Source organism: Populus nigra, chromosome 18, assembly GCF_951802175.1.
Source record: "Populus nigra chromosome 18, ddPopNigr1.1, whole genome shotgun sequence".
Classification (NCBI taxonomy): Eukaryota; Viridiplantae; Streptophyta; class Magnoliopsida; order Malpighiales; family Salicaceae; genus Populus; species Populus nigra.
In genome coordinates, this window is record NC_084869.1 from 8717391 (window position 1) to 8788527 (window position 71137).

General features: G+C 31.9%; 7 protein-coding genes and 1 long non-coding RNA gene across 9 annotated transcripts in view; 3 read left to right on the forward strand and 5 right to left on the reverse strand.

Annotated features, from left to right (window-relative positions):
• The first annotated feature begins 5332 nt into the window (after positions 1 to 5332).
• On the forward strand, positions 5333 to 9663 carry LOC133678737 (E2F transcription factor-like E2FE). The gene is made up of 11 exons (XM_062101218.1): positions 5333 to 5638; positions 5731 to 5798; positions 5914 to 5966; positions 6050 to 6127; positions 6261 to 6320; positions 6456 to 6564; positions 6824 to 6891; positions 7163 to 7235; positions 7325 to 7386; positions 7500 to 7905; positions 9375 to 9663. The coding sequence occupies exons 1-11, from the start codon at positions 5547 to 5549 to the stop codon at positions 9461 to 9463; spliced, it is 1158 nt and encodes a 385-aa protein (XP_061957202.1). The 5' UTR covers positions 5333 to 5546; the 3' UTR covers positions 9464 to 9663.
• Positions 9664 to 10431: 768 nt separating this feature from the next.
• Positions 10432 to 16342, reverse strand: LOC133678736 (uncharacterized). Its single transcript, XM_062101217.1, has 15 exons — positions 15743 to 16342; positions 15381 to 15478; positions 15182 to 15282; positions 15014 to 15092; positions 14779 to 14839; positions 14473 to 14519; positions 14259 to 14351; positions 13723 to 13813; positions 13401 to 13449; positions 12439 to 12555; positions 12203 to 12350; positions 11426 to 11518; positions 11230 to 11298; positions 10770 to 10812; positions 10432 to 10662 (listed from the first exon to the last, which is right to left on the reverse strand). Exons 1-15 carry the CDS (start codon positions 15798 to 15800, stop codon positions 10562 to 10564), a joined length of 1248 nt encoding a protein of 415 aa, XP_061957201.1. The 5' UTR covers positions 15801 to 16342; the 3' UTR covers positions 10432 to 10561.
• Positions 16343 to 26470: 10128 nt separating this feature from the next.
• Positions 26471 to 27669, forward strand: LOC133678051 (uncharacterized). Its single transcript, XR_009835888.1, has 2 exons — positions 26471 to 27388; positions 27467 to 27669. It is a non-coding gene; the product is annotated as an uncharacterized LOC133678051 (long non-coding RNA).
• LOC133678050 (aminoaldehyde dehydrogenase 2, peroxisomal-like) lies at positions 27529 to 33415 on the reverse strand. The gene is made up of 15 exons (XM_062100208.1): positions 33261 to 33415; positions 32910 to 33052; positions 32185 to 32265; positions 31960 to 32108; positions 30826 to 30918; positions 30611 to 30734; positions 30430 to 30495; positions 30269 to 30335; positions 30066 to 30142; positions 29078 to 29191; positions 28724 to 28801; positions 28486 to 28637; positions 28261 to 28321; positions 28045 to 28151; positions 27529 to 27797 (listed from the first exon to the last, which is right to left on the reverse strand). Exons 1-15 carry the CDS (start codon positions 33367 to 33369, stop codon positions 27707 to 27709), a joined length of 1512 nt encoding a protein of 503 aa, XP_061956192.1. The 5' UTR covers positions 33370 to 33415; the 3' UTR covers positions 27529 to 27706.
• A 7802-nt stretch (positions 33416 to 41217) lies between these two features.
• LOC133678468 (uncharacterized) lies at positions 41218 to 41824 on the reverse strand. Its single transcript, XM_062100764.1, has one exon. It carries the CDS (start codon positions 41693 to 41695, stop codon positions 41447 to 41449), a length of 249 nt encoding a protein of 82 aa, XP_061956748.1. The 5' UTR covers positions 41696 to 41824; the 3' UTR covers positions 41218 to 41446.
• Positions 41825 to 48422: 6598 nt separating this feature from the next.
• LOC133677997 (alpha-N-acetylglucosaminidase-like) lies at positions 48423 to 58458 on the reverse strand. 2 transcript variants are annotated; one of them, XM_062100142.1, is made up of 19 exons: positions 58042 to 58458; positions 57791 to 57867; positions 57395 to 57606; positions 57139 to 57260; positions 56448 to 56533; positions 56014 to 56108; positions 55608 to 55689; positions 55021 to 55127; positions 54881 to 54911; positions 54518 to 54635; positions 54262 to 54309; positions 53244 to 53353; positions 52500 to 52602; positions 50863 to 50961; positions 50233 to 50343; positions 49573 to 49805; positions 49209 to 49446; positions 49035 to 49113; positions 48423 to 48820 (listed from the first exon to the last, which is right to left on the reverse strand). In XM_062100142.1, exons 1-19 carry the CDS (start codon positions 58270 to 58272, stop codon positions 48564 to 48566), a joined length of 2439 nt encoding a protein of 812 aa, XP_061956126.1. In that variant the 5' UTR covers positions 58273 to 58458; the 3' UTR covers positions 48423 to 48563. The 2 variants fall into 2 exon arrangements, with proteins under 2 accessions (XP_061956126.1, XP_061956125.1); XM_062100141.1 differs by having other exon boundaries at positions 56448 to 56536.
• Positions 58459 to 65089: 6631 nt separating this feature from the next.
• Positions 65090 to 66708, forward strand: LOC133677884 (protein JINGUBANG-like). The gene has a single exon (XM_062100018.1). It carries the CDS (start codon positions 65184 to 65186, stop codon positions 66501 to 66503), a length of 1320 nt encoding a protein of 439 aa, XP_061956002.1. The 5' UTR covers positions 65090 to 65183; the 3' UTR covers positions 66504 to 66708.
• A 2539-nt stretch (positions 66709 to 69247) lies between these two features.
• The window catches only part of LOC133678431 (uncharacterized), a 2867-nt gene continuing 977 nt past the window's right edge, over positions 69248 to 71137 (reverse strand). Inside the window, exons 4-7 of the mRNA XM_062100723.1 lie at positions 71000 to 71078; positions 70812 to 70879; positions 70172 to 70238; positions 69248 to 69654 (exon numbers count right to left, since the gene is read on the reverse strand). Of these exons, the coding sequence (XP_061956707.1) occupies positions 69542 to 69654; positions 70172 to 70238; positions 70812 to 70879; positions 71000 to 71078 (327 nt within the window). The 3' untranslated portion in view covers positions 69248 to 69541. The remainder of the gene's footprint in view (positions 69655 to 70171; positions 70239 to 70811; positions 70880 to 70999; positions 71079 to 71137) is intronic.

A 71137-nucleotide genomic window follows, 5' to 3' on the forward strand; every position in this document is an offset into this window, starting at 1 on the left:
AAATGGCCCAATTAATCTTGTTGCAGTTAGGGTGAATTGAATGTGTCGAAACTTAAAGATTTTGTCCTCTTTATAAAAGTGTGTTAATAACTTGTTAATTAATATTAATTGTAGGCATTATGAGATATTTTGAAAGAAATACAATATTAGCATAGTTGCTTAGGTGTGTTATTTAACTTGCATGATTTAACAAATGTCTTGTATTAAAAGACCAGTCATCAAACCACAAAAACATAACAAAGAACAAATATGTCAAGAATTGCTAATTGAATTGCAAGCAAATAATAACTCATCTTATGTAATACATATGAGTTATGAAGTATTTAGTCAATTAGTTATAATACTTCATATGAGAGGACTATTTATGGATAATCAATACAATGTTACGAGGAACAAATTGTAAAGTTTCTACACATTTTAAGTGGCCGAACATATACTCGATCATAGAGCCTTTTTTTTTCTATCAGTTTACTAAGACAAGTCATCATTTTCACTAGGTACTTAGAGTTCTAATCACAAATACTTAACAATGGAGAAAGATTTTATCCATACTTTAAGGTAATTTATTATATAGATATATTTATTTTAACAATATCTATGGAACTCATAATCATTTTATTAATGTAAATGAAATTTTTAAGAATTGTATTCGCACTATATATGGAAAACATATCTGATTCCAAAGAAGATGTATCAAGTTATAGAGGAGGAAAAAGTTATCCTATAATGAATGTATAGGTTGTTGGCACTTTTGACATGAAATTCACTTATATCTTACATGGGTAGGAGGGCTCGGTTTCAGACTCAAGAATTATAGATAACACTTTAAATAGAGAGGATAGGCTAATGTTACTTAAGGTATTTGGTTTTTATACATATTTTAAATAGTGAATAAAAAATGATACTTTAAGTGTTTAAAGTATTTTTTCTTAATTATATTTTTAGGTAAATTCTACTTAGCTAATGCTGAATATATGTTGAGATCGGGGTTTATAACTCTATATCAAATTACTTAGTGTCATTTGGAATACTATTCTCGACATCTTTCTAAGTACACGAAAGAGCTATTCAATTTAAGGCATTCTTCATTGTGTAATGCAATTGAAAAAGTTTTTAGGAAGTCAAGATATTCAATTCTAACTGAGATGTCAAGATATGATGCGGACACAGTGTGTGAAACGTTTTTAGCTTATTGCATTTTACACAACTTATTAATGGATTTTTAATTTGGATGAAGAAATTATTGCACGAGTTGATAAAGACCTCATGAATAATGAGCCTACATATGGATTTATTTATGGAGGAATTGATAGAGGTGAAGATGGATGAAGGGGAGAAATTACAAGAGAGACTATGGTTGCATAAATATGACATCATTACACATCTCGACATTAACTTGTCTTTTTTACCATTGCTTTTGATAAGAACTTGATTTTATGTATTATTTTTATTTTACTTTGAATTAGTTGTGTTTAAATATCTTGAACTTAAGACTGGATGCTTAAATTTTATGTGTTTTTGTTATAATATTTATTGAGCTATTATTGCATTATTTTAGCCTTAAATTTGTTTTTGTTTGCTTGTCTTTTTTTTTCTTAAGTAATGTAAGTTAAAAAATGTGTTATACGATGCTATATAATAATATGTGGTGTTATGGATGCGGAGAGATTTATTTATGTAGAATGTGGAAATGATGGAGAAGCATAGTTGAGTGGACCATATAAATGGATGAGATGATGCTTGAAATTCTTAGGAAACAAAAGAATAAGGATCAAAATGAAGATAAAGCCTCTTTTTTTTTAAGCTTATAGAAAGATGATAGTTGAAATCAATGAAAAATTTTCTTTGAACATGTTTAAGACAAAAGTGTCAAATCATTTTAAAACTTTTAAGGAGCAAATGGTTTTAGAAAAAACACTTGACTTGAAAAGTGGAATTGAATGGAATGACACTACCAAAACATTCGAAGCTTCAAAAAAGGTGTGGAAACCTTTATTGATGGTATGAATATTATAATTCACTTGTCATATTTTTATTATTATATTCTTATTAGTTACAATTGTCTTAATTTATTTACTATTACAAGGTCAATTCTAAGTTAAGACTTATTTGAGGAAAGCCTCTTCATCACTTGAACATTTTTAGAGAGACATATGAGAAAAATATAGCAATTGGATCTTAAGCCAAGATTGCTAGAGAAAATGTTCAAAGATGGGAGAGAGAGAAAAGGGAGATGATGATGACGTTTGTTGCACGTGTGCGGCATCGCGGCAAAATCGTTCACTCTCAGTATATGTGTATCTATCCGGCAAATATGGGGTAAACAAGGAAATCTCGTTTTTTATCAGTGGAAAAAAAGGAACGGAAGTCGCCACCTAATATTTTGGTCACTAAGAATCCTAACTGGTCTTAGAGATCGGGTATGGGGATTGGTTGCATAAAGGGAAAGTATTAACACCCCAAATACGCCCTACCTAAGGTAAGTTACATTGTTTTATTGTCTGATATATGTTAAAGTTTCATTATATTTCTAATTGTTGATCTGTCTATGGTTTAAGAAAAGTCCTTCTCAGTAATGAGATCCTTATCTTATCGGATAAAAACCTAACCATTCTATGTCAACAAAAGAAATACCTTTGGAATATCAGGAATACATTTTACGTATAAATTCGTAATCCCAGATATTAAAAGAAAATAAAATGATTTTTTTAGAAATTTTGAAATATTGGCCTAGTTCTCATGACTTTAATAAACTGGTTATTAAAGCCAAAATGCATGCTAAAATATATTTTTGAATTTTTGTTGTATGAAAATATGATATAATTTTTTTTTCTTTGAGAGACTTGATCGTATGCATGAAAACAAAATATTTTTTTATATATAATTTTTTGCAATGTTTCGACAAAAATTGGGTATTTTAATATTGGATTTGTATCTTTACGGTATAAAAATACAAACCAATATTAAACAAAATTGATAAAAAAATACGCGGGAAAATCACAAAAAATTTCAAAAATAATTTTTGAAATTTTTTTTTAGATTAGGCTAGACCCGACCCAGTCATTTTAGGCCGGGCCGGACAGTGAACAATGGAGCTGCTCTCCACTATTTACGCAGAACAGTGGAGAACGAAGACGATGAAGAAGAAGAAGAAGAGCAGGAGGAGGAGGGGGAAGCTGACCTGCGGTGGCTGCTGGAGGCGGCAGGCGGCGACTCCTCTTCTTCTCTTTTCTAATTTGTGTTGCCTCTTCTTTCTGTTTCTGTCCCCTCTGCTTCTTTGTTTCTTCTTTTGTTTTTGACAGTGGAGGTGTTGTTGTCGACGATTGGGAGGAACGGTGGTAGCTGGTGGTGGCTATGTGGAAAGCAAATGGTGGTTCTTCCTCCTTTCTCTTCTATTTCCACTTTTCCTCCTCTCTGTCTTCCCCTGTTATTTCCTTCTTTCTTTGCTTCTGTTTCTCTCTCATTTCCCCTGTGTTTTCCCCTTTATTTTTTCTTTTTTTTGTTCTCTCAAATTCCCCATTTTGTTCCTCCAAAATTTTCCGCCCCACTAGTTCGTTCTCCTTCCCTTCTATTTATAAGTAGGAGGAGAGGGAGCCCCCCTGCTTTTGTCCCATTGTGGTGCGGGGGGAGTGGGGTTACCTTACCTCTACAGGGTAAGGTGGCCGCCTGTTTGCAGGGCATGGTATCCCTTTCTTTTATTTATCAAGTTGGTAGGGTATGTGGGAGTATGGACTGTGTTAGGGGGAGAAGAGAGAGCAAGAGAAAATGAATTCAAAAACTTTTTCTGCCCCTGTTGCATGTTAAGGGGAAGAAGAAGCAACCCAATGTCGTTCAAAACGACACCGTGTTGTTTTTTTTTTCAACAGTGCATGAAAAAGAAATGAATTTGAGAATAACCCAAAAATATGTTATGACAATGTTAATGAGATAAAGCAAATAATAATATTCATTCCGAGAACTTTCGTCCCAAGTGCTCCATTAACACCAATAATACAAGGTCTATTATCATTTACTCCGTGATTGTTTAGAACTTCATCTTCGGAAGGTACAAAATAAAAAACACCAATGATAGGTGATTATTATTCATAATTTAAAGAAATGACCCGTACAATGAAGAATATTTCACAAGTTGTTATGAACACAAACCATCAAGTTTGGAAGCCGAACAAGATAATTAAAGCAATGAGGGAATTAGGATTGGAGGGACCAAATCTTTTTGAAGTAGTTGAATGACTTGTAGATCATTCTAATCTTATTGGAATATTTTTTGGATACCCGGGAGAGCTACGCTTTAAATGGTTGATGAAAAAGATGAGTTGATAATATATTATTGAAGAGTTCAAGTTAAGCATGAAAGTTAAAACTAGTATTTATACAATTGTTAGAAATTTATTTTCTATGGTGATATTTTTTAAATTATTAAAACTAAGAATTATTAATATCTCTATTGAGTTGTTAACATTGTTACAATTATGTTAGTCATTGACTTGAATTTTCTTTTTTATGATGAATGGATGATTCCAAGTCTGAAGTCTACTTATTAATATTCTTGAATCCTTTCTCTCAAGATCATTGATAGAAAAATGACTTTTTAATCTTTTTTTTTATATTGCAAGAAAATTCAAGGTAGTCTAATGTTAAGATACTTAAGTTAGATTGAAAAATCATAAATATGGTAAAAATATTAAAGGATAGTAGTTAAAAATTGATAAATATAAAGGTTGTTGTAACAAAAACAAGTGTTTTTTTAACAAAAAAAAATGATTTAAGGGCAAAACAATCAAGATTATTAATTCAATTTATTTTCACAAGTATTCCAAAGACTATAATTGAATTCAATTACATGATTTATTATTTTATTTTAAATATAAAAATTTTAATAGGTTATTAATTGAATTCGAATCATATATGAAATTAAATTCATTTCAACATGTAATTTGATTTCAAACATACTACTACCACGGGCTACCAGCTTAATATTTTTTCATCCAATATCATTTTTACTTATTCATGCAATAACCTTTTTTGGTTATAAAATACTAAGGTAATTTTTGGTATTATAGTTGCGGTTATTTTTTAAAATGTTTTTTATTTAAAAATATATCAAAATAATATATATATATATATATATATTATATTTATTCTTGACATTAATATATTAAAATAATTTTAAAATATCAAAAAATTATTTTAAAAAAAAACATGATAAAACTATATATATAAAAAAAACACATCCTAGCTAACATCAACTTTTGACACAACCCAATTTTTACACAAACTCAAAAGCGCGTCCAGGTTAGAATATAAAAAGGGGGGGGGGGGGGAATTCGAATTCCCGCTAGAGATAATTAACCCTCCAAACTGCTCCCTCTGTTCAAAATTCCAAACCCCGCCTACCAGAGTCTTAAGAAAACAGAAAACCCCCTCTCCCTCTACCTCTCTCTTCCTTTCTAACGGTAATTACCTCTCTTCCCTTCCTCATATTCTCCATCTTTCCATTCACTGCATCAGATCTGCACTCATAAAAGAAAAGAAAAGAAAAGAAAATGGCGTTGTCTTACAGTGATATTATAGATCCCTCTTCAAGGCATCACACTTATAGCAGGAAACAGAAATCTCTCGGTCTCTTATGCACCAAGTAAACAAACCCATCTTTCTTTCTTTCTTTTCTTTTTTTCATAAACTCATAGTTTTCCCCCGCAATTGAATTGATTTTTACTAATTGTGCAGTTTCTTGACCCTGTATAATCGAGATGACATTGACGTGATTGGACTTGATGACGCTGCTTCAAAATTAGGTATTTATTTATTTCTGATTTTTATATTTTACTGGTCATCATGATTTACGAATATCGATCCGTATTTTGAATGGGTGGGATTTTTAATTTCTTCTAATGGGTTTGTGATTTGCAGGGGTTGAGAGAAGGCGGATCTATGATATAGTCAATGTTTTGGAGAGTGTTGGGGTGAGACTCTTGATTATGATGTTTCAATTTTTTTTCTGTTTTTTTAGTGAGTTTTCTTATATGGGTTTTTGATGTTCTTAAAGGTTCTTGCAAGAAAAGCAAAGAACAAGTATTTATGGAAGGGATTTGCTGCAGTCCCTAAAGCTTTACAAGAATTAAAGGTAGTAGAAATAACCCAAAAAATAAAAGAAAATGATTATATGTTCCGTATACTTGAGCTCGACATGGGTTTTCTTATGAAGTGTTGTTGTTTTTTGAAATTGGGCTGATTTTGTGTTGTTGTTGATGTTTTAGGAAGAGGGTTTGAGAGATAATGTCAATACAATTGATAAGCAAAGCAATAATTCTGTGAAAGTAAGCGGACTGTTAAGGGTTTATTTATTCTTTCTTCATGAACTTCCTGTGTTTTAATAAGGGCTTCTTTCATTCTTTTTTTCTAGTCGTGAACTTTTTTGTTAATCTTCATTTTTCGTGTGTTGAATTTTTTAGGTTGCAGATGATGATGAGGATGAAGATGATGACTCTGATTCCAATCCTAACACTGGAAGCCAGAATGAGAATTCTGGTATTATCAAATCTACAGCGGCGTCAAGATTTGGTAATGTCCTCTCCTTTTCTATGAGCATCTGTATTTATGTTTTCTTCTCTCTCGTATGTTATTACATCACTTGTACAAGTAAGTTTTTTTTCCACAGAATCTGCATATGATTTAAAAAAGCAATAGCTTAACAAACTTTCAAAGGTCTTTGTAGTTATTTATTCTAGTCCTATGTTTTGTTCAAAATTTTGGTTGCACATATAATTACCCATCTACTTTTCTTAACATCTTATAACCAACTCACTTATTTTTGTTACAGATCATAGGAGGGAAAAGTCGCTGGGTCTTCTTACTCAGAATTTTGTCAAGCTCTTTGTGTGCTTCAACGTGAGTGAAATCTTAAATGAGTTTAGTTCTTACAGCCTAGAGTGTTATAAATGTTGTTTTTCAAAGTGTTTTTCGGTTGAAAATATATTAAAATTCATTTTTAATATGAGCATGTCAAAGTAATTTAAAAACATAAAAAAAAAAAATTTAAAGCTAAAAAAATTTTAATTTTTTTTTTAAAGCATGATTAAACTACAATGTCAGATGATGTCTTAATAACTTTTCTAGCCATTATCTATTACATAGGTGCTTATGAGTGTTTTGTTATCAGGCAAATTTGATCTCGCTAGATGAATCTGCCAAGTTATTACTCGGGGATGGCCATAAGTCCTCAATTATGAGAAGTAATTTTTCTCAACTCCTCAACTTTTGATACGAGCAATTAGTGGTCTAGCTCATTGGTTTACATTCTGTGAATAATATGATCGTGCAGCAAAAGTAAGGAGGCTATATGACATCGCAAATGTGCTTTCTTCTCTAAAACTTATTGAAAAGGTAACCAATCATGACAAATGCTTATTGAAAACTTAAAGGAATCATGTTAGCCTTTGTTACTCGAGCATTAATACAATTCTTCAAAGTACTGATATTTATTAAATGATGTGCAGACACATACTGCTGATACAAGGAAACCTGCATTCAGGTGGTTAGGTTTGAGAGGAAAATCGGAGAATGGATCAGGTGATCCTTTGGCTCCTTTTGAGTCTAGGAAGAGGACATTTGGAGCTGATGTCACAAACATATGTTCTAAAAGAAATAAAACGGATTCTTCAGTTGATGGGGATAAAAGCAAGAATCTGAAGATGCAGAAGCAAATAAAAGATGAGAATATTGTAACTGTCGTTCAGAGAGGCAATATCGACCAGGATTCACAGCAGAACTCAGGAAGTTTCCAGTTTGGCCCTTTTGCTCCTGTTAGCATAGCCAGAGTTGGCAACTCTGAAGAGAAAGTGACTCAGATCTATGATTGGGAGGGTCTTTCCTCTACTTTCCGTCCTCAATACCAAAACCAAGGTACAACCTAATGCTTTCATAAAAAATTCAGTGAAACGTTTTGACCATATCAGACTTCAAGATCCAATTATTTGACGATTAGGTTCAGAAATACATGTTCAGTATGAAACCGAAAACACCTGGCCTACATAGTCTGTCGGCCTTTCATTTCATGTTTCCTTGTGATACCATGCAATGAGTTGGAGAACTGATCACTCCATTGTTGAGTTGTCTGAAAGCATGAAAATTGTCAATAGGCTATTTTTTGAAGGTCTGCTAGTAAAGCTATGCGTTTAAGAAAAGCAAATATGGTTTGCTTAGGTCATATCACTTTGTTCGTCCAGTGAAGTTAGTTATTCGTGAAAATCAAAGTTTGTAAATAAATATATTAGATTAGTGAGGAAATAAATTTAATTTATTATTATAAAAACATTTTAAATAAAAAATGTCCAATAAAATTATAGAATTTATATACTTTTAAAACTATAAATATATAAAAGTATAAATAATAACAAACATGATTTCAACATAAAAAAATAAATAATAGAATACAAGTATGCATGCTAAGTATATATTCAAACTTGTAATTAATATAAAATAAAAAATTCTAGCATACATAATAATAAAATTAATTATGCTTAATTGAAACAAGAATGATATTTATTTATTGAAGTATTTTAACGTAATGAATTTTTTATTGCTGTCAATGATGAATCTTTTGTCGTTAATGCTTTATTGCTTTTTATTTGTACAACTAAAATGTTTACAATATGTCTCCTAAAATTCCAACAACATTGATTTAAATATATTTTTAAACAAGATTTTTGAATTAAAAATTACATAAATTAAATATTTCTCAATAAGATGAAACTAAACTCTAGATTTGAAATAAAAACTAAAGCATGGAAAGAAAAAGAAAAACACAAAAAATAAGGTAAGAAAAAGTGTGTAAAACTTGAAAAGTTCAAGTTAGAAATTTTTTTTTCTTTTTTTTACAGTGAATTTTAAAAATTAAAAGGTTAAAGAATTAATAAAAATTAATTTTTATTATTATTAATATTTGATTAACTATCCTAAATCAAGAATTAAATTAAAAAAAAAAAAAATTTTTAGAGTATGAAAAATAAAAAAAAATTATATTAATTTTTTATTTATTTAAATCATGTTAATTAAAACAATTTTTTAACCATTCGATTTAGACTGCTATATATCTGTATCCATTCCCTTGAGGCCTCCACTTTCCCATTTACTAGGCCTATCCACATTTTTCACGCAGTTTTGCTCTGGCCTTTTTAGCACTTGACTAACTTGTGAGTTAGGTTTCGTGTGCTTGATAATTTGGGGCAGTGCTTCCTCTGAGATGCCATTGTGTTGATTGCTCGTCAGTTAGTAGTTTATTTTAATATGCCTTGCCATCCATTTGTCTTGTTGAACCTTTGGAACAAAAAGTGTGGAAATATGAAAAGCTCATATTCTGATAATTTTTGCAGCTTTGAGAGATCTCTTTTTTCACTACACGGAAGCATGGAAATCATGGTACACGGAAGTTGCTGGGAAGAAACCATTACACATCTCCTAGTTTTTTATTACTGTGTCTCTGCTACCAGTACAGTATAAGACACTCCATTCTCTCTCTCTCTCTCTTTTGTTCTTTTTTTATTTTTGTACTTTTTAGGATAGAAAAATGGCTTCAGGTTGGATGCATATTCCCCGTGCACCATCTTAGCATGGCCAAACAATGTTCTTTTTCTGATGTTTCGAAGCAAATGAATTTGAATATACCGTCTTTTCTCCTTAGGTTAATTAGCTACAAAGTTGCTTCGGTTATGCAAGATATCATTTTGTTTTCATGGGACAACAGCTGCAGCGCAATAGACAATACACTCAGACCTTTTCCTATCTATAACATTTTCTTGGTCTTCTTGCTGTTTTGATGCTCTTATGATGTCGGGAATTATAAAAGATGAAATTAGAGATAAGGTTCTAACACAGGGTAAATTGCTTTTGGTTAAACTGCATTATTATGAGTCGCTGCTCATATATATATATATTGTAAATTAATGTTTGATTCCCAGCTATTGAATATGAAGAAAAGAGGGAAAATAAATTCAAAGCTAAGTGAGATCTGCAGAGCTGGCAACGAAGGAACAAGGCGAATGCTTCTAAACCCTACGGTACTGAGATTTACGAACACCCAGATGTCCTCTGGGTCTTCTTTGAAAGTGAGAAGATCTTCGGACAACAATGGAGAATGTAATATCGGTATTGCTCTATGATTCAAGTGAAGGAAATCCGCAACAGATAGATGAGAAGCATTTTCTCGTGTGTTCCCCATCTGGCTTGCAGTAGCATCGACTGCCATATCCGGATTCATGTTTTTACTGCTCGTGTACAATGTGTATCCAAATCCATATATTTTCGATCGCACAGTTAATCGCCAAAGGAGTACAAATCATCTTTTTATCGGCACATGAAGACAGCTCTTGCCTTGATGAAATAAAAATGTACTGTAATTTATCCATGTTCACGAATCTTTGGCAGGAGAGGTGTCAAACTCGAAATCAAAATTTTTATTATTATAAATTGCAAATGTCAATTTACAAATCGATAAATGTTTTTAAACAAGGTTTCCCAGTATAAGAAAGAGATGGCAGAAATCGGAGCTTTCCAAGGTCTACTATAAAATAATTTCGTCCTGAACACTAACATCGAGTGTCTTGTATGGGAGGACAATGCTGTTAATCACCACTACTTCATCCTCAACAGTAACACCTTCGCCTGGATCAAGGAAAAGAACACTGAGATCGTACAGAGAAATAATTTGTCCTCTAAAAAAAGGAAATGGACTGGTAAAGGGAAATAGGGTTAATGCATAAAAAATGTACCTAGGATTGTAACCCCAAGCTTGGCATTGTAATCACCTTCAGCCTGCAATCATTTCATTGAACATAATAAATCCTACCATGCATTAGAGGGAAGTCCGCAGATGAAGGAAATTGGGGGGGAAAGCCTAAATGAAGTGAATGATAACATTCCGCAAGTAGCATTAAACAGGGCTGTACTTGTCAATCGAGCTATACAAATATAATGTCTGCCTTTGTTATAATTAACAAAATGTCTTGGTTAGATCAATGGAAGAAGGGGGAAAAAATAATACGACAATGATAACATTAAACATGTAGATACTAGAATCGTATTACTGATATTGAGAAACATTCCGCAATACAAATATAATGTCTGCCTTTGTTATATTGTCGGGATACTGATTGAAGTGAATAACATTTGGCAAGTAGCAAACAAGAGCGGCAATCATCCAACTAAAATATAACAGGATAGACAACTTGCCTGGACACGGGACCATCTCCCAATGGAAGAGTTCCACCCAACAATTGAATAAATGACAACTGCATTTTCCTGAGAGATAAAACAAAGCATACAATCAAGTTTGAGATATCTTAAGGGGCCCCTCCACAACCTCACCCTAAAAAGATATAAAAATAGCAAAGTTATTCATGATAAATCTCTTAATTCAGTTCCCTACCATGACTTCAACGTTATCTAGGATTATACACCTTATGAGTCTTGCACCTGGTCCTATACGAGCATTGGCAGATATAGAGACATTGGGACCAATCTGTTTCATCACATTCCACAAAAAAAGTCAATTTCATAAATGAATTATATGCAGGGAAAGAAGCGGTACAAAAAACAGGAAGGAGAAGTGCTATAGAAACAAAGAAATCGTAACTGATGTCGCGGTGAAATTTTCATGCTTGATCATTATTTTATTATTTGTGAGACCCACAGTTTTACGACTTATTTTTTGACACAAATTTTTATGGAATCTTAATATGACTTTTTGTTTGTAAATCATTTTCCACCCTGAAAGGAAAAGAGGAAGCAACCAACATTCCTTTTGCATCATAATAGATGGATAAAGAAACTATTAACATTTTTAAAGGTGAACTAGAGGCCAATGCACCTAATTCCCATCACCTAACCACCATAAAGGGATTTGACAAAAAGAATACTGATAAGAATTCAAGCGGATAAAAAAAAGTACTAACTAAACTATGAACAAAAAAAAGAAAAAGAAGCCCTGACTATCATTGTACTAAAAGGATTGCATTGGCTAAAAGTTCTATTGTGTAAGAATAATACTAGTAAGCATTCAACCGGATAAAAAAACAGTACTTGCTAAACTATGAACAAGAAAGAAAAAGGAGCCCCAACTAAAACATACTAAAAGGATTGCATTGGCCACCAGTTCTATTTTGTACCCATAGATCTGTTATCATAAACAAGATGAAAAGATTACCTTAGCAGTTGGATGTACTTTTGCTGATGGATGTATATAAACATCACCTTCAATAGTAGCACTCTTTGAGCCATCACCACCAGCCAAAAGATGGGGTGAGGTGAATTGGAATTGGGCAAGATATAAACCAGAACACTTTAGAGACATTCTGCAGTATAAATTTAGTGAAAATGACATAAGGTAACTGGTTAAAGATGGCAAAGAAGATCTAACATAAGATGTAAAGATTGACTTACCCAGGTGTTTTAATTTGTTCCCAGAAGTCCATGGTTTCATATGTATATAGCTGCTTTTTTCCAGCAAGGGGTGACAGGATATCCTGATCCAATCTTACATAATCTGTTGGAAGACTCCTGTTAAGGGAACTTGGATCAAAGCAGGAGCTTGTGGAAAATATTGGGTTCTATCAAATCAATAAGTGAGCAATAACAACGATATTAATGCACATTGAGAAATGAAAGAAAATACTAAAACAGGACTTGGCTAAAACTATCAAGGATGTCTCTCCCAGAATAGTAATATTAGAGAGAGGACATATACTGCAACTTAAACGATAAAGTTCATATTACTGCAGGGAATTTGTATTCCAATTTAGGTGAACAAATTGAATTTTCTTGTTACACTGAAGACCTGTTGACTACTTGACTCTTAATACAAGTTCAAGATGTGGTTGGCAAATCCCATGCCAGTAAATAATCAATTGTGACGAGAACATTTCGAACACTAACTCTCCAAGCCACTCATTTACATAGATAAGCAAACAAACATATGATTATTGTCATGAAGAAGTCTAAATTTTAGTCAATTCAATGACTAAAGAGGCCCAAGAAAGAAATAAATAAAATAGATCCACTCTTAGTCACAAGAACTGTAATTGATGGTCTTCAAACCAATGAGTTACTGCAGATGCATATGGATTGTTCAAACAGTCCATTCTTCAAACAATCCATGAGATGCTTATGCATCTTATGGATTGTTTGAAGAATCCCAGTTAAGAGGCCAAATGTATTTTCAAAACTAATTGCCAACTTTAATGAGTTAAAAAAAAGTGGTATATTAAAAGATTGGCAAAACATTTGTTCAACTCCATTTCAATAAATTTATCATAATAGTTTAAAGTGAAATTATACTAGCAATGCTCAGCCTAGAGTCATTAAGATTAAGGGATGAAAAAGTAGGTAAAGTATGAACCACATACCTTGTAGAAAATTGGAGGGCTTCGAAGCTAGAAACACGTCTCAGATTAGCTGAAAATGGTAAAACAGAGTTCAGAATTTTCCAAAATCAAGACTCAAACTATTGATAATTGCAGAGAATGCTATCACAATCTAAAAAAACAGCCAGGATATGCCAAGCTTTAGGGTCAGAATATTTTTAGTTGATGCAGATTTTCACAATGCACCCCTGTTAAAAGCTGATACAGGCTAAACTAGTTTATTAAAGAAAAGAACCACAGAATTCTGGAACTTCTAAATTAATCTTACACAGGCACCCTACAGGCAAAACACCATATCACATACCTCTGTCTTTCCGTTGAGAAGAAACACCCTGGATGGCTGTGAATATTTCTGGTGTAAAAACATAAACACCACAATTTATCCGGTCACTTACCTGCATCAAAACATAACATCAAATGAATAAAAAGGGGGGGAAAGCCTAAACGAAGTGAATGGCAGTAAACAATAACAGAAATCACCATTGGATTCACTACAATTTTAAGCCTATTGTACTTCAATAAAAGAAAATAAAATAAAATTGATGTTTGGTTATGTACTAAAATTAAGTATAAAAAAAGATGAGATTTTGCTATCAAGCCTAAGCAAAAACTTCTTACCTTTAAATGCAGAAGTAAGCTTTTCAAAATTCAATGACCATGCCTTCAGATTATTTGTATTGGTTTTACTTTAAAAAAAACAAAAGAGGGATAACAACCAAGAAAGATAGTAAAAAAAAAAAGCTTAAAAAGTTGAATCAGATCCATCTTTAATCAATCATTAGAGCAATAATGAAAGACTGAAATTCCCTAAATAAAATGTGTTTCTGGACTGGTACTTACAAAAGTTTCAGGCTTCTCTGTGTAATGCAACAACTCATTGGTGTCAGGATCAGCTACCAATTCCCCAAACTGGCTGGCTGACTCAGCTGAGACCTGCATGCAGAAAACAATAATGGAGTTAAAACATCTTGGAGACAAACAGAGTACATCCTATTGCTGGAATACCAAAATCTAAACAATTTTCCTAGGTTATTATCTTTTGCATTCAACTAACCTTGATTACTAGGATAGTTCCCATCCCACCATATGCTCTGTGGGCCTCTGCAAGCATTGTAGGGGAAATAAAGTAATTAATGCTTCTGCTACATAAATATAAACTGCAAACTGTCTAGACAAAAGAAACCTTAGCTAAAATATAATAACGTACATAAGACCATTTTATTTATCTCGATATAATCATGGAAATATCTAAAATTAATGGTTCCATGAGGATGCATATGATACCCTGAAGAGGAATTTACGAACAAGTTCAAAAAAATTCATGAAGTTCAAAATAATCCAATTTGGCAAAGTAGGTTACCAAGCATTTCTGGGAGTGGAAAACTGCAGCAAACATCACAATTCAGCAGAAAGATATGGGACTGCGGCAAGATAACCAAGCATCAGTACTGAATTTTGGAGTACAAATCATCCATCTATATCTGCAGAAAATGCTAGCAACTACCGCTTGTTCACATAAGAACATGCAAAGAAAAAACTGTAAAATAGGTGACAGGCGTGCATGCTAATAGAAAAGTTTAAGCTGAGATGAAAACCGGGTTGTCTTCCATGATTAGATCTCTGAAGTTAAAAAGCCCGCCAGCAGAACCATGTGGCTTATCTTCCCGCAAATATCTACAAGCACAGATTGATAATTAAAAAAAAAAACACTGAACTACGGAATCAGAAGCAAATAATCAAGAAAGGCCATCAAGTCACTTTACCTAACAGACACTTTCAGCTCATTCGAGATTGAGGAAACATACAAAGCAAACTCTCTTTCCTCGTAGAAACCAACAAGATAGATCTGCGTCAAATTTGGAATCTGAAACAGAAAATGCAATCTCAATGACTCTACAATATGCTATGCCAACTAAGAAACAAACAAATTAGGATAATTTCTTTAAGGAATTAAATAAATACCTTTTTACAAGCAGAGATTGGATGGTGAACCATTGGTTGTCCTGCTAGAGGAAAAAGAGGCTTTGGAATATCCAATGACAATGGCCTGAATCTAGTGCCTGCAACATTTTAGATTTCAACTCAATTGAATGATGAAAAAAAATCAAAGAAACAAAGAACAGGGTTTCTTTATCTGCACCAAAAGAATCAAAATTACAACAAATATTGAGAAAATCAGAAGAACCCAGGAAAAAGTCCGATAATGGAGCCGTAAAATGAGCATTAAACTGTATCGCATACAATTAAGGAATCACAATTGAGAATTCCAATATAGAAATCAAACTGTGATTAAGCAATTGAATGAACAAAACAAAAAACGATACCTTTAGTAGGTCCACCGACCATGATGACAGCAACAACCCTCTCCTCAGAGCTTCCCATACTTTTCCAATCAAAACAGCAACCCCGGATCTCAAATTCCTCAGTAACTCTTGTCTGTTTAAAATTTTTATGTATGTGGACACAGGCAATACTCAACCGTACAGCAACAACAACATGAAGAGCATGTCACCATTCAATCCATCTCAGTAATAATAAATAGACCAACAATATCTTGCTCCCTTTTGGCGACAAGGAGGTATAGATTTTTTAAGATCTAGTGCAGTGAAGTGCGGGTGATAAGTGGTAGAAGAAACATATATATATATATATATATATATATATATATATGTTCTTTGAGCTGTGAAAGGAAACAAACAGTGTAAGCTTCCTGGATCTGGACCACTACTGCTACTGCTGCTGTTTTTACTAACGTCCGTGCCTTCTGATGTGGTTGTGTTGTATTTGCGTGTCTGCTTGGGGTCTTGGAGATTTGATTATGGCCCACTCTTCCATACCATCATAAGTTGACAGCTAGACGAGGATGCTTCTTCTTCTTCTTCTTCTTCTCTTTTTTCGAGAAGAGAATATTCTTGATTCCCAGGAGGGTGGTATATTGTTATTCAAATGGTTTATTTTTGGCTGAAATTTTTTTTTTAAACAAATAAATTTCATGAATTTTGAGAAAATAAATTATTTTTTAATGTTTGATAGTGTAATGAAAAATAAGTTGTAAAACACTTTCTAATGTTTGATTATGTCATAAAAAATAAGTTAGAAAATAACTTATTAATGTTTTATTTTTCTCAAGTTTATTAAAATAATAAGAAATAAAGCTTACAAATTAAAAGGTTGAATGAGAATAAAATTGAAAAAAAAATATAATTTCATAAATTATCTCAAATAAAATAAATAATAATCAAAATAATGGAGATCAAACCTAAAAAATAAAAAAAATGAAAGATGAAGAAATTAAAATAATAATAATTAACATTTCATAAATAATTTCAAATAAAATAAGTAACAATTAAAAGAATGATGATCAAATTTGATAGATAAAAAATTTCAATAAAAAAATGATAAGAGAAAAGCAAATAATAATTATAAAAATAAGGACCAAAGTTAATATAAAAATTAAATTTTAAGAGATAAAATTGAAAAATAAATATTCAAAACAAAATATATATAGCAATAAAAAGTTTGAGGACCAAATTTGATATAATCAACAAATAATATGACATTTCTAAATTTTTCACAACTTCCGGAAAGTGTTTTCCGTCTAAATTTTTCAGGAAAAACACTTTTCTGGAAACCAATCCAAATTTTTCTTTGACTGGAAAGTGCTTTCCGTTGACCAACATTCTAAATGGCAAACAAACACAGGAAAGTTTGGAAAGTGGTTCCTTAAAAACCACTTTTCAGGAAACAAACATGACCTACAATAATTGTCATATGGATTTTATTTAGACTCCGTTTGTTTGCTGGAAAATAATTTTTTTTTTGGAAAGTGATTTTCGATAAAGTGAATTCTGGAAAAGTGAATTATTTTTTGATATTTGGTAGTGTAATGAAAAATAAGTTGAAAAACACTTTCCAGTGTTTGGTTATGTCATAGAAAATGAGCTGGAAAATAACTTATTAATGTTTTATTTTTTTTTTCAAGTTTATTAAAATAATAAGAAACAAATCTTACAAATTAAAAACTTGAATGAGAATGAAATTGAAAAAAAAAATAATTTCATAAATTATCTTAAATAAAATAAATAATAATCAAAATAATAGAGATCAATTTAAAAAATAGAAAAAAAATAAAAGATGAAGAAATTAAAATAATAATAATTACCATTTCATAAATTATTTCAAATAGAATAAGTAACAATCAAAAGAATGAGAATCACATTTGATAAATAAAAAATTTCAATTAAAAAATAATAAGGGAAAAGAAAATAACAATTATAAAAATGAGGACCAAAGTTAATATAAAAATTAAATTCTAAGGGATGAAATTGAAAAAAAATATATTCAAAACAAAAAAAAAATATATATATATAGCAATCAAAATTTTGAGGACCAAATTTGATATAATCAGCAAATAATAATGTGGCTAATGGGGGGTTGTATTATCATTTTCATGTGACCCATTAGTCATTTGCAAATTGATATCGGTAAATCAATCTTTTTATCTTTTCTTGGTACAATAATTTTACTTATTTGCCCTTCACTTAAAAAAAAAAAAAACTAGCATTCAAGGGTTTTGTTAGACTTTTTATTTGTATTGCCTTTGAAAACAAGAAAAGAAAAGGATTTTTAGGGTTGTTTTCTTGTCTTTTTAGTTTGGCTTTTTTATAGTTCTCGAGTTCTCTCATGAGCAATTTGGTATAAACAGCGCTGTTTGGTGCCTAAATGCCAACTTCTGGGGTGACATTCGAATCATCTCAGCTACTCCTTCATTCATGGGTAGTGTATGTCATGGACAGGCCTCTAGTTTGGAGCAACAACTTTTTTTTTCTTTTTCCTCTCTTCTCCCTAAATTTCGTATTGACACTCCATATTCTTAAAATAGCCCTCTAATAGGTTTTTCCTTCAAATTTGGTCAATGTTCTTTGACGACTCTTTTTTTTTATTTTGAATAATTTATAAAATTTGAATTTTTTATTCAATTTTATCCCCTTAATTTTTTTTCATTTGTCATATTGAGTCCCCATTATTTTTACTGCTATTTGTTTTTATTTGAGATGGTTCTTAAAATTGATTTTTTTTACAATTTTGTCATTCTTGAGTTATTTTTCTATCAAATTTGATCCTTATTTTTTTGCTTGAAAAGTTTTTTAAAAATGATTTTTTTGCTCGATTTCATCCCCAATATTAAATTGATTGGGTATTGAGTTTCTTGATTGAACCCAAGTTTAGAATTTAATGGATTGTAGGTTTAAGAGATTAACTCGAGTTTAAAAGGTTCACCAGGGTTTGCTTATTGTTTTTAGTTTCATCATTTGATATTTATTTAATTAGAGATTGGACTCCGTTTTTTTAAAGCTTGCAATGGAATTCTTCAGTGATTTTGAAAATGACACGCCTTATCTCGAGTTTTTTATTGGTCTTTATTAAATTTATCTTTTTTAAAAAAGAAATCTTATTTTTGAACTAAATTAAATTAATTAATTAAATATGAATATGATATACTCGATTTATGATAATTTTTATTTGCCTTTTGGATCACTGCTTTGACAACATGTGTAGTCTCTTTCAATTACCCGAGTCATTGATTATTTTTGCTTATTTAAAAATACTGGCATCAGTTGAACATCTTTTTTTTTTACGTTCATAAAATTTCTCTGACCCATAATGTAGCGCAAACAATCTAGTTAATTATTATTCTAATTAACATTAAGTATCAAGTATTATTAAGTATAAAGCTAAAAGGTGTGGTATTTTAGTTGTTCTACAATCATTGTTCACCATCTCATATATTAATGTGGATTAATTTTTTAAAAAAAATTTCAATTTGATCATCAAACTCTTTTTTACACAATTGAGCCTTTATTAACACTTAATTGCATATTTTTTTAAGAGAGGATTGGATTCAAAGACAAAGGACTGAAGAAAAAAACACGGATAAAATAGGTGGTGCTTTTTAATTTTTTTTAAAAAGTACATTTGAGTTCTTTATCTTTTTTAACTATTAGGTGACCACCTTTATTTCTAGAAAAATTAATTTCAATACTAAACTTTATTTTTATCATTTTTCAATTCCTTTTGGGTAAGAGGAGAGAAATGATATTGCTGGATTCCAGCTTAGAGAAAAAAAGTTTTTGTTGCTATGATTCTAGCCATCAAAATAGAGATTTTGTTTCAAATAGTTTTATATCATGAGAGGAGTTCAAATTAGGTGTTTTTTTACCTTAAAAATATCTAAAAAACAAATTTGAGCTCAGGTTGATTTTGAGTTTTGAAATGATTTTTTATGCTTTTAGAGGTTATGGATTTGTTTAACCAGGTTATTAAGGTGTTTTGGGTTGAAAATGAGATTTTAGAAAGAAAAAACCAACCGCCCTAATTTTCTAGTCACCACAGTAGCTAAAATCTAGGGATTCTAGACAACATGTCGTCTGTTTTTTTTAAATTGAATTGGGACAGAGGACATGTCATCCCCCCACTTATAAAAAAAAAGGCTCGTGCAACTAGGTCTGACCTTGCAGACCCGTGTGTGAGCCTTTTGTTCATGGGCCAGGAGCTTGGCTTGACCTTATTCTTTACTTCTTATCGTTTTGATTTAAAACTTTTTTTATATAATTTTTAATGATTTTTAAGTTTGTATTTTACTTCTTTGTGATTTTTTTTCCGCTTATTTATCTTTTTTTAAATAGTGATTATTTGTTTTAATTATATTGGATATGTTTATTTTTTGAAGAGATTAGTATGATTTATTTGTAATTTTTTTTATAGTTTATATATATTAGATTTATCTTTAGAAATAAAAAAATATTTATTTTTTATAATATTTTTAATATGTGTAGCCTTGCATAATATATTTTTTCTTTTTATTTTATTCAATAAATCTTATGTGTGTCGATTTCTATTTCAAATTGATTTTAATAAACAAATTTATTAAACACAATCAGGTAAATCACTTATATTGCAATATTAAATATCTTGATATTTATCTCTTAGTTTTTCAATTTTTTTATTTAAGAAAAACATTACGAAGCCATACTTGATTTACGAGTTTGGTAAGGTGGTTTTTTTTTCTCTCCTTTTTTTTTATTGAACTTGACTTTTTTTTGTCTATTTTTTCTCATAGTAAAAAAAATAGTCTCAGAGAAAAGTCATGTTAACACAATTGAGCCCTTATTAACACCTAATTGCACATATATTTTTAAGAGAGAATTGGATTGAAAGACAAAGGACTAAAGAGAAAAACACAGATAAAATAGGTGGTGCCTTTTAATTTTTTAAAAAAGTACATTTGAGTCCCTTATCTTTTTTAACTATTAGGTGATCGACTTTATTTCTAGAAAAATTAATTTCAGTACTAAACTTTATTTTTATCATTTTTCAATTCTTTTGGGTGGAACGAAAGAGAGGATATCACTAGATTCCAGCCTAGAGAGAAAATGTTTTTGTTGCTATGATTCTAGCCATCAAAACGGTAGACTTTTGTTCCGAATAGTTTCATATCATGAGAGGAGTTCAAATTGGATGTTTTTTTTACCTTGAAAATGTCTAAAAAACAACTTTGAGCTCGGGTTGATTTTGAGTTTTGAAATGATTTTTTATGCTTTTAGAGGTTATGGATTTGTTTAACTAGGTTATTAAAGTGTTTTGGGTTGAAAATGAGATTTTAGAAGAAAAAAACCAACTATCCTAATTTTTTAGTCACCACAGTGGCTGGAATCTAGAGATTCTAGACAACGTGTCATCTATTTTTTTCAAATCGAATCGGGGTGGATGACATATCGTCCCCCTCACTTACAAAAACAAATTAAGGCTCGTGCAACTAGGCCTAACTTTGCAGACCCGCGTGTGAGCCTTTTGTTAATAGGCCAGGAGCTTGGCTTGGTCTTGTTCTTTTCTTTTTATAGTTTTGATTTTTTTAATTTAAAACATTTTTTATATATATTTTTAATGATCTTCAAGTTTGTATTTTATTTCTTTGTGATTTTTTTCGCTCATTTATCCTTTTTTAAATAGTGATTATTTGTTTTAATTATATTAGATATAATTTTTTTTGAAGAGATTAGTATAATTTATTTGTAATTTTTTTATAGTTTATATATATTAGATTTATCTTTAGAAATAAAAAAAATATTTATTTTTTATAATATTTTTAATATGTGTAACCTTGCATATTATATTTTTTTCTTTTTATTTTATTCAATAAATCTTATATGTGTCGATTTCTATTTCAAATTGATTTTAATAAATAAATTTATTAAACATAATTAAATGAATCACCTATATTGCGATATTAAATATCTTGATATATATATCTCAGTTTTTTCAATTTTGTTTTTATTTAAGAAAAAAATTACAAAGATATACTCAATTTACAAGTTTGGTAAGGTGTTTTTTTTCCCTCTCCCTCCCTTTTTTTTTTTATTGAACTTGAATTTTTTTTGTCTATTTTTTCTCATATAGTAAAAAAAATAGCTTCAGAGAAAAGTCATGTTATTAAACTTTATAAAATTCATGAACATTTTCACATGTTTGGTTGGTTGACTTGGTTTGCAAGTCTAATAAGTTTATTTTTTTAATTATTTTTTTCAACATCTTAGTATTGGGTTGGTGTTTAATTTTGTGATGATCTATTTTTATTATCATATAATTAAATGAAAAATGTTTCAGAAAAAAACAAATTATAGTCCAACTGAAGTCCATAACCTGGTTCACAGGTTTGACATGTTAGCTCAAGTTACTCGGTTCATAGGTTTGACGAGTTCATCCATTGGTCGGATATTTTTTTTTTGTTTTTGGTCATTTAATTATTTTTATTTTTTTTTAATTTTATCCTTCAATATTTGATTGGTTGAGAAATAAACTGCATGATTTATTTTTGTTTGCTTTCTATAGGGTTATCACTATATCAAATAAGTGTTTATTTTTAGGCTGATGCTCAATTTTGTTACCATGTTATTTTTATCATATAATTAAAAAATAATTTATAAATTTTTTTATTAAACTCAATGAAGTTTATGACACATGTCGTTAGGGAAAATGAAATCGATCCAATATGTCATTGTCTCAATTTTGTTTTTTCAAAAAAAGTTGTTGTCTTAATTTTTTTTTAAAAGTTAAGTCATGTTTTTACCAGTTATCAAGAATGCATTTGAACCTACAAAATTAATTGATTTAATTTAGGTTAGCTCCTACACGGTTTAATTGGAAACTCGAGTTAAGTAAAGAGCTAAGTTGTGAGGTTTCAAGATTGACTGTTTAGCCAGATTTAATAACACAGTCAAAAAAAATTTTAGCTGTTAAAATTTTTATTTACATCTAAAAAAATTGATCCAACCCACAACAGAGCGCAAGCAAATGGACTAGTTAAATACTAAAAATACTTGGAATGAATAGTGAAAAACCAAGTTATTTTATTTTATTTTGGTCCTCAAACTTTTTGAAGATTTTTTTATTTCATTTTATTTCAATTTCATCTTTCAATATTGAGTTTACTGAGTATTGAAATTTATAATTTTTTTTATTTGCTTTTTGTGGAGTTTTTTGGTCTCATGATCAGAGTTGCGAGTTTTTCGAGTTAACCATGTTAATTTGGATTATTTTTTTGTCATTTCTTAATTATTTTTTTTCTCAAATTTATTCTTCAACACTGAGTTGATTAAGAATTAGACTTCATAATTATTTTTGTATTTGCTTTCTATAGAGTTATCACGGTTCCATGACTCTTGTCGTGAGTTTTACGAGTTAACCAGGTTAACTCGAGTTTTTTTTCATCTTTTTTTTAATTGAACATTTTTTTTCAATATAATCCTTTAACATGAGGTTGGTTGAGAATTATACTTTATATTTTTTTTCCTATCTATAAAGTTATCTCGGTCTTTTGATCTAGGTTTGTCAAATTAACTCGGGTTGACTTTGGTTATTTTTTATCAATATTTTACTTTGTTTTTCACTTTAATCCTTCTCTATTAGGGTTGATTTGAGATTAGGCTTCATAATATTATTTATTTTCTTTCTAACAAGTTATCACGGTCTTATAACCTGGATAACGGGTTAGGCCGATCGACTCATGTTTTTTTATCCTTTTTTTGTTGATTTTTTTTTTACAATTTCATCCTTCAATATTAAGTTGATTGGAAATAAGACTTCATAATTTGTTTTAGTTTTTTTTTTATGAGGTTATCCTAATCTTATGACCTAGGTCAAGGATTTGGTTGGTTTAGGTGTTTTTTTGTGTCCTTTATTTTATTTTATTTTATTTTCACCTTCAACTTTGGATTGATTGAGAATTGAGCTGTATAATTTATCTTGATTTGCTTTCTATGGGATTATCCTGATCTCATAACCTAGGTTTAATAGGTTAACCTAAGTTGATTCGACTTAGATTTTTGTTGAATTTTATGTTTAATTTTATTTTTCAACATATAGTTGATTGAAAATTGAGTTTATTAATTTTTATTTTTATTTTCTATAGAGTTATCAAGTTTCATGATCTAAATAGTGTATTTGATAGGTTAAACTGAGTTTATCCATGTTGATATAATATATTATTATTTTAATATTTTAATCTTAACTATAGTATGCATTGAAGGTCAAAACAAAAGTTTACACGGATTAAATAAATATATTCATATATAAATAATTTTATTGAGCATGGTTTTAATCAATTTAACTTGAGATCATCACCTTATCAGAATTTAACTAATCTAGTTAGGTCAATAAATTTATTGAATTTACATAAAATAAATCCAGTAAAGCATTAAACTATTCTAATAGTTATATATTGAATCCTCCCATAGAACAAATGGAATACATGCGGCTAAACCAATGTGCTCCTCCATGCAACATTTTCTATTCCAATTTTTTAATCCAAAAGCTGCTTTGATCGAGCAAGAAGCCATCATAAAATGTTCAATTGTAATTTTTAAAGTATAAATCTAAGTCCGTTGTAGCCTAAACTGCACTTTAACATTCCAAAAGGCTTTAAAAATAAATACTAAATCATGATATAATGATAATAATAATATATATATAAATTTAAAAAATATTTTAAATTTTTTTATTAACATAGATGTTCGAATCAGCTTGTACATCTCTTAACTAGTTACATAAGCTCTAAAATTAATAACTATATAAGTTTTTAATAGTTATTATATTAAAAATTATAGGTCTTTAAATCCCATGTAGTAAATAACCTTTTTAAATTTTAAATTTTAAATAAAGCTAGCATGATTTGTCCCATTGGAGAACTAATGAATATGATTTGTTTTTTCTAATTTTTTTTTTTTGAGTGAACATGGAATTGGATAAGAATGAACTCTGTTTACAAAGGACTTTTCAACTCTAATTGCGAAAAATTAACCAGAATACAGTTCGTCCAAGATTAAAATCAAGATAGACTTCTGGAATGATTTGACCTAGTAAAGAATGCAACCCACAACGCAAGATTTTATTTATTTGAGATGGAGACTAATATTTATTTATTTTTATACTTTTATTGCAGCTGTGATAAAGATAACATGTAATTAATTTTTAAATTTAAAATTTAAATTAGCTTTCAAAAAATTTAATAAGATATATATATTTTTAAAAAATCGCAGCTATTTTTATAAACATGTTTTTAACTGGTCTAATATTTATTTTTTTGTATTACAGTGCTAATTTAAAGAAAAAAACATGGTTTACTTGGCTCTTGGGACGTTAAAATGTTCTGGCTGAATTCACTTGATTCGGACATTTATATGCTCACTGGCAATGGAGTATTTAGAGCGTGTTTGGCAGTGTGGTTGCGGGTGCTTTTCAAATAACTTTTCGTGCCAAAATGCATGCCAACGATGTTTTTTTATTTTTTAAAAATCATTTTTGACATCAGCACATCAAAACGATCCAAAACATACAAACCATATTAAATTTTATCAAAAAATAAAAATAAAAAATTTTTAAATTTTTTGGGAACGCGGCCGCAGCCGCGTTCCCAAACGGTGCCTTAGAGTGTGTTTGGTATTGCGGTAGCGGTTGTGGTTGTGGTTTGAAAAAAGTTGTTTTATAAAAAGTATTTTTAGTTGAGGTTGGTTTGAAAAAAATTGGTGTTTGGTTAAAACTATGGTTGAAATTGAGATTGAAGAAAAAGTAGTTTAATGTGTTTGGTTAAAAATGCTTTTGAAATTGAGGTTATAAAATAATTTAAAAATATATATATTAATATTGATGATTTTAAATTTAAATATTGTAAAATTAATTACTCCTATTACATCATGAAATAAAAAATACTTTATAAAAAATAATTTTTATTATTTCATTAAACTATTTATAATTCCATTACGTACAAAATTCATCCGATAAAAATTACAGTTTTCATAATTTTTTTAGCGTAGATAAATATTATCAGGTATAAAATTGATATTACAGTACGAGTGAATTTAATTAATTCATTTTATACTAGTGTTTTTTTTAAATACAAATGTTAAAAAAATTTATTTGGCTGAAAAAAAAAAAAAAAAGAATTTCACGTGAACAGTGCAATTCGCACTGTTCACATGATACACTGTTCAATGAACAGTGTATCATGCTACACTGTTTGAACAGTGTAGCATGGTTGTTCTCCAAGAGCCGCGCAAAAAAGCAGCATTTTTCTGCTTTCAAATTACCAGCGTTTCGCACGCAATTTGTTGTGGGACCCATACACAGTGAACAGCTTTTTTTCCTTAACCAAACACTGAGTCAGTGCGTTTTTGAAGAAACGCAACCTCTACCTCGTTGCCAAACGGGCTCTTAATATTGTCTAAAGCTTATCTTTTTTGAGAATCGTGTCATCCTTATCTCCGAAACCAAACGATCTTGTCAATGTCTTTGTGAAGAAGTGATGAGAGTCAAAATTACTACCACAAAATGTATCTGCAAATCATCACTGTCACCATCACAGTATCTCGGTTTTATTCACGGAGATAAGGTGCCCACGGGGCTCAGAATTCTGATCTGGTAATCATGTCAGCCACGCATACATTCATGTATAAATATGGTATGTCCCCAGTTGACAGGTTTAATTTATTTACGTGGGCCTGGCCATCCATGAAGCACGTATCTTGCGTAAACTTGCTTCCTAAAGGAGGCAAAACGTGAGGCCTGTGCAATTTCAGGCATGCCTTCCAATCCAAGGCTAGTAAATCAGTCACGTTGGGGAAATGTACTTGCAAGTTTCAGATGAAAAGAGGTAGAAATATTCCAGCATCCACTGCAACACCATGAGGCCTGTGCTAAGTTCAGTCGCGACTGCATTCGTTTAGGCTGTGCGTGGTGCCTGCCAACATGTTTGTGCTCTGCGTTGATGAGTAAAGTACTGCATTTAACTAGCAGCGTTAACAGGATCTCATATGAACCATATGAGGTGCAGACAAGGGCACATCCATATCATTGTTGGAAAAGAAATTGCAGTGTGAGAATTTTAGTTGACTGTCAAATGAAACAGGTTTTCTGGAAGAGGTGCGAGGGTTAACTTGGGATTTTGGCTGTCATATATTGACATCCCACTTCGTGCTAACTCATCCTCAAGAGTCAGATTGCATGGGTAAAGAGATAGATTTGCATGGGTAAAGAGATAGATAGCTTATACCTATGGATGATGAGAATAGTCCCTCGCATGGGAAATAAGAGGCATAGCAGCCTGTTTGAGGCAGGATCTCGATCGGGCAAGAAAACCTCGATTACTGCTAGCAGGATACAGAAGTCTGCAGCAGTGGATCTGACTCCTGAGAGTTTCTGATTGCAGAGTTCTGCCGCAGATTTCTCCCAGTGTCAACTTTGATTCTCTTACTCTTATGATTTGGAAAGCAGGATCAAAATGCAAACCATGTTTCCAGTTGACAAAACCAAGTTGCCGCAGGTTTCTCCAGGCGTCTACTTTGGTTGACCTCAAACCATTAAACAAGCAAGTCACCGTTGCATTAGAAGACACATAACCACCTATTATCAGCTATTAGGTTGGTTCCTGAATGCTTCCCTTAAAAATTAAAAATGAATCATTAGTAAATGCCCATTTAAACCAATATATGCTCCAGATTTTTTACAGGGTCACCAGTAGTTCATGGCAAGGACCAGCAAAGGCAACGCATGGAAGATATAGCAGGAACGGGTAACATTATTTAAACCATACAAGACAACAATCTAGTTTGGTGAAACATTTCTTATTCTGCTCAAAGTTTCAATTCAGTACACAACTCGAGTTCATTACATGACACACATTTCCATCATTTTACTATAACTGCTGTTCCGCATTTTCATTTTCAGAAAACTTGCTATTATAGCTTTGAGGGAGCCTGGTACCAACCCCATGGTTCTTCAGAGATATATCGAGTTACCTGCTTCACACTTAAGTAGTTTTCAAGTCCCCTGAGAGAAAAAGGATAGCAAAAGGAGTCAGAATCAGCACTAAGTTGATGCCAATCTAGAGTAATTTCAATAATTTATCGAGGGGAGAAAAAAGGCTGCAGACAGTTTACATCATAACCAAAAAATTCTCCATTATGCAAAAATAGAGGGAAAATGCTGGTTATGTATTCATAAAATTCTAAACGTTTGGATTTAGCTGATAAAAAATAGTCTCTTGCAGATCTTTTTAAGGAAATTAGGTTCTTACCATTCTCCTAATTCACGCCCAAAACCACTGCGCTTAATGCCTCCCCATGGAGCTTGACAGAAGCATGGCTGTGAGCAATTGATCCAGACAATACCTGCCCGGAAAGCCTGCAAAATGGAGGTAGAGGAAGAAAATTTATCTCAAAAAGTAAATAATCCCTCTGAACAGATTTTGGTGTGTTATTTGCACATGATTAATTGTTAGTTCAAGTCTCACCTTGGCTACACGATCACACCTCTCTGGATCATTTGATATAACAGCAGCTCCTAAGCCATAACTGTGGGACATCCATAGAAAGTCAGAATAAAACATACAAGAACCGAGCAGATCAGAGGAAAAAACAACAACAAAGGAAGCAACAACAAAGATGACGAAGATAATATCCAATCCAAGTATTCAGACACGTTCATTGTCTTTATTGAGATACAAGAACAAACTTACTGGGTGTCATTTGCCAAATCGATGGCTTCATCTTCAGTACTAAATGTTTTAACACATAGAACAGGCCCAAAAACTTCTTCTCTCCAGATTTGCATGGAGGTCGTTACATCAATGATGATGGTTGGTTCAACAAAGAATCCCTTGTTTAAATGCTGACAACATATTTTTAAAAATCACTCAAATACCCTGAGAGATATAGAGACAGAGCAATCCCACCAAAAGCAGGAAATATACATACCTTGGGACGATCCCCACCACTCAAAATGGTTGCACCTTCACTCTTGGCGGTTGCAATGAATTTTAATATTTTATCATACTGCAGCAATGAAGTAAATAATTAAATTAGCAGGTTTAGTTCACCAAGAAGAGTTAATTGTTCAGAAAAGAAAAGAAAATAAAATACATATACATAATGTGACTATTTGAGATCACAAGTTAAGCAGCAGATCAGATATTAATTGAAACAATGATATTTTAACAAATACTTGCCTACTTACAAAACACAGTCGAAAAGTTAACTTTGTAATGAAATATCATCCCATCTGAACCAACAAAGAGAAATGGAAAATGTAGGATTTTAAAAATTACTTGCCTGCTCTCCACTGACAAGTGGGCCAAGCCTGCAACCCTCTTCGAAAGGATCAGAAATTTTAATTTTTTTGGTCCATTTGACAAGCTTGTCCAAAAATTCTGATGCAATGCTTTCCTGAAATATTAAAGCCAATAAAATCTTAAATTTTTACAAGGCTAACACATTTTAAGAAAAACATATCATTTGATAAACTATACACTGATGGATGCAAATAGCCAAACATTTCTTATCCATTTTCTCACTCATAGTAAATCCAAGCTTTTAAGTGGATAAGCTGTTGCAGGCAAGTCACTCATTTACAGTTACAAGATTAGGAAAGTTGTATTAAAGTGGCATTTATTGTCCTCGGGGAATACCATTTTCTTGAAGAAACAGCTGAATTTTCAATTAATCTTCGAAGATGAAGAAGATTAGCCGCCGCTGTTAATGTTTTATAGTGACCCCAGACACCAGCAATCTCTGACTTGGAGGGAACTTTTAAAGACTTGCCTTTTGAGAAGGTTCGATAGCTCATTTGTCAAAGACACATGTACCTTACAATGTTGTTTTAATGTTTGGATAGCAGCAATGTAGGGTTTCTTTTCATGCTTTGACTTGGTCACAAACTCCAAAATTTGGTTACTCTTAGCTACATTTGGTTTTTGGTAATCTTCACAGCTCCAGGGGATCATTTATAAAACTCTTTAAGGCTGTTGGCTTGGAGTTTGGAGCAGGGTCAGTGCTGCTTCTCTATTTCAAGAAGCTAAATTCATTTTATAGGGTCTTACTAGTTCTGGGTGTAGCTAAAAGGAATCTTTAGTTCAATTCTGCTTTTCAAGGGATGGAAAATCAACCCAGAGCATAAGCTGTAAACTGCAAGGGGAAGGTGTTGGAACGTGCACAAGATGAAAGTGGTAAAGGTATTGCTAACATATAAAATCCCAACTTTGGCCTCACAAAATGGAAGTGATTTGACATGCATATTAAGCACAGAGGGCATCACACTTACATGCACTAAAAGACGGGATGTTGCACTGCATATCTGGCCATTTGTCCAAAAGCAACCAAAGAGGGTCCACTCAGCCGCTGGAAGAAAGCAAGTAATCTATTATTAATAGAAACACCTGCATGATCACATACTTGCTTCCCCTATGTATTGTTGAAAAACAAATCTTTAGAGTAAAAAACAAGGAATGCTAAGAGGGAACCAACCCTTATCAAGATCAACATCCTCAAAAACAATGATTGGGCTTTTCCCACCTAGCTCCATTGAAACAGGCTGACAAGATATTACAATTCACAAGCAGTGATTAGGCATAAATCAGCAAGCAGCATATAATAAGTGACAAAAAATTGTTCAGCACAAGACATACCTTGACCATTTGAGCTGCAGATGCCATTATCCTGCTCCCTGTAGCAGTGCTCCCAGTAAATGCAACCTGTCAACAACTTATTAGCAATTAAAGCAAGGTAGATATAAAACCCAAAAGTAGTACTCATCAATATCTGACTTGAAAAGGTGTCCAACAAGAAAATAATAACAGAATACTGAACCTTGTCAACATGGGGATGAGATGCCAAAGGAGCACCTGCTTCAGTGCCCAACCCAGTTAAAATATTGAGGACACCAGGAGGAAGACCAACCTCCCTACACACTTCACCCAGCTCCAAACAAGTCCTGAAATCAGAAACATCATAAATGACATGAAACGTGGCCAACCACCACCAGAATTTATGCAAGCTCCAATAAATTAAGGGCACAGACGTACACTGATGCCAGTTCAGAAGGCTTCAGTATTGCAGTGCACCCTGCGGCCAGGGCTGGAGCCACTTTCCAAGTAGCCAACAATAGTGGGTAATTCCTTCAATAAAAGAGACAAGAAATAGTTAGTTTCTATAACATCTGGTTTAGTATTAGAATTTAGAAGTAACAAATGAAGAGAGTCCCAAAAAACAAAAACTGACAGCCAACATGACTCCTAGAGACAACATACCATCACATTAGAGATCTTCATAAACTCAAGAATGGGATCAAGGAATTAGGTAAGATATAAAACTAAGACGTAATAATGAAGTAGCAAATAATGATGGTAGCAATGGAGCAAAATGTATTTTACAGATGTCTCATTTCTTCACCAAAAAGGATTTTGACCAGTCCTCATCAATGATTGTAAACTAAATTGGAAAGCACAAAAATAACTTCAGAGAGGAACTAAAACCATGGTTGCGTGCATTGTGAATTTAGCAAGTCGACATCTAGGTGACAATTATAAAGTTACAAGTTATAACCCAGACTACAGCATTCCAGATAGCATAGAAAGTAGAGTTCAAGTGCAACTACAAGCAGCCAGTATAACTGCAACAACACATTGCATCTCAGGAGAAGTGAGAGTTAGATTGCGACAACAAATTCAATGGAGAACCGTAAAAGGTTGCTACAAGACTTGGATAGAAATAATTCACAACTGAAATCTAATAATGGAAAGCAGACTCTTCAAATAATATTCTGCAGAATTAAAGAAACCACTCTCTTGCATAGACTTCAACTGAACAATTTTAAGAGAATGATTACTATCAAAACAACATAGTACTTAAAAAACTATGATGGCACCAGTGGTCTCAACTCATAAAGGCATTTTATTAGCAAGATAAAGATTATGGAAAAGTTAGAAGCTCCAGGCTCTTGAACATGCTAAGAAATTAATAAGTCACACTTCATTTTATATATTTTTTCCATGCAATGAATAGATCTTCTCAGATCCACACAATTCTTTCTTCCAGCTTCCTAATTTCCTATAATACAAAAACCATGATGTGCTTTTTTTACAGTGCTACATTCATTGACATTACATAAGAAAGAAAGAAGCAGGCATAAATGTATCACACAGTGATGCATCAGATACCATGGAGTGATCAGAGCAACAACCCCAAGTGGTTCTTTAAGAACAAAGCTCTTAAATGTTTCCATAGGAAGAGAAACAGGAGCTTTCTGCTTTGTATCTAAGCCTTCAGCAAGGTCCGCATAGTACTCAAAACATCCTGCAACATCATCCTGGACAACAAGAATTCCCACGTAAGACAATGCACATAATACTCAACTCACTATCTCGATAGTGCCACAAGCATACCATGTCCCACAGTGCTTCATCTAGAGGTTTTCCACTATCAATTGCTTCAAGTTTTCCTAGTTCTGATTTCCTCTCTGTTATCTGCACACAAACAAAGATAAATAGGAGTTGGAACCCGGGACAAGCAGGGAAGTTCAATGGCCAACATTAAGAAAATGATTGATATAATTGCAGAAAAAAACTTCAATAACAAATGATTATCTCATACTCCATTAGAAAGAAAAACGGGTTCCATATTTGACACACATCATTTGTCATTAAAGTTTTGAATATAAAAAATGCGAGCTTCTTATTTAGCAATCCAAGAAACCATCCCTCTCAGATTTTGACTCCAAACACTACTAAATGACAGAACATAACCTATGTAATTCCACACAACATTAACCTGATAAATGACGAAAATTTCTTAAGAACATATATAGTGATCAGAAGTAAAGCGTAGACACATAAGCAAAACAAATAGCTATAACAGAGAAGAAATTCAAAACAATGAATGTGCACAATCACAGAGAAAAAAATTCAAAACAATGAACGTTCACAATCTCAGAGAAAATTAAACAATTCAGAAATTAATTGCACGCCAACAGATAACTAACTGCAAAATAAACTGATGAATCCAAGCAAACTGCAAGGTAGGAAAAGAAATCCAAGATTATTAAGTAGTAATATATCTTGGGAGTTGCGAGTGACAAAAAAAATCAGCAAAACTGCAAATTAAACTGTACCTTAGCAGCAATAGCACGCAAATACTTGGCACGATAAGCACCTGACGCGGAGGACCAATCTTTGCCTTTGTTCCTAGAAAATGCTTTCTTAGCTGCTTCAACTGCAATCTCCACATCTTCTGCAGTGGCTGCTGGTATATCACCTGAACAAGTACCATGTTCCACAAAACCATAAAGATCAAATATTTTCAAGGTTGCAAGTCTTTTATGAGATTCAGGATCACTGAACAACTAAAATAACAAGAACCCACAAATTTCAAGCAAGAAAAAAATTCATTAGTGACATAAATGAACGTTTTAACCCAGCAAAACACACACACATACGGATATATAGTGAGTGAGTAAACTGACCGATGATCTGTTCAGTGGCAGGGTTGATAACGGGGATGCGTTTTTTGAGAACGGTTTCTCTCCATTCTCCGTCGATGAATAGCTGTCGATTAGGTAGATGGATCGCCATGTTCACTCTGACTGTGTTTCAGTGAGTTGGTTGAATATGATGCAATTGTTTCTTTTCGTGCTTTATAAAGGTTTCTGAAAAATTTCATTTTTTAAAAATTTTAATATCTTTTTTATTTTGATAAATTAATTTTAAAAATAATTTTTTAAAATAAAAAATATTATTTTAATATATTTTTAAATAAATATTATTTTAAAAAATAATCACAACTATATATAACCATTAAAAAATAGTTATTTGTTGATATACGCTGTACAAGCTCCCCGATGCTTGACTTTATTTTGCGGGAATGCATAAAGTATTAAAAGTAGTTTCAAAATTAAAGGAATTTTTTTCTTTAAAAAGAATTATTCAATGGAATATCACTTTTGTAATTCTATTTTGTGTACAAATCAATCCATATTTCGTGTACATCTTTTTTTTTTCAAGTTGTTTTTGATACGAGATTGAAAAAATGAGATTACTTATTACAACAATGTTTTAGGATTTAAAGGTTTTTCTTATCCATTAATTGAATTTTATTTTAAATTAAATTTAAAAAATATTTATAACATCAAACCTATTTTCCAATAATTCAATAAACTTAACCAAATCTATCCAAAATCTGATTTTGTCAACACTTTAATAAAATAAATATTGACTTATCTTTGATGCAGATCTTTTTACTAGCCTGTTTGAGAGTATAATTGTAATTATTTTTTAAAGTGTTTTTTACTCGGAAATATATTAAAATAATATTTTTTTTATTTTTTTTAAAAATATTTTTAATATTAGTGCATCAAAATGATCTAAAACATAAAAAAATATTAATTTGAAATAAAAATAAAATAAAATATTTTAAATTTTTTAAAAATATTTTTAAAATACAAAAATAAATAAGATCTTAGTCATCCCATCAAATTTTAACAAGTATACTTGAGAGTTATAATTATTGTGGAAATCTCATCATAAAATTGCAATTATTGTTCATGTAAAAAATAAAAATAAATAAATTACTGGTTCGAGTTTTATTAATTTTAAAACTAATAAAATTATTCTAGAATCACAAACTTAATCTAAAAATAAAAAAACACATCAGTTTGCTCCAAAACCGATCTCCACCTTCGGGGACTGTGAAGTTAGCCGGTCGGGGACCAGATTTCCTCAGCACAGTGTCGGGCACACCAAGTCATCACGGCAGACATTTCTGGTTCACATGCAGTTCTACCTGCTCGGCATGTATCTCTGAGATATTGTTGATGGTAGCAGTGCCATACCACTAACGGCCATGGTAGAGCTGAAGAAATGGAAGATCAAAGCTGGAAAGGCCATAACGTTCTCTTTGTCACCATTGAAGATGAATGATTGCAGCGAATAAAAAATGTGAAGACACCCAAGGAGGCATGGGACACTCTGGCGGTATGATGAACGATGCAAAGCTCCAAAGATTGGAGAACGAGCTTTGGCCAATCTCCCAGAAAGACATGACAGTGAGCCCATACTTGACTGAAGTGAAATATCTTTGTGAAGAAGTTTTGAAATTAGATCCTCTGCATGCAATATCGGAGGCAAGGATGGGGAGAATTGTTATCCATGGGTTAAGGCTAACGATATCATTACGGCAACCCGAGGATGAGCAAAAGAGCCAACTTTTACTAGGATGGAGAATATCTTGGCCAATCAAAAGGCTCTAGACAAACATATGTCTAAAGTCTCGATGAATGATGAATAAGCTTTTTTCAGGCTTATTTTTGCTTATTACCACTTTTTTTTAAAATATTAGTGAAATAAATATTTTATAAAAAATCGGTAAAATAATATAGAGTTTGTATATATCATGATTGAGAAACATGATATTCATACTTTTTATTATTTTGAATCGCGGCATCTTAAAAAAAATATTATGAAAAGAGCTACACGCGAGGATAAATGAAAAAAATAAAAATAGATCCTATTGGTTTACCAAAGCTCCAATCACAACATCACTAGTATCATTAGAGATATCTCAACGGGATGAATCTAATAACATCAAAAAAGGTCACCAATAGTGACTCGAGTGTATCACACTTGCCGTCCAAAGATGGCAGGTGATTTACTTGCCTTCGATGACAAACGTAACTCACTCAAGTCATCGTTGATGACTTTATGTAGTATCGTTAAATTTTCTTGTTGAAATCTTTTTTATGAGATTGATGGTATTGTAATTGAAGCTTCATTGCACTTTCAGTGTCTTTTTTATTTTTTTTTATTTTTTTCTCTCATTTCTCCTCATTGTAATTTAGATGAGACGAATCCAACGACACCTTTGGAAGACAAGTGTGACATACTCAATTCATCATTGATAATTCTTTTTGGTGTTGTTGGATTCGTCTCGTCAAGATCTTTCTGATGGTACTGGTGATGTCATAATTGGAGCTTTGGTGTGCCTCTGGGGTCTCTTTCTTTATTTTTCCCTCTTTTCTCTTCTTATGTGCAGTTCATTTCACTATTTTTTAAGATGTCGTGATTCTGAATAACGACAAGCTTGAGTGTAAGTATAACAATTTTATAATTTTCTTTGCGAAACATTTTATCTTTACTTTAGATTTATAAATCAAATATTAAATTTATTAATATAATATTATATGAATATTAAAGATAAATTAAGTCTTTATTAATAATAAATATTTATATAACTATAATAATATCACATATAACTAACTAATTAGCTAAAATACATTCAATATGAGATAGATTTCGATGAAACATTAAGTATAGTATCGAGAATCACTATAATATACGAGTCTTATTAAGAATTCCAGCCAATCACTATAGTACGAGTCTTACTAGGAATTGCAGCCGCCGATCACTACAATACGAGTCTTACTAAGAATTGCAGCAGCCAATCACTACAGTACGAGTCTTACTAAGAATTGCAGCCAATAAGTCATTGAAGCTGATGTTATGAATGCATTTCCATATACATACATACATAAATGTATGTGTGTGTGTGTGTTTGTGTGTATATATATATATATATATATATATGTGTGTGTGTGTGTGTGTGTGTGTGTGTGTTTGTGTATATATATATATATATATGTGTGTGTGTGTGTGTGTGTGTGTGTGTGTGTGGAACAATCACAAAGATTTAAGAGTAAGACTCATCTAGATTATGTGTGCAAATTAAAGAAAGCTCGGACCAAAGTAGTCATCAAGAGCTCGGTACGATAAAATAGCATAGTTCTTGTTTCAGGCTGGATACTCTATTGCACCGATAGATTCAAGTATGTTTATAAAAGATAAAAATGGAAAACTCGAAAGTATCCTAATCTACGTAGATGATCTTATCAGTACCGACAATGATGAGATACAAATTCAGCAAATCAGAGTAAATCTCTCGGCGAGATTTCAAGCGGAGGAGCTTGGAGAGTTGAAGCACCTCTTTGGATTCAAAATACAACAAAGCAATGATGGCTTGTTCTTGTGTCAGGTGAAATACGCAAAAGATCTCTTGCAAAAGTTCGGATGCTCGATTGCAAACCAATATCTACCCCCATGGAGCCCAATACAAGATTATATGCAGAAGAAAGTAGAGAATTGAAAAACACAACAATGTACAAAAAACTTGTAAAAGTCTAATCTACTTGAAGATAACACGACCGGACATCACATTTGCAGTTGGAGTCGTTAGTTGGTTCATAGAGAAACCAAGGAAACTATATCTTGAAGCAGTTCGACGGATATTAAGGTATGTAAAAAGGAACTATGGATCTTGGAATATTTTATAACAAGGGAACACCATATAGGGTGCTAGGGCACTATGATGCTGACTATGTCAGAGACCGCGACACAAGACGGTCTACCACTGGACATGTGTTCAGCCTTGGTTCAGGGTCAATATCATGGCGCAGCAAAGGATAGCCCACTGTATCATTATCAACTACAGAAGCTGAGTGTAGAGAAGCAACTATGGCAGCTCAGGAGAATGCATGGCTAATGCAGCTAATGAAGATCTTCACGAACCATTTAATTGTCCAACTATATTACATTGCGACAATCAATGTACTTTATGCTTAGCAGAAAACCTAGTATTTCATGCAAGAACTAAACATGTCGAAGCACATGAACAATTTATTCGAGAGAAAGTTCTGCAAGGCGACTGAGATGCAAGATTAAAGAAAAGTCGCAGATTTATTTACCAAATCAACATATTAATAAAGAGTTTAGAAGAAGACTCAACATGATCTCTAGATTAATGTTTAGAGAGAGCAGTCGTTGAGGGGGAGTGTTAATTAATCACTGACTTACTCTCTCCAAGACCTTTTCTCCTACGTACTTTCTAGATTTCTCTGCATCCATGACTTAAACACCTGCCAACTCCTACGTGTATCATAAAAAAATAACTCTGCTATGCAAGTCGGTGTGAGAAACTGACATAAACAAGTATAAAAAGGGAGGACATCTCCCATTTTGTGAGCGGGCAGAAAAACTGAGTGCGTCCTCCAAATAAAAAGAGTTTTGAGAATGTGAGAATAAAAGAGTGCTCTGTGTTATATCATTAATATAATACATTTTCTTGGTATTCCACTCTGAGCAAATAGTTCATCCTCCAAGTAAAAGGGAAGCTCAACCAACAATATTATATATTCGATATATTGTGGAGTGTGAAGGGTTATCTATATATCATCTTAAAAGATATAAGGTTCAAAGAGTATCTATTTAAGATTACTGAATTGTAAACTGTCATTGTTTAATAGTTCAAAATTATGATATAAAATATTTAGTATAAAGTCTCACCAGTAAGGTTTGAGTTAAAAAAAAAGGGGTTTATAAATTTGAAGAATTAAGGAAGAGAGAGAGAAAAGGCATAGAACACAATTTATTTTAAATGAACTATTTATTTATTATGTTGAAACATATTAAAGTTTAGTTAAAATGAAATTAAAGTTTAGCTGGAATACATTTAAAATGAAATTAAAGTTTAGTTATTCAGCCAGAAAAAAAAACCAAAGTCTTCAAGTAAAGAATTTTGTGAGTTTCCACGCAGGTAGATGTTACATATTAGCCTAATTTTCATATAAATAAATTAAAAAAAGGGGATGAAAAAATATTAGAAAATTAATAAATATAAACGGAAAAATCGACTGAATTTTTCTGTCAGTATATTGCGATAACCTTTACTAACAAAATTTTCCATTCTTTTATCCCTCGGTAAACACCAACAAAAAAATTCTCTCGATATATACCAAGAGAATTGCAGTGGAAGAATAAGAAATGAAAAAAAAACCAAACATTATGATGACATGTAACTTTTATAAACGACATTACCAACAACATTAACCCGACGGTAAAGTACATTTATAAATATGCCAATGAAAAAAATTTCTCGATATATTCCGATAGAATTATAAATGGTATTACAATGGGATTAAAAAAAAACAAATCGTATGGTGATGTGATATTTTTATCGACGGAGTTACTGATGGAATAATTTTATTGGTATATTCAAGTGACTATGGGAGCTGTTCCCCTTCTCCCTAACATTATTAACGATGTTCATTATATATGGGTATACCAACGAAATATATTTGTCGGTATATTCCAGTGATTATGATAACTGTGCACTTCTCAATGTGCTGATAATTAATGTTCTTTTGATTGTTCACTTTTTTTCCAAAGGCATCACCGACAGAATGAAAAGTCATTGATAATATTTAGAGAGCTTTTTGAAAATTCTCATGCAAGTTAAAAATTTTCATTTGACTTTACAGACAAAAACACCAATGAAAATATTAATATTTAATTTTTCTTGTGTTCCCGATGGTAAAAAACATCAAAATACCAAGACTATTAAATTTCAATTTGACTTTACAAATGGAATCATCGACGAAAATATGAAAAATATTAATATTTAATATTTCATCGGTAATTTTATTGGTAAAACTAAATTAAAAGATCAAAATCAGAATAGATAAGGCTTCATCTTCTTCTCATTTCTTCTGCACTTCAGGCACAAACATCGACTTATGACACGGGCTCATCGAGTGCAATACCGCAACGTTGTGGGGGGGGGTCCCTTCACAACGGGATCCATTTACCTGCAAGTATGAAGCTAATGGAAGGACAACTTTTCAATGTAAGTTTGTTTTGCTTTCACAACGATATTTTTAATAATTTTTGAAAAAATAATTTCATTTAACGAATGCAATTTCAGGTTTACAAACATTGAGGCTGCGAGAATAATAACATCGGCCTTTAAATCATTGATGAAAATTTCATTGTTTTAATGGAGTCAGGTTTCCAAACATCTTGAATGAAAATCGTAAGTCGATGCATGGTTTTCAAGGTTTAAGGTTAGTATTAATTTAAATATCTTTTTATGTTAATTTAGTTAGTTTATTAAAATTAGTGAAATTTTCCTTTTATAAATTTTTACTACAAGGAAAAATTTGAAAGAGAGAGAACTAATAATAATGTTGCGAGAAAGGTTTGGGAGAATTACACTACAATTAGGTAAGATCGAATTCATGATACTTTTTTTTACTTCAAATATTAAAATTTTATTTTTTATTTACTAACATATAATTAATTTGTAAGCCAAAAAATATGTGAAAGAAAAAGAGCTTCTAGACTAAAATGACGTGGTGATTTAGAAGGATTTCAGACTGTCGTACATCTCACAGACTGTATGGATGGAATATATTCAGCATGTAACGTCCACACATTTCACGCAACGGTCATAGTCCGGTGTAGAAAATGAGAATCATTGTGTTCACGGAGAATCACGCTACAATTAGGTTAGATCAAATTCATGATACTTTTTTTTTTATTTCAAATATTAAAATTTTATTTTTCATTTACTAACATATAATTAATTTGTACCATATAGGCTGTGTGATTTTTTATACAAGACGCAAAAGAAAGCCAAAAAATATGTGAAAAAAGAGAGCTTTTAGGTTGGAATGATGTGACGGTTTGGAAGGATTTCAGACTGTCATACATCTCAGAGGCTGTATGGACGAAATACATTCAACACATGATGTTCACGCGTTTCACACGACGGTCATAGTCCGGTGTAGAAAATCAATATTGTTGTGTTCATGGTTTCGTTACCAAGCACACTGTCGACTCTGTTTTGATCATTTTGCATGCAAAGTAGATGATAGATTTTTTTTATTTCATCCATTTTTTTATTAGTTGTTTTTTATAAATATATTTAACTAACAACATTTTGCAGACTATAGTTCCTAGAAGCAAGTCAAGCCTAATAAAACTTTTTGTTTAAACACACGTGCTGATATCCGCCAAAAAAATGAACAACAATTCATAGATAGTTGAGTTCAGGATTTTGTGGTATGTTAGTATTCAATTTTTTTTTAATTATTGTTTTCTTAAATTTGATGAATTTATATTTTTTATTTTAAGATATGTATAACAATCAATTGAAAAAGAAATACAGGACAATACTTTGATTCATCTGGAGTTAAGGTTGAAAACAGGATCATCTGAGGAGCTTTATAAAAATCCGGCTATAGAAAAATATTGATTAAGCTTTTGATCATGTTCAAAGTTTAACTAATAAACCAGATGATGAAACATGGCGCCTAAATCTGAATCTGCCACCAGACTAGACTGTATCCCCTAGCAAGAAAAATCTTCCCCCACGAAGAGAGGCCGGGGGAGAGAAAAAACCTTCCATATCTTTCTTTTCTTTTCTTTTCTTCTCTCCCCTTTTCTTCCCCCTCCGTTTTTCCCCTTCCTTGCCAAACGACCGGCGGTGACTTGAAGATGGCACGCACCATGCTTTTGTAAGTCAATGGTTTTAATTTACTCGTTTCAAAGGGTAATAAACAGAGGCCAAGCACATAAATCTGATCCAGTAATCAATACACAAGAAAGGAAAATCAAAATATATAGAACATGATATCTCACATAAAAAGCATGGATGGAGACCTAGCTATGATACACACGATAAATGAACGAAAAGAATGGAAAAGCAGAAAACACCATGACTAAAGAAGAAGAAGAAGAAGAAGAAAACAAGACAGTAGTTGTCAAGACAACAGACCGTACAGAGAGGTAAAACCTATGCATAATAATATATGGTGTGACAAAACTAGCGTTTCTGGGTAGTCTTCTGATACTTTTCTTTGATCCATTGGAAGCCAACAGAGGTCCCTTCTTTCACCTTCTTGAACCCAATTGAAGCAACCTGTTTGGTCTTTCCAAGCCCTTCTCCAACCTTCTGCTTGTATTTGGCAGTCGAATTGCTGCTGCTGCCGTCCTTGTTATGATAGACAACAGGATCTTTGTTGTAGTCCCATTGATCAGCCCATGATGTCTCATAAGAACTGTTTCCGGCCATGATTCTTAACAACAGACGATGAAAGATTGATTGCAGGCAGAGAAAGGATGGATGAATATTTGTTTAGAAGAGGGAGGGATCTATGAAATTGGAATCTGTGAGGTTTTCTTTTTTATGAGTTGAATTCGTGGGCTGCCTGTTATATATCCCTAACGCGGTCCAACCTGGGAAGCGTGGGGGATTAGAAATCTGTACTATTCTTTTAATTTCACAACACTATTTGACAAATATATCCTTTTCTTTTCTATCATATTTTTTTTTAATTTTTTTTCAAAACATATTAAATTATTATTTTTAATTTATTTTTAACATTAACCTATCAAAATAATTTAAAAATATAAAAAAATTAAAATTAAAAAAACAATAGAAAAAGACTTATTTTATCTTAAAAAAAAATTGTTTTAAGAAACTTGATCAAGAATATCATGATTTACCAACATTCATAAGGGTTTGTCAAAAAAAAAAATTGTAATAAGTTTTAAATTTATTAAATTCTATCATATTTTTTTTAATTTTTTTTTCAAAACATATTAAATTATTATTTTTTAAATTTATTTTTAATAAGTTTAAGTTTTTTTATTTTTTATTTAAGTTAAGATTAAAAAATACGCGTGTGTTTTTCATGGACAAAAAAAAAAACCATTAATTTATGAGGATCTTTTTTGGCCGTCAGTTTTCTACCCCTTCCCTTGGGGACTCAACACGTGGCCAACTCCATTCTACTGCGTAATGAATGACGTGATTTTTAAGTTATGATAATTAATTATAGAAAGCTAGTTTTATATATATATATATATAAAATCGATTTAAATACTTTCATCTAAAATCATAAATAATTCCCTAAATTTCTTTTTTTTTTCTTTTTCCTCTTTGAATGTATGACTTTCCTACAAATCAAGTATTGAATATTATTCCTAATTAAATATTCTAAAATTCGACAAAAAATAAAGTTGCCAAGTCTGAAGATTCTAGAAGCGTTGAAAACATTGTTTTCTTGGGATAATCAGCGCAGCTTTTCTGCGAGTATTTAAAATGGACGGAGTTTCAATAAAACTGTTGCAAAATAGAGAATCCAGGGGCAGTGAAGTAAATGCAGAAAACAGCTTGTGCTTCTGGAAGCATCGAGAAACCTGGGCGATTCTCACCATCAACGCCTCCGAGGCAAACGGGGAGGTGTGACTTGGGGTTGGTTTTGATAGAAGAGGTCTCCTCTCTTCGTGGTGGCTCCTGCATTGATTCCTAGAAGCTTCGTGGCCTATCCACTCACAGGTCAAAAGTTCTCCCCGTTCAAGATACCCGAAAAGGACTTTTCCGGTTCCTGTATCTCAGAAATATTATCATATTTTATTGTTATTTTTATCTATATTCTTTGTAAAATAAACTTTGTTTCTCTGAAATTCCCACTTTCAAACATTAGGTCGCCCCGTCAGAAAGTCAACCGTGGTTATCTTGTTTTCATTTTTTTTTATTTTTTTTGAAACAGTTAGCGATGACGTCGTTTTAAGACCAAGACGTTCCCGTGTAAACCATTAATTAAACGTATACTATAAGGCCTCGTTAGCAATTGACATTGAAATATCAATACCTTTTGCAACCGATAAAGGAGGGTAGGCACGCGTGAATAAAGTTGAGCCAAGTAATAAAAAATTCTCCGATTGGATATGTTAATAAATTGATAAATTTTATTAAAATTTTACCTATCAAATGAGAGGATCCACTTTTAAAAATGTTTGGAAAAGAAAATTAACCATCTAAATGGTGGCCCAGTGGTAAGATTTTGGAACCAAGAGATTTGCTCTCTTTGTGGTCTCAGGTTCAAGCTCTGTGGTTACTCATATGATGACCACTGGAGGTTTATATAGTCGTTAACTTCAAGGCCTGTGGAATTAGTCGAGGTGCGTGCAAGCTGGCCCGGTTACCCACGTTAAACTAAAAAAATAAAATTAATCTCCATCCATAAATAAATTGATTCCTTACATATCTTTTATTATTTTATATATATATATATATATATATATATATATATATATATATATATATATATAGAGAGAGAGAGAGAGAGAGGGGGGGGTTGGATTACTATGTATTCTATTGTAATTCAATGTGGATTGGAGTAATGTATTTTATGTGATTTTTCTCTTCAGAACCTAAATTAGTCTTTAATTGCATATTTTTTTTAGGGGGGATTGAATTGAAAGTTACAGAACTGAAGTGAAAATCTTGGGTAACATGAGGGGCGGATTGAAAGTTTTGTTGAAACAATCATTTTAATTCTCTATATTTTTTAGGTATAAAGTGACGGTCTCTTGAATTTTAAGACAATACATTTTGGTACTTAACTTCTTTTTTTCCAGCCTTTTTTTATTGGGAGGAGAAAGAGGGAATCGTCAGATTCCAGCCTAGAGAGAGAAAGTGGTTGTTATGAAGGATTTCAACCACCACAACAGTTGATTTTTGTGTCAAAAAGTTTCATATGATGAGGGGGGTTATGTTTAGTGTTGTTTTTACCTTTAAAACACCTAAAACAACAAATCTGAACTTAGGAATAATTTTTGTTCCAAGTGGATTTTGGGTTTTTGGGCTTTTTAGTGGCCATAGATTGGTTTAAAAAGGTCTCTATGATGTTTTCTAAGTGTTTTGGGTAAAAAATAGATTGAAAATGAGATTTTTAGGTGAAAAATTGACGAACCCCTTTTTCCGACCACTATAGTGGCCAAATTCTGGGTTGAAGTAGGCGACGCATTAAATGTTTTTTTTTAAAGCTTGTGCTTGTGCCTGACATTGCAGACCCGAGCACGAGACAATTACTTCATTAGGCTAGGCATTGGCCTTGGCTTACCAGGCCGAAAAGCATCTAGCTTGATTTTAAAAAAAATTCTTTTTTTCTCCAGTTTTTTAAAAAATCATGCTTTATTTGTGTATATTGTTTCAAATAAATTTTTGGTTTATATTTTAATTAGATTGAGATTATTTTTAAATGATATTAGGTGTATTTAGTTTTTAGAGAGGTGAGTATGATTTATCTGTAATATTTTTTCTTAATTTTATATAGATTAAATTTTTATTTTGAATATTGATTTTTTATATATAAAATTTTTCATATGTGTAGCCTTGTATTGTGTTTTTTTTTAATTATTGTTCAATAAATTTTATGTGTTATGTGCAACCTTGCATTGTTTTTTTATATATATAATTATTGTTTAATAAATTTTATGTATGTGTCAGTTTCTATTACAAATTTTATATGTTTTCTACTACAAATTTATTTTGATAGAGGAATTTATTAAACATGACCAGGTAAATTATCTGTGTTACGATGTGAGATATCTTGATCTTTATTTTTTACTTGGTTTTCTCAATTTTATTTTTGTTTATTGTTTATAAATTTTTTTTTTCATTACTTTACATAATGGTTATTAGGTTGTTTAATTAGACACGTGTATTGGTGGAGGAAACTATATGATCAATGCTTGCTCAAGAAAGTTTAAAAGTTTTAGGTGTTCTTATGTTACTTTCTTTTGAGGGAAAAATTTACTTTATGTTTTAGGTTTTCTTAGGTTACTTTCTTTTGAGGGAAAAATTTACTTTCTAAGGGAGTGTTTGAGGTATATATTATACTCATTTTATACACTGGGTTCAAACACATAGATGGATACATAAAATATTTTTACAAAAACTTAACTAAGTTATTCAGGTCTTTGTAGTAACAAGGAGTTGACAAACATTTGTTACTCTTTACTAGCTAACAATTGATGGACTTCACTTCTCACTTAAAAGTTAGGATTCCACAATTTTTTTGTTCATCATGCCACTTTTTATTTTGAGTTACTCAAACAATGTCTATGATAAATTGATATCCCTTTATATTTTACAATTTGATTCTTATATGAAATTCAAGACAATTTAACTAAGTTTTTTATATGTTACTTATATGTTAGTTGAAAGCCAAATCATATATATTTTAATGCTATTAGCTCTTGATTGCATTGTTAAAAAATGCTTTTTTTTCCTTTCAATTGTTTTATAATTAAAAACAGTGTGTGTTTCTGGAAGTAGCCCGTGACAACACTTTGGTAACCTACCCAATAGAAAGATAAAAAAAGACGTGGTATTCAAACTGTACACATATTTGAAAAGTTATTATGGCTGGTTCAATTCCATCCAAAATTATTCACATGCAATCCGAATTTAGACCACGTGTCATACCTGGTTCACATTTTGAATATGCAAATAACATGAAGTCATTACTAACAACACTAAAAGAATTGGGCTTTTTTTAGGTGAATAGCGAATCACCTCCCTCCTTTATTCTTTCATTTTTGTTCTCTCTTTTTTTTTCATCATCAATTATTTTTATTTAATACTATTGTTACTTTATTCCATGAGATAAGATTTTAAATTGTAGTATATGATAAACTTTTAAAGTAAAAGGACATCAATGTATAACATGTAAAAAATATGTGTTCAATCTCAAAGTTTTTTAGATTTCTTATTTTGATTCAAAAGTTTATTTTTTAGTCCCTAGATTTCAGAGAAAAGAGAAAAATTCGCTAAGAAACAACAAGGTTATCGGCTGATCACAATTCAACCACTAAAAAAAGGATTTTTGTGTCAATGGATTTCTCTTCTTGATATGAGTTTATTAGAGATAGTTTTCATGAGATAAAATTTTAGATTATAGTAGGAAGATAAGATTTTAAAGTAGGAAGACCATAATGTAAAACATAGAGAAAATGAGTGGTCAATCTCAAAATTTTTTATAATTTTTATTTTGATTCAAAAATTTATTTTATTTATTTTTCAGTTCCTGAATTTGATAGAAGATTGAGAAACTCACTAGTAAATAGTAAAGTTGTTGATTAGCCACAATCCAACTGAAAAATTATTTTTGTGTCAATAAGCTTCTTTTCTTGAGAGAAGTTCATTAGATGTGGTTTTTCTCTCTAAACATGTCCGGAAATGCATAACAAGTTCAATTTTGGTTTTTGGATTTAGTTGTTTTTTTTTTTTTTTGTGAGTGATTTTGGGGTTGTTGGGTGGTTTATATATATAGACTTTTATGGTGTTTTTGAGGTGTTTTCGGTGAAAATGAGTTTAAAAATAAATTATGAAGACAAAAATCCCTTTTGATTTTCCAGTCACTAAAGTGATGGTCAGATTCTGGATAACTGCCTAGTAAGCAACAAGTCACCTAGTTTTTTTTAAAAAAAAAAAAACGAAATGAAAAAAGAAGCAGAAAAGCATAAGCTTGGGTTCTGCCTTGGCTATTATCTTAGGGCCAAATGCGTGAGCCTGACCCATCAGTGCATGATGTTTTATTATTATTATTATTATTATTATTATTATTATTATTATTATTTTTAATTAGTACCCTCCCTATGTTTTATGTATTTTTTTTATTTTACATTAATTTTTATTTAAATCTCAATTAATACCCCCTCTAATATCTTAAAAAAATCTAGTTAATCTTTTTTAAATATTAGTTATTTTTTTAAAAAAAGAATTTTTTATTTTTATAATGTTTCAAAGAGATTATTATAATTTAATTATTTATATATATATATAATATAAATAAAATTTATTTGCATGAATTATTTATAAAAATAAATTTTTTTTGTTCTTTGTAAGAAAACATAACCTATCAAATAAAAAAATAAAAGCACATAAATTAAAAAATAAAAGTGCAAACACTAAAAAATAAAAATCGGGATTAAATATTTGTGTACTCAGTTCTCTTTTATTTTTTCAAAGAAAAATATTAGCTTTTCATTAAGTATTTAGTTAACATTAATAAATCTTTCATAGTTTATCAATTCATATTTTTTTTAACTTATTTCAATAAGTGTAAATAGCATCATTGCATTTTTCAATTTTTAAAAAAATCATGACACAATAAAACATATCTATAACATTATAACATTCTTTTATTATTTTTAAAAGTAACTTGAAATTCTATCTACAGCATAGCATAAATGACAAAACTAGTTTCAAATAAAGCATTAAACAATTTACCTTTCCTCCAAGTATTCTCAAGCACATGGTCAACTATGAACTATTGTTATTAAACCTAACATGTTCTAGTAAATCAACCTAATATCTTACCAACCATGAACTTATTTTAAGTGTTTCATATTGAATTGATGAACTTATTTCAAGTTAGGTTTTATATTAAATTGATAAAGAGTTAATATGATTAAAATTAAAGTAAAATCCGATTTGATTTTTTTATAACTTATTTTTAAATTGACATCATTTAAACTTTTTTAAAAATAATTAAAATGATTCTATTTTAGATTTATTAGAATTTATCTTGATTAACCTACCAAACTTGTAATCCAAGTGAAGTTAGATTTTATAACCATGCTATAAATGACTATTTCTCTCGGGTCAGAATCCAAGTGAAGTTAGATTTTATAACCATGCTATAAATGACTATTTCCCTCGGGTCAGAGAATTAAGTTAGCTCATGTTCGACCATCTCATCCCCTGCTTATCCTAGTGCCCCTCAGCCATTAAAAGTACGGTTATTTCCCACCTTTTATCTACAGGGCGGCGAAAGGGTTAGTTCACTGACCTCACTGACTCCAAACTAGCTACAAACTAGAAGCTATGTGGATCTTGGTGCAGTTTCCATCATGGTAAGACATTTCCCATCTGGCTTAACTATGTTGTCATGTTAGCCTACTGACATTAGGTAACTCACTCCTATAGTTGGATCATTGCCTCGTATGTTACATGACCTGCATTGATTTATATTTATAATTCGTAAACAAGCAGAGTACAGCTTAGTTTGATGCAAATCGCAAGATTCTCTGATGATGTCCAAAAAGTTCATATAGTTTGTAACATTGTGCTATGGCAGCTTCACTTAATGATCATATGTATCCGGATTGCCAAGGTATTTGTGATAGAGCCACCGTGATATGTTCAGAGCATTTCCGTTACTCTCCACCGGGAATATCTTCCGACTTTTCTGCCATTTGTTTGTAAGCTTTATCCATTCTCTTCTCCAAGCCTTCAACTGGAAACCATGGCCATTTTCCAAACTCTGGGTTAAGAAATTGAAATATATAGCTGCTCGTGGACCATAATAATCTTTTAGAAGACCGCTCCAGTACTTGTTCCCTGCAAAAACGGGAACAGAGGTTTTCTTAAAACTCCATTGAAATACTGTTAAAAAGCCTACAAGTTTTCTATCATCCAGTGATAACAACTTCCAATGACACGTCCATCTGGAGAGGATGGGCATGGAGCCTCCAAATTTGACTTGAGGCTAATTTTTCAAGCAACGAAGGTAAAAAGATACACTAAGGGTCCAAGGTAGTGTTGATCCCCTTACCATAGTCACGAAGAAGACTTGCTTCCACCTCTGTGTTGTCATACCACATAGTTATCTGAGTTCTTGCATTCCATTCAAACTGCAGTTTCAGAGCACATTGAATTACTAAAAAACACACACGACTCTTGAAATTGTTTGAGATCAAATAGGACTATAATTTGAAAGGCTACTAACTTGTATTTGCTGTTCTTCATCTTGAGCAAGTTGCTTTGCACTTTCTAACCATGGACCCAGAAGAAATCCTTCATGGCATGCCAGGAGTGTGTCTATGTCTTCCACAAGGTCTAGAAACATCCGACTCTGGTGAGCAACTCCATGGCTGTCTTTTAATCGGTAGGCTTCAATGACCTTCAAGAACAGCTCATTTGCATATTTTGCCAACACTTGTCTTGTCAGGTCAACTAAGTCATAACTGACATGGAAATAAATATACATTTAGAAAAGGATGGGAAAATAGTGAAAACTCGAAAATAATTTAAGAATTACACAAATGGATAAACCATCCAGCGAAAGGTTTTTGAAACCTCAAAATGCTAACCTGTAAGTGCTGCTTCCAGATAATTCATCCCCTCCTGCAATGAAAAGTTCCAAAGCACGCACAACTTCAGTGGTTGAATACCATAGGTGAGGATGTTCATATGAATCAGTGTTTTTTATTAGGGCCGCTCTTCTTGATACTAGTTTTACATCGGTGTGATGCCTTCCTTGCAGCATCGAAACAAGATTTGGATTAACATCAGGGAATGCTACAATTACATCCCGGTTTTTGTCCTGGTCCAACAATGCTTAAGGCTGTCAGAATTCAAACAACAGAGTGCACTAGGAGTTTTTCACATGCAAAATATCAATTTGGCACTTTAATTGGACCGGGTACTAAGTCACAGACTCAAGGTCAAAAAGACCACGTTTGTAATTTCAAATCAGAATCACCATAATCATGACATTTGTGGATACAATAAACTTTTCTTGAACTGAGGGAAATGATGAAAATATATAAACATCCACAAAGAAAATGAAGTGAAATTACAAAAGCATATGTATAGGAGGACATATAAATGAACAGAAATAAAAGGATTAAATATAAGTTCCATATTATGCACATTTGTGAAAGCCAAAGATAGGTAGAGCCATTACCATATTATGATGAATAATACATCCAAATGTACTCCATAGACTGTAGACAAGTTGGGGTACTTACATAGGCACCATCAGTGCAATTGTAAACTGTGTGGTACAGTATATTCCAGGCATTTTGTATTGTTGGAACTGATCGACCATATCGTCTTGCTGAATACAAATCAATCCATTCCTAAAAGAAAGACAAGATAGTTGTGATTTTAATTGGAAGTGTGAATTTCCCTACGCCTGATCCATTCTTATTTATTTTCCCATATGCCAACATATCTAGAAAAAAGAGGTGGAGAAACTTTCTTATTTCAGAAAAAAGTCTTCTATTCCTTCATAATTTCAAATTTTAAAAATTAGAAACAAAGCTTTCAGAGGATCATGAAATGTACCACAATTTTATGAAACATTTAAAGGAAAGCGCTTGTAAATTGACATATCAAAGTTGAACTAATTCAATTGTAATAAGATAAGAGGAACTCTAAAAAGACTAGTATTTGACACAATAATAACTACAGTACAGTGTTCAGTGATGCATTCAAACAACATAAAAAGCAATCACCAAACTTAACAAGAAAGCAAGGATGATAGTGTTCATGGCTTAAGGTTGAGTTTAGCAAACATACAAACTTTTTATATTGCAAGTCGGAGACATAAATGTACGAATATGAAATGGTGGCGACAGTGGAAAACTTTCCATTACCTTGACATCAACCTTGTTCTGTTGAAATGCCATTTCAGACATGAGGTCATAAACAACTGGGTTTTGTTCTATACCTTCCATTGACATTCCAACACCAACCTTCACAGAAGCAACTATATAGAATAAGATAAATGATGTAATAAAATGGTACAATAATTAGTTAAAATTGTAACATGACACAATGAATTGTTTTGTGAGAGAGATGAACTCTAGCAATAGTTATATGCTTCTTTTGGTTTGACAGCTTTGACCAACAGGCATCAGCAAAACTATGCAAGGTCATACATATGCATCATTGTATTATAAAAGGGGAGTTAGTGCATATGCCTATTCAATTTGTTTTTAAAATGACAAATTGTAATTAACTAGAAAGTGACAGATAAAATTTACATTAAACAATGAAGAATATTTGCAAGGTAAATCAACTGTATCACTCACCAAATTCTGCATATACAGACCTTTATCTTAAACACCATCAAATTGTTCAAGCAATGCAACAATACAACCCATTATGTTACATAATAATCTAATTGATCAGTTTCAGTTGCATGAATTATAATTTTTCTGAACCATCAATAGAGTGCTTCATTCGCTCTGTGCATCTAATAATGAAGGGTATTATATTATGGTATATCTAGGTTTCACAATGTAAACGAACAGAATCCTGCTTTTCTCGCTCTTATAATTGGAATCTTTTGTCTGCATTTTCATGTGTTGTTGCCATCCGTTGTAATTCAATAAATTAGAAGACTCACATGTTTTAATTAAACAACAAATCAAACAAGTTTGCCAACCACATAAACAATATGAAATTGCTTCCCATTTACCCACAAGCCCATCTAATTAGAAAATGTGTTAAGCTATTCTCTCTCCCAGATCTTGTACTTTTTTCTTTTACTTTCTCCGCTTTCTTTAGTTGAAGAATCTTAAAATCTAATCTTATTAGATTGAGGGAGGTGTAGTTGTGTACATGGAAAGCTTGTAGAGAGAACTTAGGAGTGTTAGAGAAGGAAAATAAATTTAACACGTTGAACTAATCATGAATATAAAGAATATTGTCAACTAGCAACCTTATGTAAGAGCAAACGAGCAAGAAATGTTATGTGTAACCCTGAGGGGTGTAGTTCAACTAGTCAGGCACTAGGTTTGCTTCCTAAAGGTTAATAGTTCGAGTCCCATAAATCTCAAGGTTACTAGAGGCTTACATGATCGTTAACTTCAGGGCCCGTGGGATTAGTCGAGGTGTGCGCAAGCTAGCCCGGCCACTCACGTTAATAAAAAAAAAAACAAAAAGAAATGTTATGTGCACAATTACTTGTGGAGGGAGAGAGCCAAATAGGATGCTTGAAAGAGGTTCAATTTTTTCAATGCTATGAATGGCTAAGTTGAAGGATCATGGATAATGGGTGGGCCATCAAAAGATTTCATCAGGTACTGACATTGTTTATTAATAGTACCTTACAATTGTAATACAAATGAAAGTTGCAAAGTGTTTTTAAATTACAGTGCTTTTTGCTAAAGGGTGGAACTTTAAGATAATATAACCTAAATTTTCCTTATGTTTCAAATGGAAAGATCAAAGCCACATAACATCTCAATTCTTATTAGCAATCAAGCTTTGAAGGAATCAATTTTACCATTGTGGAGTTCTCACTGGTACGAGCTTCAACTGGTCCAGAAGCTACCGAATCTAAATACCCATACATCTCCAAGTTTCCTGCAAAGTTGTGCAGCATACACCTGCCAAGTGGAGAAACAACAAATTAAAAACAACATAAATATAGAAGAGGAAAAGGAAAAGAAAACATCAGAAATTCATTCTTAGGATATATATCAGGAATTAAATAATCACTGAACATAGATGTAACAGATTTATTCACAGGTTAGTACATAGCAGAAAATAAAATAACAGAATTATAAGCAGCTTGATTTTTAGAGATCAACAGGTTTTACTTCAATGAGGATATGAGTTGTTTCACAGATGCACAACTGAAGTGTAAGATACTAGATATTGCTATATATACAAGCCACCATGAGAAAAAACCATAGTCCTAACTACCTGCATAAAGTAGCAATAAATGACTCAATGGCCATGGATGTGACGGTCAATAACATGGTTTATAAATTCTGTACTGCATTTTCAGATAGCATGTATTATGTGTTCTTTCACAATACTCTGCATTTATAACATAGACCAAAAAAAAGGTCTCAATTTATGCTTCCAGGCCAAACTCAAGCCCAAATGAAAATAGTGATGACTAATGATAATACAGCAGATTTTGCAATTGATGAAATCAGGATATTTCTACGTCTCGTTAGCAAATATCTTCAGCTAAGAATCACAGATATCATCATCAGTTAGAAAAGGAACAGTTACTTACCAGATGTAAGGGACACCATAAAATTGCTCTGAAGTATTCCATATGGGTTTCACTTCGGCAAACAGATCAAGGACTACAAGCCTCCCTATAGGAACTGAATGTAGAAGCGCCTGAAAAAGAGGAAAGGATACCATCAACCAAAAGCACTCGTCAATAAAATAAAAAAAGCAACTGAACATTCCCAAATCATATCTATAAGATTCCATGAAAGAAAAAAATAATAATATATATATATATATATATATATATATATATATATATATATTGAAAGCATAAAAAAGGCTTTGACTGGAGTATCTACACACATAGACACATTGAATGTTCCAACAACTGCTACAAGTAGGTGACGATGGCGTAATAAGCTCTGGGTGATGTGTGGATTCTAATTACTCCAAATTAAAAAAAAATCATAATAGTTGCATAGCAAACTAATCAGTAATCATCTGTATCCCTTCAACATTTTCCATAATGAAGCTTTGCACAATCAATATCCTAAGTTGGATGGGATAATTAAAAAACAAAGAGAAGATCTAAGCTTTTTTTTTCCTGAGCAAAATGTATGACATGAGAACATTTCACATCGCATCAAGAACACTTCAGTCTGTTTAAGAGATGACCCAAGATAGCCACAATGATCCAAGGCTGTGATATCATGCACATTACAAAATTGATTCATATATAGTCAGAACATACAAATGAGAAGCCCTGATGAAGTCCCAACTAACATCTTGCCATTTTCTTTTTTTGATTAAATTTTTCTATACTTTGTTTTTCTGAACTTTCCTTCTATACTTGAGAATTTAAAATTGCAGATATTAGAAAGATTGCTTAAAGTTCAATGTTTTCTGTACACACTCAAACATTATCATTAACAGGAATTATATCCTTGTTCACTTTGGTTTAACATGGCTTTAATGCTTATTTAAAAAATAAAATACTCAAGAGATTGAATGGTAGTGTTCTTAACTATAGAACATAGAGTGCCTAGAATAGCAAAGCAATCAAATTACAATATAACCTTCATTTGTGGAGGTCTCCAGAAAGGATCATATGAAAATAACCACCCCTGCAGAATTAAAGCAAATAAATCAGAATTCCAGAACAAATGGAGCTAACGTTGATTAAGAAGCAATTTTGGAACATAAATTATAGAGATGTCATACTTGTAGAAAATATATAATGACAAAATGCACTATCAACATTGAATTAAGTATCACTGAAGCTAGATAAACAGTTTGTGATGATTGATAACTAAACATTCAATATTCCTTCACCTGCATCAGCCAGACAGCATTACTGTCACCACTTTGCATTCCCTCAAATATTGATCCACCTAATGAAGATATGTACTCTGGGTCATCAACAGGTGGAGTATTCTCATCAAAAGTGTCACTGCAGTTATTCAAACAATCAATACACGGATACTTTAAGATAGAATAATTTTCTGTAAACCTGATCTGTTATTGCATTTGCTGCACTGCAATTCCAACATGAAAGAGCCAATGACAAAACAAAAGGATGGATGGATTCATGATTTTAACGCAGGACTTTGAAAACTGTCAAAATGGATAGCTTATAATATATAACTTGCAAACTGAAAACCAGTTGTATGAATAGGAAAGCAAAGAAAATATTACCAGTTGTATATGTGGCTGGTACTTCCATACTCTGACCCATAAGATAATTGCAAATATCACAAAAATTTAGAATTCTTGCATTTTTTATGAACATAAGGAATATAATTCTGGAATAACTCTGGTGATTCAGATAAGCTCACCTGTCAATTGTTGCTCAATGAATGCTCTTCCAATCTCAATAAACAAGGGATCTGTTGCATCAAGGAGATACGTGCAGCACCATCTAACATCACTCCTAACTGAAAACCTGAAGGAGGATGTAGAATATGGTCATGGATTCATAGATCCATCAAAGAAATACATGAAGTGCATCAACAAAACTCTGCAGTCCTAAATCCTAGATGATGCTGGGTATGGTTTGTGAATCTCTTCCTGCCATCCCACAGCAAAAATGCCATGTATATTTTGGCACTTGATTAATCTTTTCCAGGACACAAGGTTGAGTAACCCAATTTCCTATTTTAAGCTAGGACTGGAGAAAGCACAATGTATCTGATAATTGCAATATATGTGCATGTAATGAGCATGAAATCAGCAAAAGAATGAATAGAAAGCTTGAGAATTTCTAGTGAGCTTCTTGGACATGATCCTAACCAGTTCTTTTGTATTTTAATTATAAAGATATCCAAACCCTGAGTTTAAGAAACTATAGAATTCTTGCATTTCATTAGCAGAACTTAAAAGTGAAGTCCATGCATATGTTAAACTGGCACAAAGATGTACTAACCAATTCCCCAAGCGTGTTATTTTTGCTGAAGGAAATATATTCCTTAATGCTGCAGGAACATTTCCAGAAAAGGCTGGAAGAACTGGACAGCAGAATAGCAATAATTGCAAACGTTATATCGATAGAAGTTCAAAAATTAAAGCAATTATTTGATAAATAAATGTGAATTTCCTCAACTTTTTTGTTTTTAATTTTTCAATTTGGTATTTTTTTGAAGTGGAATTTTGAAATGCAAATAGTTCTACTAATTTTTATCTTTGCAGAATTAGGGCAAAAGAAAGAAAAGCAAGATATTTCCTCTTATTGAGGAATTTAACATCCACTTTGAATAATGCTACAGAAAGATTAATTTGAATTTATACCACAACTAGAAACCTTAAGAGTACAAGTATATGACTATTGATACCTGGAGTCATTCCAAGTTCATACATTCTGGCGAGAATTTTCTTCTGCAGAACTAGTTGTTGATCAAACCAACTTTGTGGTAGTGGTCCTCCCCACCTGTAAACAAAATAGTATTTGTAATTATGCTCGTCACTATGGAACCAGTTTCATTTCTAGACATTATTGAGAATGTTCTTGCCCAAAACAATAATAATCATAAAAATAAGTTCCCCAGTGCGAATTCTGCATTCTGATTTTGATGATATAAAATAGTTTCTTCCTGAAATTAAGGGTTTAAAAGCAATAATATCCTACAATTAGGAATTTGCGAAAAATAGAGGAATATCAACATTTTGAACATCACACATAAAGTTAGATAAGTAAACGTGTAGAAAGAAGATTTTCACAAATTACTGTAAATTCTTTTAAACAGTCAAGCAAGAAATATAAGCTTACCTGTGTAAATTTGCCATGCGTGACCATGCAAGAAATGCAGGGCCTCCAAAGAAATCATCCAAATCTTCTTTACTAATATTAAATTTCTGCTAAAGTGAAAAGTCTATTTAGAAGAACAGAAATCAAAGTGCCACATCAAATATAACAACTCCAACGCAATTCACAACTATGTGAATAACTAATATGGTCATTTTGTTATTAACCAACAAAAAGAATATAATGAAACATATTGGAATCCAGAACTAATGTAAAAAGAAACAATATGAAACAATGTAAGACACAGCTCTCACAGATTAACTCAACATATACTGAAGAAAAATATAATTCATGTGATGTGTTTTTATTGATAAATGTGTGTTCAACAAAAGGGATTGCAATATAGATCAATACACTTAATTTTTATCTTTTCCAATATACTAACTATATGCAAAACAATTATTAGTGCAATAAACAAGTTCACAAAGGTTAAATTAGTAGTTGAATAATGAGACATGTATCAGGATCCTGGTTCCTTATTGTAATTATTGTTTTCAGTACAGATCATTCATGATCTCAATATCATAGAATGTAGTGGCATAAAAAAAATCAGTAGTAATGAAGCTTCCAAGATTAAAAAAAAGGGCAAATAAAACAAAATAAAATCTCTAGAGCTCTATTGGAAGAATATGGAGATCAATAAGAGGAATGGCACCTGGAAAACTTTTTGCCAAATAGCTTCCTGTCCTGTAAATGCTAGTGGCAAGTTGATGCCTTGAAGAGCCATCCAATCAATTTCCTTTTCCCATCTTTTCCAATCCCACCAAGCAAAAGAATCTTCCAAAGAAACATATATTAAATTTATATAATATTTATGAGACCACAACGCTAAATGCTAAATCCAACTGAATTAATGACATAGCTATCACTCTGGATATTTAGTAGAAAATTCAATCAGTGCAGAAACTCACAGCTAGATGTGACAGCGTTTTGGTAATAATTCCAAGGAACAGGTCTCTGAACCAAGATACCATCATCTTGAAGACGTGGAAGAGAACCCAATTTAGGTATCGAATTGAGCTGCACACCACCTGTTTTGTCCCAAGATATATGCGAACCACACCAATACTTCAAATACCAATGCAAACCAGCCAACACTTCTACTCCAGTTACCCCGGAAATTCTAGCAGCACCCAGAAAAAGAACAAAAATTCCACGTTATCACAAAGGAAGTCATAATTTCTCAATAATTTAACGAACTTGATGAATTTTATTTCCTTCACATCAATGAAAATGACTACAACAAAAACAGACAAAAGTTTTTTATGGCAAGAATTAATAAAAGCGGTAAAGAGTCTTTAGCATACAGAATCTGTGGAGCTCCGCGCCTTGTAAACGAGGGATGATTTTTTATAATGAAGCAAGATTCCCCTCCACATTGCTCCTAACATTAATACAATTAAATAAATTATATATCTTGCTCAAAAATCTTAAAAAAAATATTGAACTTCTTCAAAATTAACTATAACAACAACAATGATAATCTCTCGGTGTTACTTTAGTGAAATCCATCAAATAATTAAATAAATTCGATAAAAGAACAAAGAAATCGAAGTACCTTAGATACAATTCGAAACTCGAAGCTGGAAGAGTGAGAAGGAAGGAGGCGTTGCAGAACACCGCGGGCGGCGGCAACTTGGACAGAAGGAAGAGCTCGTTCGCGGTCCTGGATTTCGAGAATTTTGGAAATGTAACCGACGCCGATCGTGGAAGATTGAGCGAAAGAGAAGAAAAGAAGGAAGGATGCGAGGAGGACGAGAGAAACGGCGGCAACTGGAGGGGAGTCCATAGGGAACAATGGAGATGAAGAGAGTGATAAACCCAAAGGGATTTATTATAGAGAAGATGGGCATTGTAGTGAAGGGAGTAAGGAGATTCTGTGAAGAGTAAGAGACAAAATGGATTGCCGGCCGGAAGTGTACAGAACTGTTTGCTTTGTTTTTTCGAATTCGAAATTTGACATTTTGACTTGTACTTGCATTTGTGTTTTTTATAGGTTGACTAATAGTCAGCATGGGCTTAGATTTAAGTTGCTTCTATGGACTTATGTGCCCTGTTGACTTGGGCCTTTAAGCTTACCTTTTCATGAGAAATTTTGTTATGCATGTTAACAAATAAAAATAAAATAAAATAGAGAATACACACTTGTTATCAGGATTATCGTGACTTTCATTTTATGTGTATTTTATAATTATGTTGCGCATAATATATGGTAATATATCTTTTCCCAAATAACATTTTTTTTAGAATAATTATGTAAGTATATAATATACTCAATAACAAAATTATTAAAACTTTAAATTGAACTCGGCCTTTCCACCTTTGATTTTTTAAAAAATAATTTGTCAAGCTCCTGGCTTATAAATTCTTGCAAAACATCTCTTATCAGGATATAAAATCTTCTAGTGTCTAAATTAATAAATGTGTAGGAGAAAAAAAAACCGTTTAGCAAAGATAACAAGAATGTAAGAGAGTGTAGGTTGTGATTATTGTGTGTGGTTTTGTATTATGGTTTATGTGTTGTTGCTAGATGATCTAAGATATTTATACATCTTAGGTCATATGAAATTTCCTCACGGAAGATGGAGTTCTTAAGCATATAATGCAGAGTAATCATGAAAAATAATTAATTTTACCACATAGTTAACTTGAAAAAATAAATTGTTCATGTAGATGTTATATTATCAATTTATGAGACACAATAGGTGCTATAATGATAATTGGTGAGATAGGATAGCCATGGTACTAGCAATTAGTGAGAAAAGGTGGCATCATACTAACAATTCATACACCCATATTGATAACTTGTAGAATGAAGAATCGGGTGCAAACTTTATAATATTAGCTAGTGGTTACATGACCTAAGATGTGTGTGTGACAATATTTTTTCTCTTTTTTCGTTTCATGTTGTTTGATCAATCTAATATTGAAACTAAATCAAAGAGTTATTAAAGAATTAAGGATTTAATTGGGGGAAGGGAAGAAAAAATTACATGAGTCGGTATGTGAAACAAGATTCATCTTGTGGCAACGTGTGCAACGTCATTATTGTTTTGATGGTAGTCTTCCTTTATGTCATTAGATTCATCTCGATGAGCTCTTTCTCTTGGTGTTGTATGTGTAGATGACAGAGCCATGGTGGTGTTTAACAACATGTCGTTTTCTCATCTTTTTTTTTCTTTTACTTCTATATCTTCTCTTGTTTTTCTGGTCGGTCTCTTCTCTTCCTTTCTTTGCTCTTTAAGCTAGAACAACAATTTCTCTTCCATGGCCTATCAACTGTTGTTCGTTTTTCTATTATTATTTTGTATTATTTTTAAGCCTCTAACTAAACAACTTGACCAAACAACAGTTGCTTGGTTTTGTTTTAGCTTTTTAGCTCATAAATCACAAACATTTTCACTCTAATTGAATTGTTCATGAAAATAATAAAACATGTTTTGTTTGTCTAAGATACGAGTGTTCTATTTAGTCGAACTCAACTAAGTCAAGCTTGAGTGGTAATACACAATAAACTTATATCTTGTATTGACCAAATAGTTGGAGGATTTTAACTTTATTTATAAGCGGACTCGCTAGTGTTGTTAAGTATATTTTTATGTATCTTTCCTTAAAAAAAAATAGATAATCATGCATACAAAATATGATAAATAAGCTATATAATACACTAATGTTTGCAAATAAAAAAAAACTACACCAATTATATATTACTCAGAAAACAATAATTGAAAAAAAATAACACACTTTCGCATGAGCTGATGTGAGTCTTAATGGTAGATTAAGAAATGTTAAACTATTTTATAGGGTCAATTGACCCCATAGATTAGGGCGGAAAAGTAATAAGATAATAGCTGAATTTTTAATTAAATGAAAGATTTTTTTAATGGTTTCACTAATTTCATCTTGTTAATAAGGATAAAAATGTTGATCTAACAAGTAATCTTGATGATTGATCATGTGTCAATATATTAATTGACTATTGATTTTTTTATTAATATATTATATGTTCTTTATTTCTTTCCTCCAATGAGAAGAAACTATAATTAAAACCTTAGTATTGAGTAAATGTAAATAATAACCTTGTAAATCAAATAAAATACATGGTTCTCAACTTGACTCAAACAAATTAAGAAAAAGAGAATTGCAATACTAAACTAATCTGAATAAAATGCAAGAATGCAATATAAAATTAAAGAAAAAGTTGTAAGCAAAAGCAAAGAAAAGAAAAGCAATGAATAAAGGATAAATTATATATATATAAAAAGAAATATAAGTAAATTGTGTATATAAGACTCACCATTGTTTCTAATAATTGGTTGATTTTTTATATTATTATAAAGATTGAATCTCTGGCATTTTAATGTTGAAATTAATTGAATAAATTGATTATGCATGAAGTGGTAAATGAACATCGTTATCCAAAAATGTCAATCGTGTTTTTCTGTCGACATGTCAACTAATTTAATCATTTCAAATAAAGTGTGTTTTGGCTTTTTGGCACGATGCTTAGAACTTTATAAATTGCAATGTTTATACCATAATTAATTCACTAATTTTGTAATTAATGCTAGCTCGTCATCTCTTCCATAAAATCTTCAATCCTCATTCAATAGAAACCATAAGTTCTTAGAAAAGAAATGAAATGAACCCTAAACCCTAAGCTTTTTTTTTCTCTCAAATCCTAGTAATGACATCTTCAAGTTCTAGTCCATAAAAACTTACCATTGTGACCCCTTTTCAAAATTATACTTACTATATTCCTTATATAAATTAGGATATTATCACAACGCACTAGAAAATATGTCTAAAGAATATTTTCGTCTATACCAAGAATTAATCCCCATGGAATGAGACAATTTGTTTACCTTAAATCTTGAATAAGAAATGCTTCTTTTACAAGACTATCATATGAACCTCAATAATTGGGAGAAGTCTATTCATATATAACCCAACAAAATAGATCAACACCTTTGTCGTAATCTTATAGACAATACTATTCATATTATCTATGGAATTTGAACTTGAATTATATTTACGATTTTGCTATCCCTTTAATCTTTTATTTTAGCATATCAGTTTACACCTAGCTATTATTATTATTTTATAATTTTTTTGTCACGCTCATCAATGTTTGATCTTTCGCTTTTCAACCCAATCTTCGTCTTTTTGCCTTTTATGCTCTTAATAGTTAATGTGAATCGATCATTCAATATCTTTTTTCTTATTTTATTTCGTTTATAAAAAGTAATGAAACACTCAAAGATTTCTAAAATCTTTTAAAAATAAATAAATATCTTTTTTAGAAAAAAAAATCATTTTCAAAGAAAAAAGGTTTTAAGTTACAATCAAGAAAGAATTTAATTTATAACTAGTCATAAAATAATATGAGCATGCAATTAAGGATCTAATTGAAGAGAAATTAAAGAAAAAAAAAGGTAATTGTAAGAATTAGATGGTTACTGACCAAGATAAAAGTGCTAGAAAACTTTGAAAGCCTTATTAATTCAATCACGAGCTCAATTGAAGATAAAACAAAATTCAAAATTTAGGCTCAATTAGACCAAAAATAAAAGGATTAAAGGTTAAAAGACTAAAAGACTAAAATGAAAGGAAATGGAATTAGGAGGGCACTTTTGGTTTCAATAAGGGACCTAATTATAGATAAATTTGAAATAAAGAGTCAAATTTGGCTGAAATTACATAATTTAAGGAACCAATGACCACACTATAAAGTACATCAAAATATAAGGACCAAATAGAGAATGATCAATGGAAAAATTGAAAGAATTTTTTTTTAAAAAATAAAGCCCAGTTTAGAAATGAATTGAAGATTTTTAAAAACCAAAGACTGAAATAGAAAGTGCACAAAATTTTCAGGTCTAAATTAGACTAATGAAAATGACATCGTTTTGTTTCAATTCTACAACCCTAATTTACCCTAAGATAAAAATGATGTTGTGTTCTTTTAAATAAAACAATAAGTTTTATTTGAAATTATGTCATTTCAATATTCAAATAGGAAAAAAAATCAAATAATCAAAAGAAGAAAAAAAATGTTATTTTAGATAGTATTCTTCAATATCTACTTCCCCCTTCCAACTAGTTCAAGAGAGAAAACCTTATGCAAGTACTACTCTTTAGGTCATTTAATGCATTTTCTCTCTCATCAAATCAGACAAAAAACATTCCCCTTGTAGTCCTGATCGTGTACTTCACCCTTAGCCCTTTTCTCATCTATTTGTGACCTTGAAGACCTCTACAATGCCAGCCAAAAACCACTTCCTAACCAATCAAAACCTACAAGACAAGCGTGTACCTTACTAATCTGTAACTCATAAAAGGATAGACGTTAATTGCAACCAATGACGAGGAAATATTCTTAGAAATTAAAGGTCTTAATCTTGCTAGATTAAGACCCCTTATACTCCTATTTTCACCTATAGGAAGGGGTGAAAAAAGAAACAAAGAAAAAAGAGAAAATAAATAAAATAAAAAGAAAGAGGTGAGAGGAGAAACATAGGAAAAAATAGAGGTCTTGTCTCTTAAAAACAAAACTAACAAGCATGTGTCATCATCTTCGGGAATAATAGCAACCAAAGCTTCACCGTTATAATTGTAGCTGGTTTATCATTTGTTTTGTCCAAGCAAATTAAGAACAATAACAACCCTTTTAAAAGAGTATTACAATGTTATCAAGCCTTAACAACAACTCCAAAAAATGGCAGCATTGAAGGGTGATAGAAATAGTAGCAACCTCTAAAATCAACATTAATAATCTTTTGTCCAGTGATCATGGGGTATACTCTAGAAGTTGAGATGTTCTAAGACTTGTAATCATAACCCTAGAAAGTTATAGCAATAGGCCCAAACCTCATCAACAACTTCAAATGAAATTGATCAGAAAAATCCATGGAAAACTAGGTGAGCTTCAAATTTTTTTTAATACATTTCAATTTTTTTTGCTTTTTTTTTTTTGCATAATAATGTAATCATGGTTGGTAAAATTTAGAAATATAAAATATAAATCATAGGTTTATCAAGGGGAAAAACCTACCAATATGGCATTATTTGAAGTGTAATGCATGATGCAAATGTGTTGTCTCTAATTAATGAATGTATACTAAAATAGGTGTAAGAAATATGACATATAAGTGTTATGAACTTGTAATCATGAAAAAAATTTGAAATGATTAGTAATCTTTGGTCTTTGATTATGGAAGCCATAAAGAATGTGTTTTAGAGTGTTGTGTTTGATATTAACTAGGTTTGCTATTAGGGTTAAAAGTCCCATAACTCTATTGAAAGCAATCTTTGGTGTTTTGATGATGAAAGTTGGTATTTTTCAAGAAAGAAAGGTTGTGGTATTTTCTTTACTTAAATGAATTTGGACTTTAAATGTTATTTGAATCCTAAAGATTCTAGAGTTATAATATTGTTGTAAATAGTAAGCATGAGTGTCTTGTAATTTTAGAGAATATGACAACTTATGGTTTTTTTAATCTAGGGGTTTTGACAATTCAAGTTATTTAACTTAATAATAGATGTTAATTTAGGGTGCCTTAATTTTAATGATACAAGTTTTCTTGGCTTATTTTGTTAATGTTTGTCGCACGTGGACAAGTGATGTTGGGGGGTCGTTGGAGTCGCCACCTAGTTATTTGATTCAAGATCGTTAAAAAACCTAAATGTACTAGTTTTAATCAAACATTCCAAGGTAAAGAATTGGTTGTGACTAGAAAATGTATTAGCACCTTTAGTGCACCACCCTACATGAGATAAGCTGCATTGTGTGGTTTGAATGTGGTTTAAAGGTTTTAATGGATTCTTAACCAATAGTTTGTCTATGACTTAGGATGAAGATTTATTCGTGTGAATAAATTTGGTACTTTGAGTTTATTATATGCTCGTGTATCCAAATAAATTCTTATGAAAATAATCAATGTAAGTGCCCTGACAGGGTTCACTATCCTGGAAAGCGGAAGGGGTTTTCCACAACTTGTGTGTTGTGGTAAAAAAATACTCTAAATTAAAATTAGTGAATATTTAGAATAACTCTGATAATTTTCTAGTTAAATTGTCTTTTCATGTTTTTTATCACTCAATTCTTGAACGTTTCTTTCTCAAGAGGGAATCTTCACATCCTCTCATGCATAAGCTCATCCTGTTTTGCTATATTTTTTAATCATGATTATTTCAGCACATAGCAAATAAATAACCATTAAGATCATTGAACTTTAATATCAAGCAATATAGACAAAAACAACAAGTTAGAAAGACATAATTGAAGTCGAATATAGTTGTTACACAGAACTCTAGTCATAATTTTATTATTGATTTTTTTTAATTAGTCAGAGGTTTCAATTCTTTAAATAAATTCAAAAATTAATTTTATAAAATAAAAAACCTGAAAGTAAAACTTTTTTTTTTAAAATTAGATAAAAAATAAAAAATAAAAACTAAGAAAACAAATAGTTTTTAATAAAAAAATCCTCCTGAATCATTGTATCATAGTTCACCGTACTGATTGACTTTCTCTTGAAGAGATTTTTCTAGTCTACTTGGTACATATGGTCTTTCGGGCCAAGGTTGTCGTAGCGGGATGAGTTTCAAAAAAGGAAAGCTCGGTTGATGAGGACAAAACTTAGCTCACAATTCTCTTTTACTGTTTTCACTTTTTATGGATAGACGAATCATTTCCCAATGTGTACCTTTCTATGGAAACATCTGATATTTCTCTACAGTGTTTTCTTCTATATATTTTCTGCCTCCCTGTGTTTCTCCCCCCTCTCTCAAGCAAGCAAAAGAATCATGTCAGACCACCATGCTAGTTACTCAGATTATGATTCTCAATCACGCTCCGACGACCACCTTCAAACAAACCTGCCGGCACTTTATTCACAGCCAAGCCTCCCATCACTACCTTCCCTCACCTCAAACCCCGATCACTACCAAGAAATCCTATCCACCACCCACCACCACTGCCTCACCACTCTTAAAGGCCACACCTCTTATATATCCTCACTAAACCTTGTTGGGAAGTTCCTTTACAGCGGCTCCGGCAAGGAAATCCGATTGTGGAAGGGAAACTCTTTAGATTCTGAAATAGATCATGAAAACCTAAGCAACAACGTAGTGGCTGTGGGAAAAGGTGCGGTGAAGTCCCTTGTTGTTCTGGAAGATAAACTCTTTAGTGCTCATCAAGATCACAAAATCCGAGTATGGAAAATCAATAACCAGGAATCTGATAAGCAGAAATACACACGTTTAGCCACTTTACCAACACTTGGTGACCGTGCCTTCAAAAGTCTGTTGCCCAAGAATCAAGTTCAGATTCGCAGGCACAAAACGTGCACATGGGTTCGTCATGTTGACACAGTATCTGCAATAGCCTTGTCGAGTGATGAGTCCCTTCTCTACTCCGTTTCATGGGATCGGACAATTAAAATATGGAGAACTAATAACTTCAAGTGCTTGGAGTCGGTAGCCAACGCACATGATGATGCTATAAATGCAGTGGCATTGTCGAATGATGACAGTGTTTATACCGGATCGGCCGACAAGAATATCAAAGTGTGGAGGAAAAGTTCAAAAGAGAGCAAACATTCCTTAGTTGCTACGCTAGAAAAACACAACTCTGGGATTAATGCCTTGGCACTAAGCACTGATGGGTCTGTTTTATACTCTGGTGCATGTGACCGATCAATAGTAGTATGGGAGAAGGACGGTGGTGGCAATATGGTGGTTGTGGGAGCCCTAAGGGGCCATTCACAGTCCATATTGTGCTTAGCTGTTGTGTCTGATTTGTTGTTTAGTGGTTCCGCAGATAAAACTATTAGAATTTGGAGAGGTGCTGACAAAAGTTACTCTTGCTTGGCAGTTTTAGAAGGGCATAGAGGCCCTGTCAAGTGCTTGACAGCAACGATTGACCATGACAACACAGCCGATGCATCATATCTTCTTTACAGTGGGAGTTTGGACTGTGAAATCAGAGTGTGGCAAATCAACGTCCCTATCCTATAGTAGATTTCTTTAACTTGGAATCGTGGCTGTTTTGTAAATACAATATATGAGAAGTCTGCTATAGTTCCTTTTGTTTTCCTCCTTTTCTGCTCTCATTTTCCCCTCCTTTGAGGTCATTTCTCGAGTTGAATTGTTGTATGGGAAGCCATGTTGACCTTTCAATCATAGTATAATTGTGTATAAACTCTACAGGAGTTTTTCTATACTTGTGAGACTTCAATTGTGCTCCTGCTCCGATGTTAGTAACAGTGCATATAAATGTAAAGGCATAACAAGATACTTAAATCCTACTATTATAATTCTGTGCTCAAAATATGAGTTGCTGTCGTGTAGGTGGTGACAACTCAAAAGTCCCAATTCCTTCCCTGAAAATTTCTGTAACTTGTTAGGAGTTAGTGTTACAACATACTACTGCCATGGGAAGCCTCCCAGCATGAGAAAGGGAGCAAGGTTTACCCCTCCCTTGCCTACTTTCTGAGCACATATAAGCCTAGCTGTATCACAAATTCTTTGAATGGTGTGTTCTATAATTTATGCAGAGAATTATAATTGGCTTGTGGGACTCAATGAGACAGAGAACAAAAAGATCGTAGATTAATACTTTAAATTATAGATTGCTGACACTAAATTTTCTATCCATTTCCCAAAACTGCCAAAACATTCAACATCGCGAACTCCTCTAGCCCACTCAATAAGAAGATTTCTGCATGAGTGGAGAGGCAAAAGCAGATTTCATGTTCAAAACAACCGGAAAGCAGAAGTTAAAAGATAGTCGTTAACGTCGACTCCATATGCTATTGTCCAAAGGAGAGTAATATAACACACACAAGAAATCTTTTAAGCAGCAACAGTAGCTATCCATCCCAGCAACCCAAATATGGAGATTGAAAGATAAAGTAACAAAGGAAAACGAAGAATGTATATAATTCAAGCGAAGGTGTTTTGTCCATGGCATCTAGCTAGCTGCCATAAAAGAAAGAACCACTAGCAGAAAAAGTAAGCACAGCGAATTCCATAACTCCCATTTAAGAAACCAGTCCCTTTCTTGCAAGGAAGCCGAAAAGAAAATAGTAGAAAATAAAAGATGAGGCATTAGATGCACAAGTTGCTTTTTTCTCATGTAATTAACTTAACAAGATAAGGCATAGATTTTACATGTGGAGGAGAGGTTAGGTAAAAGTCGTTTTTCCTAAATGGTCACTATTCCGACCTGCTCTTCCTCCTGGTAGGCTGCTTTTAAAAGCCATCCCTTTATTAGGCATAGGATATTAGTGGGATCTGGAGATCTAAGATTCATCTGATAAATCCCTCAAACATTATAAAAAAAAAATAAAAAAAAATATAACACTATCCTTCTACTCAATCTCCTATAAATTTCTACCTCCCTAGACTTGGATATCGTGTCTGCATATGCAATCTCACCACGTGGAAGCGCAAGATCATCAAATGAAATGCGAAAATACTTTTATCCTAGCTACGAAATAAATACATGCAAGCAGTCAACTTATGCCCACAGACGATGGCATCTACCTGACTGTATAAATATTTTAAAAAAATATTCATGGATACTTACGGTTTAGGACGGTAACTCATTAGGTTTTAAATTTATTTACTAGTAATTATTAATTTGAATTCTATAAACTTTAAATTCACTAAAGAATTACATCGTCATGAATTCCAAGACCCGTAGCATTATTTAAGATATGAGCAAGCTGCACTGAATATTTATGTTAACCTAAAAAAATATTAAAAAAAAACTCTCAATCCGATGTAATTTAATTTAGATCTTAAATTTATTCTTCAGAAATTATTAGTTTAAGTATCACAAATCTTAATATTATTAAAAAATTATGTAATTATTAATTTTAAATCTCAAAAAATTAATCAAAATACAATTAAGTAAACTAGAACAACACTTAAAAAAAAAACATTCAAAAAACTCAAAACATTTTAATGCTCAAATCAATACCGCAGCAACATGTAATGCCCTGACATCTGGCATGGAAGATGTCATCGTTGAAACATATTGGACATGGCATGATGCGTCACCCCACCATTATGCAAATCAGAGAGAAACTACCATATCAGTGCATCATTGAATCGCAGTGAAGGATTATCCTCGTGGCTATCCTATGTGGGATATTTCGTTGATGTTTACCTTTTCTTGGACGTCATGTTAAAAGTAAAAACCACATGCAAACTGAAAATTAGCACTGCTTTCTTACAAGCTAGTTTTGCTTAAAATGTTCCTTTTAGTTTATTAGGTATAGTTAGAGTAAAATAGAATTGACAATTTCCAACTTATTCCGCAAAACATAAGATTTACCTGATGCATGCGCATGTGCATACTTGCATCGTGCAAACAGAGGATTTGATAAGCAACAAGCAGCAAGAAAAAGTTCATTAATTTGCACGCAGGAAATATTCATTAATGCCTTGCCTAATGAGAAAAGTTGATTCTAAATTGCAAGACACCTATAGAGTTTTATGCACCCAAAGAGATTCTCCTTTCGTCCTTGCTGTGCTGAAATATTAGTTAACACAGCTGCTTGAACTCGTACTGAAACATTTTAGTTCATGATTCAGGCTGGATTCAACAAGAAAACAGCTCTCAAGGTAACCACAGAAAGGGAGCATCGCTTTTGTCTTAATTTTCAGTTTTCACACGATTTACATCAGACATATAGTTCCTCAACTTTGGAGACATTATTTCTCAATCAAAACTATATAAAAAAACTCCAAAATGAAAGCCAAGTTACTCTGTTCATATGAGCAAATATTACAAGCTTTAGTCAATGCCTTAAATAAACATTGTACAATATCAAGCAGAAGTACAACCTGTCATATATACATATCAAAGGATTAATTAAATAATTGAATGAACATTGTTTAATGAGCACAAATTGCTTCACTTATCAAATATCGAGCTACTACAACACTGCTGCCTACTTATTGAAATAGCAGAAAAGATCATCTGAAAGTACAGGTTACCACGTATGCAGTGTGTGTGGAATGCAAGAAGCAAAATAGAATGGGCATCACAGTGGTAATTTTGCTGGGGTACCCGGATCACGAGGGTATTTCCTTGGTGTGGGACGATCTTTTGAACATATGATGGCAGTTCTCTGTCCATATGGGCTGCGTGATTCAACTGGATACAGCAGCAAAGGTGTGTTATTATCAGCTCGGTGAGGAAGCGTACATACACAACACAAAGGCAGTTATCAAAATTGAAATCTTAATAAAAGGGAAAATTTGGCCTTAAATTCTACAAAAAAAGGTTGACAATCCTTTTGCAGACAGCATGTTGGATCGTCAAACTTAATAAAAAATTATGTGTTCACTGTGTAGTGCAAGCGACTCCACTTCTCAGGTAAGAGGCATCAATTCTGGCCAAGACAAAGCAAAACTGATGACTTTTATACAGTGTTAAAGTCAGTGATCAAAATTATAATAAAGACATCCAAAGCTACTCAATTAAGCTACTGGTCAGTACAATCTGATCAAGGCAGCAGCTTCATGCCCTTACTTGATCAAAATTATAATAAAGATAACCTATCAGATTCATTTCCTGATACAAATGTGAGCCTGTATTTAGCATAATGAAATATAAAAAAAGGAATATTTTTATCAAGTAGAATATGTATCTGATAATGCAGCAAGAGTACCTGAGCACAGTTGCAATGTTGATGAGCCCATCAATTTGAGTGACCTTTTTGCATTTCTTACTTCCTCCTGGAAAGGTACATTTCGGAAGATTATTGATTGCTAGCGTTTATGAAAAACAGAAATATACAATGGGCGATTCTTACCGAGATTAGAACCTTTAAAAAGCACAAAAGTACTTGAAGGTGTTGGAAATCAGATTATTGTAATAATCACTACGTAATATCATGTAAAAGTTTTGAACTCAATCAACTTTTTTGTCAGTCTATCAGCAAGCTTTTTATTATTGCACTAGTATATCATTAAGCAGAGTCCTTCTACGATTTATAAAACCCAATCTTTGGCTTCTATGGTGAGTGAAATATCAAATCACAGATTCGAAGGTACCAACTAACAAACAGAAAGACAAGGACATGAAGTAAAAATATCACGCTGAAGAAACTTATGTTCAGAACTTCAAATTCTAGAAAACAACTATTCACAATACACATGGGCTTCCTCTTTATAAGTAAACCGTTTAGTTTCCTTTTCCATGTCAATACAATATAGAATATCAATTTGTCAACATACTGTACATAATAAATTAATTTAAAGTAAAATATAAAAGTGGGTTGACGGTTACAGTCTGAAAAAGATACGTACCTGAGGATCATGGCCTTTTGCAGCTATGAACAACCCACCAACGCGAACCAAAGGAAGACAATACTCCGCTGAAAATCAAAAGAAACAAGCACTTTTAGGTTTAACAGTAAGCCTCCTTGGGAAACAAAAGGCTACTGCAACAGGGTACAGGAGGCGGAAGACATTAAGGTAGAAATTTTTTTAATTACCTAAAATTCTCATTTCTGCCACTGCTCTGGCTACTGCAACATCAAATTTCTCTCTGAAGGAAACATTCTGCCCTAAATTCTGTCCTATAACAAGAATAAATAATGAGCAAAACACCTGAGAACAAAAAGTCAAATACA

Excerpts from the sequence above, each read along its gene's own strand:
- LOC133678737 (XM_062101218.1), top strand. The coding sequence starts at position 5,547 with ATGGCGTTGTCTTACAGTGATATTATAGATCCCTCTTCAAGGCATCAC. Across the intron at positions 7,236-7,324 it reads TAAGTCCTCAATTATGAGAA|CAAAAGTAAGGAGGCTATAT; the intron begins GTAATTTTTCTC and ends ATGATCGTGCAG. Across the intron at positions 7,906-9,374 it reads TCCTCAATACCAAAACCAAG|CTTTGAGAGATCTCTTTTTT; the intron begins GTACAACCTAAT and ends TAATTTTTGCAG.
- LOC133678050 (XM_062100208.1), bottom strand. The coding sequence starts at position 33,369 with ATGGCGATCCATCTACCTAATCGACAGCTATTCATCGACGGAGAATGG. Across the intron at positions 30,336-30,429 it reads CTGCAGCTCAAATGGTCAAG|CCTGTTTCAATGGAGCTAGG; the intron begins GTATGTCTTGTG and ends ATATCTTGTCAG. Across the intron at positions 28,802-29,077 it reads CACTTGTCAGTGGAGAGCAG|TATGATAAAATATTAAAATT; the intron begins GCAAGTAATTTT and ends TCATTGCTGCAG.
- LOC133677997 (XM_062100141.1), bottom strand. The coding sequence starts at position 58,272 with ATGGACTCCCCTCCAGTTGCCGCCGTTTCTCTCGTCCTCCTCGCATCC. Across the intron at positions 54,636-54,880 it reads ACCAGCCACATATACAACTG|TGACACTTTTGATGAGAATA; the intron begins GTAATATTTTCT and ends GAATAACTGCAG. Across the intron at positions 50,344-50,862 it reads AGAACAAGGTTGATGTCAAG|GAATGGATTGATTTGTATTC; the intron begins GTAATGGAAAGT and ends TCTTTCTTTTAG.
- LOC133677884 (XM_062100018.1), top strand. The coding sequence starts at position 65,184 with ATGTGTACCTTTCTATGGAAACATCTGATATTTCTCTACAGTGTTTTC.
- LOC133678736 (XM_062101217.1), bottom strand. The coding sequence starts at position 15,800 with ATGGGAAGCTCTGAGGAGAGGGTTGTTGCTGTCATCATGGTCGGTGGA. Across the intron at positions 15,093-15,181 it reads GAGCTGAAAGTGTCTGTTAG|ATATTTGCGGGAAGATAAGC; the intron begins GTAAAGTGACTT and ends CTGTGCTTGTAG. Across the intron at positions 14,352-14,472 it reads GAACTATCCTAGTAATCAAG|GTCTCAGCTGAGTCAGCCAG; the intron begins GTTAGTTGAATG and ends TTCTGCATGCAG.
- LOC133678468 (XM_062100764.1), bottom strand. The coding sequence starts at position 41,695 with ATGGCCGGAAACAGTTCTTATGAGACATCATGGGCTGATCAATGGGAC.